The following is a 59,238-nucleotide window of genomic DNA, read 5'->3' as shown; positions in this document are numbered from 1 at the left end:
GGGAAGTAATAGTGCCACTGTATTCTGCTCTGGTCAGACCTCACCTGGAGTACTGTGTCCAGTTCTGGGCACCACAGCTCAAGAAGGACACTGACAAACTGGAACGTGTCCAGAGGAGGGCAACCAAAATGGTCAAAGGCCTGGAAATGATGCCTTATGAGGAACGGCTAAGGGAGCTGGGCATGTTTAGCCTGGAGAAGAGGAGGCTAAGGGGTGATATGATAGCCATGTTCAAATATATAAAAGGATGTCACATAGAGGAGGGAGAAAGGTTGTTTTCTGCTGCTCCAGAGAAGCGGACACGGAGCAATGGACCCAAACTACAAGAAAGAAGATTCCACCTAAACATTAGGAAGAACTTCCTGACAGTAAGAGCTGTCCGACAGTGGAATTTGCTGCCAAGGAGTGTGGTGGAGTCTCCTTCTTTGGAGGTCTTTAAGCAGAGGCTTGACAACCATATGTCAGGAGTGCTCTGATGGTGTTTCCTGCTTGGCAGGGGGTTGGACTCCATGGCCCTTGTGGTCTCTTCCAACTCTATGATTCTTTGATTCTTTGACTCTTTGATTCTATGATTCATCTGGTAAAATTAGGTGAAGATAGATCTCCCATGCCAACACTCAGGGCTGCCCACGTGTGTTGTGTGTGTGTTGTCACCATTAAGCATTTTTCGCAACCCATGCAGGGACAGACTTGGATCTTTCAGACTTCAGAGGCGTCCTGTTCTTCTCAATTCACTACCTTGTAGCTGCAGTCCCCTATGGCACCCTCTAGGCTTGGCTAGAGGGTCACAGATGACTCTGGGGTTCTGGCGCTCATCTCGCTTTATTGGCCGAGGGAGCTGGCGTACAGCTTCCGGGTCATGTGGCCAGCATGACTAAGCCGCTTCTGGCGAACCAGAGCAGCGCACGGAAACGTCGTTTACCTTCCCACCGGAGCGCTACCTATTTATCTACTTGCACTTTGACGTGCTTTCGAACTGCTAGGTTGGCAGGAGCAGGGACCGAGCAACGGGAGCTCACCCTGTCGCGGGGATTCGAACCGCCAACCTTCTGATCAGCAAGTCTTGGCTCTGTGGTTTACCCACAGCACCACCCGCGTCCCCTAAACCCACCTCTAACCTGTGCCTGGCAATGGTATCTGCAACTGGCAGCCCTGCTGCTTCCCTCCCAGGTGGCAAGCGAGGGGGAAGAGGGTGGAGGCAGCAGAGAGATGAAGGTGAAAGGGTCCCCAAAGACTGCAATTTGCCCTAGCACGCCCTCCCCCCTTGGGATAGCCCTGCTGACACGGATCCAATGTTTTAAGAATGGGGAGGCAGAGATCTTCTGAAGCACGGTGTGGCACAGTTATGTAAGAACTGCAGTGTGCTCCATGTGGGCTTGCTCAGAAGCATCAGTGGGTGTGGAATGCAGCTGCACATTTCCTGTCATGATACTGGGAGGTGTGCACATCTTTGCTTGTTCTGCACCAATTCCCATCCTGCTTCTTGACCCAATCTGAGGTTCATCGTTAAAGCTTTTCACAGTCCAGATCCCGGTTTCCCCAGACCCTCAACCCAATCTCAACAGCGAGGCACTTTCCTTTTGCTGTAGCTAAGTGTGGATGTTCCACTCAACTCAGAACCAATTCTCCCTCAGTGAAATCCTACCCTAATCCCTACCTTCCATCTCAGATCAAGCCCTATCTCTGTCCCTGTCTCTCTTCCCCTCGGAAATGGCTCCTTTTATACTCCCTCCCAAAGTGCTGGCTCCACCCCCCTCTGGCTAGCTGTTTTGGAGAGAGGCTCCAGCATTCAGGTGGAATTCTGGGGCATTGCATCACCAGACTGTGGTCTGGCTCTGCTGTCCGTCACGGACACCCAGGTAAGTTTTCTTTCCAGTAAGACCCACCGGGCACCGACTTTTCAATAGGTTAAGGCCTTCCTCTTTTCCCAGGCATTCGGTGAATTGATGGGTTATCCTGGCTCCTATACAGTAATGCTTTTTTACTGATTTTGTTGATGTGATTTGAGGTTGTTTCAGTTACATATTGGTGACTGCTGTTTTTAACTCCATCTTCTTCATTCTGCTTGTAAGTCTTCTGCGGACTACATTTTGTATTGGGCAATCAAAAAGAGTATGAAGAATAATTAATGTTCATTTAAAAGGCCCCAAGTATTCCTACGTCTTTTCTAGCTTCTGTAAGGCTCACTTTTGTGATAACCTTCTACTCATTTTGGTTTTTAAAAAACCCTAAAGCATGGGTAAGGCAACCTAAGGCCCGGGAGCCAGAGCCGGCCCTGTCGCCTTCTAAATCCGGCCCGCAAATCAGTGTGTTTTTACATGAGTAGAATGTGTCCTTTTATTTAAAATGCATCTCTGGGTTATTTGTGGGGCATAGGAATTCGTTCATATTTCCCCCCAAAAAAACATAGTCCGGCCCCCCACAAAGTCTGAGGGACAGTGGACCGGCCCCCTGCTGAAAAAGTCTGCTGACCCCTGCCCTCAGGTATATTCACATTTTTCAACGTATTTGCTGTTAGTTTCCTTGAAAGCCACTTCTAGGGTGTCACTTTCAGAAGGACTGTGAAAACAAGAGTCAGATATAAGCCCCTGTCCCAAAGGATGTAGTCAGGTAGCAAGTTTAGAAATCTTTTAAAATTTGTAAGTAAACACCAGCCAAGTGGTAATGAGAGCCTAGAACATGAAGTAGACAAAGGTTTAACCTCCTCCAGTCTAATGTAATTTTTAAATGCTGTTTATCCCAATTAACAATAGCACGTAAAGGAAAAAATAATCAGGTTCAATGTAACATTCAGATGCATAAGAGCACAGCAGCTAAGATGCCGTGAAGCTGTCTGCCAGAGCTGCTTTTTCCATTTGTTCCTCCAGGCTGCAGGAGATGAAACTCACTCCTTTTCCTACATTGTAATACGTTACTCTACCAGGGAAAGATGCTACTGGCACTTTTCCTGAATTACAGATCCGTTTGGAGAGATTCCACTAAAGCACAGTTGCTTCTAGTAGTAGATTAACAGTCTGAATTTTCCCTTTACAATGCATATCATTTGAAGGTATCATTCCCATATATGCAAAGTGTCCCTATTCACCTATAATCTTCCTAACACTGCTGATACTGATACTCTGAAATTTAATTAAGGCTTGTCATTTCTTCTTAGCCAGGTGCAGGCAGAGAGGCATGTTCTGTGCATATTTATATTTGTGTGGTTTTAGTTGTATCTGTTTTGGTTTATGCTGTGAGCTGCACTGGATCCTACACGGGGAAAAGTAGGGTATCATAAAAGAAATAAATAGATGGAGAAATTTAACCATATGAACCTTTTAGATGAGGCATGGCCAAACTTGGCCCTCCAGCTGTTTTGGGACTACAATTCCCATCATCCCTGACCACTGGTCCTGTTAGCTAGGGATGATGGGAGTTGTAGTCCCAAAACAGCTGGAGGGCCAAGTTTGGCCATGCCTGTATTAGATCCAGCGGGTGCAGAATGTCGCGGCAAGGCTCCTTATGGGGTCCTTGCCACGGGATCACATTCATCCAGTGCTTTACCAGCTGCACTGGCTCCCGGTGGAGTACAGGGTCAGGTTCAAGGTGCTGGGTTTAACCTTTAAAGCCCTATGTGGCCTAGGGCCACCGTACCTATGAGACCGCCTCTCTTGGTATGCCCCACGGAGGACCTTAAGGTCCACAAATGACAACATTTTGGAGGTCACAGGTCCCAAGGCGGTTAGATTGGTCTCAACTAGGGCCAGGGCCATTTCAGTACTGGCCCCAACTTGGTGGAACGCTCTGTCACAAGAGACTAGGGCCCTGCAGGACTTGACATCTTTCCGCAGGGCCTGCAAGACAGAGCTGTTCCGCCTGGCCTTTGGTTTGGACTCAGTCTGACCCTTATGTTTCCCTCCCCTTATAGTTTTGATCTATGGGCTACTTTTAAAATGAGGCTGCATTTTAAATTGCATTTTAACCTGTATTTTAAATTGTTCCCCCCCCTATTATGTTTTTACTGTAATTTTACTGGTGTTAGCCACCCTGAGCCCGGCTCTGGGCGGGGTATAAATAAGATGATATTATTATTATTATTATTATTATTATTATTATTATTATTATTATTATCATCATCATCATCAAAGTGCATGAGGCAACGTAGAGGCTGTGTTTGGACACAATGTTAAACTATAGTTTAGTGCTATGTGGTGAGCCATAAGGTCATATGCTTCCTGATCCTCCGCCAATAAAATGGGAGTGGAAGCTTTTAACTAACTGTGGCTTGTTGAAGAACATTTTAGCGAAACAAGAGGATTGTTAACCACGGCTTGATGTTCACTATGGTTTAGAGAAGCAAGCAACTACTAAGCAGAGTTTGTAGTTTTAAGATGTACTTGCAGTTACTTGAAAAGGGATTGAGTGGAAGGAGAAAGCACACAACAGAAGACGCTTGTCAATGTGCTTTTAAGCTATAGTTTAGTGTTATGTGTGAATCAGGTTACAGGATCAGGTCTGTTCCCGTTCAGAGGTTTTTTGTAAGCATACTCGTGTGCAATAAAACAAGACATGGGAATGAAATGAAATAGCCATTTCGTCCTTCCCACCTTTAGTAGTGCTGCTATATGCAGTATCAGCCTCACTGACTGATAAGTGTCCTGGTGCTTAAGAAATCATTAAGTAGAAAGCTTAATTAAGCTGCAGTGATGCCTCCCCTGCTGATCGTAAGGCCCAGTATATTGAGCAAGGATGGGAAACCCCAGACCCTTAGGGTTTTATATGCTTTTTTGTACAACAGCCACCTGATGGCTCTGGAAGCTCCCCAACAACACATGAAGGCAAATGTATGTTTGCTTCCCTCAAGCAGCTGATCTGAATGTTGGCATACCTTACACATTTTCAGAACGAAACAGAAGCAGTACTAAGTATGCTATTCAAAATGGAGTACCTAATTTCTACATTTCCTAGAAGAAATCATGCATTTCCATTTTGAACTAAAATTTAAGCTTTTGTGGACAGGAAATGCTAAAACGTCCAGGTATCTTATAGTTTGCATCCCTTATGTTTTTTGTACACATAATGAGTAATAGCTTCAAATATCATCTCTTGATTAGTTTATGCAATGTTCATTACTTGATTTAATTTTTTTCTCCAGCTCTCTTTATAGTTTTCCAGGCTCTAGAGCTTTTAATTCACTGCTACATAAATTTGCCTTATTCTACATGCAAGGATTCTGATTTCCCTCAGTCTCTAGAGTCAGAAGTAATTTCTTCCATCTCTACTGCAATAGATTTTTCACCCTCATGCTACAGAAATAGATGAATCAACTGAAATCAGCCAAGCTTCTTGAGGTTATTTGGTGTCATAAATCAAGACAATTTGGTCTGTCATTTTAAGCTCTCTCTTATCTTGGCAAGACTGCAAATGACTAGCTAAACTCCTTAGTCTGGAGCTTGCTAGGAGTCCACAGAAAAAGAACTTCCATGCAAGTAGCGTTACTCACATTTTACAGATCCTGTAAAAAAATTAAGAGTTTGAATTATCATCTTGACGGGACGCGGGTGGCGCTGTGGGTAAAAGCCTCAGCGCCTAGGGCTTGCCGATCGAAAGGTCGCGGTTCGAATCCCCGCGGCGGGGTGCGCTCCTGTTGCTCGATCCCAGCGCCTGCCAACCTAGCAGTTTGAAAGCACCCCCGGGTGCAAGTAGATAAATAGGGACCGCTTACTAGCGGGAAGGTAAACGGCGTTTCCGTGTGCGGCTCTGGCTCGCCAGAGCAGCGATGTCACGCTGGCCACGTGACCCAGAAGTGTCTCCGGACAGCGCTGGCCCCCGGCCTCTTGAGTGAGATGGGCGCACAACCCTAGAGTCTGTCAAGACTGGCCCATACGGGCAGGGGTACCTTTACCTTTTATTATCATCTTGCAAACTGCTTGCACTTTGAATTCTTGTATGGCCACAATCCAGCACAGAGGTAATTAATTTAAGTAAGAGGCATCCAACTCTATTTTTTAATACATAGCCTTTGGTTCAGCTGAATAACTGACAGTGAGTTTTTTCATGTAAAGCAGTTTTGTTATATAAAACATTTGAATTTATTTACTTCCTTTCTCATAAGTGTAGAACTATTTCTTTTCCATTTTAATTGTTTAAAGCATTTAAACAATTTAGGGAAGTTTTTAATGTTTTGATGTTTTCCCGTGTTTTTAATGCTCAGCTGGAAGCAGCCAGAATGGCTGGGGCAACCCAGTCAGATGGGCAGAATACAAATATCATCATCATCAGGAAAAGGTTTGGGGTTTTTTAAAAAAATCTGAATGTGATGCCTTCGAACTGTTTATATAACTTTATGGTTGGAGAAATATGCCTCATTCTCTGTGATAGCATCAGTAACCAAAAAATAGCTGGTGCTCTTGAGATTGAGTTTTAGTCTCTTAACTCCCTAAACATTTAAGATGGGTACTGCTCAACATCTTAGCAACTACTCTGTGAAACTGTTGTACTTTTTCATTGTTTTATATATATTCATGCCTTTTAACTTCTTTCTCTCTCTCTTCTGAATTTTTTTTTTGGGGGGGCTGCTATGTTGGAATGATCTTACCCTCAAACTCTAAAAATTATGCTGAGGTTCGATAGCACACATTTTTGTAAGAACACCCAGACCATATTCTCCCACACAGTAAAAGGCTGACAATTCTGAGTCAGTGTTTGTTGCCAGCCACTTGTCAAAGTTGGCATTTGTAGATCTTATGTACTTAGATACAGGTTATCTAGTTTATTTTACCATATTTCAGTGCTTCTCATAGTAGAAAACAAGGGTTAACCCTGTACAGCGGTGCCTCGCAAGACGAAAAGAATCCGTTCCGCGATTCTCTTCGTCTAGCAGTTTTTTCGTCTTGCGAAGCAACCCTATTAGCGGCTTAGCGGCTATTAAAGGCTTAGCGGCTTAGCTGCTAAAAGGCTATTAGCGGCTTAGAAAAAGGGGGAGGAGCGGGGGGGGGAAATCGCAAGACTAGCAAGACGTTTCGTCTTGCGAAGCAAGCCCATAGGGAAAATCGTCTTGCGAAGCAGCTCAAAAACGGAAAACCCTTTCGTCTAGCGGGTTTTCCATCTTGCGAGGCATTCGTCTTGCGGGGCACCACTGTAGTTTGTGTTCCTGTTTGGGATTTTCACCTAGGGGGAAAAGGTAGAGTAAAAGCTCACAAACCCAAGGAGGAATGAAAAGCAGAAAGAGTTGGGACCAGCAGAAGGCACTCACAATGTACACGCTACTACTAGCTGAAGCTGAACCCATCTTGTGTGAGGCACTGCACACATTAGCACTTGCTTTCAACAGGTATGCTTAAGGCACACACAAAAAGAGAAAATATTAACAGAAATTAGAGGGCACCCTTATCACATGGAACAGTTGCCCTGTGTGTTGTACATCTTTCTGTCTGAAGCTGTTTCGCCCATCTTTTTGACAGGCTTTCCTTTTTATACACATGTATGGAACACCACAAATTACCAAGAATGCTCTGGTGAAAAAGCAGGTTTCGTCTTCTGGCATTCCTGGTGGATGTCACTTCGAAGGGCGTCAAGAATCGCTATACCTTTCCTCAGTGGTACGTTTGACTTTAATGAAACAGTATTTCAAATACTTATTTTATTTCCTTTTATCCCAGAGTCAAGATTAGACAGGTAAATTTTGAGTATTTAACCAGTTTACTACAATGCCAATATTCCAATGTGGGGTTTTTTAACCGCTACAAATATAGGTCATTCCTTACAACCTACCTCACAGTTCCATATATAAATATCTGGGTGATTTTAAATAACATTTAACAATTATAATTTTTTTATTTAAAAAAAAGCAATAATTACTTGGCACTGTGTTACTGTGTGTTCAAATTTAATACAATTCTGTTTTTCTCTAATTTTGTACCAGTAAATAAAGTTCAGGTTTTTTTAAACATACTACTTTCAATAGATTATATCCAGGAATCCAGTCCCAGATGACATTCTAATGTTACCCATTAAAAAAAAAATGTCTTTAAGCCCCAATGGTAATGAAAGATGGTATCACAGTACCCAAAAAAACAGAAAAAAGGGGAAAAAATTGCAAGAAGCTCTGTATGCATTCCATTGGAGAAAACAACTACCTAGTGCCAAATCATTAAGCTAGAAATATACATTTGAGAGAGAGAAGTGCAGGCAGTTAAGATAATTAATTTGCAACAACAGACAGGCAAATTTCTATTTTAGTTTCCTCATAACTCTGCCATCTGATTAAGGATACATAATCAATTTTCACGTGAAACAATTTCAGACCCCAAAATATTCCAGGGGAAGGTTTTAAAAAAAGTTTGCCATTCGATCCAATTTAAGAGATCATAAGCAAGATATAAAGACACTGATTTCAGAGTTCTTACAATATAAAGACACTGAACAGCATGGGATAAAGGCAAAAGGATGCAAAGATAAATCACTACAACCACATGATAGTAAAGAGCTGTTTGTCCAAAGGTTCTCTCGTGCTAAAAAAAGTTTCCATCCATTATGAGCTACAGACAAATGCCAACAGCATTATAGCAATAACCCAAGAAAAAGCTACTGGAATTACCCAACTGCCTACTGGGAAGGAGCGATGCGACAGACAGGCTATTCGTGACCTTGTTTTGTTTGCTGAGAAGTGGTCCAATTAAGTAGTCAAATATAGCCACATTTAAAATATCTAACAAAAGGAACCAGAACAAAACCTAGCCCTTGGGTCAAAGGGCAGAGACAGGCCTTTCCGTGTCACATAGCTGAGTGAGTTCAAAGATTGGCAATAAAGGAATGCGAGCATTGGAGCTGCGATGGGAGCAAGCTCCAGAGTTTATCTAACCGTCACACCAAGTTTCTCAAGCACACGTACTCCCTTCTCCTGGTATTCTTGTCTGGTCATCCAGAAGTTATCTTTGTCTTTCATGATGTCTGCTAGAACTGCACCACCAAGGAATACCATGTGCTTTCGACGAGGTGGATCTTCAATACGAATCTTAAATTTCTTAACGGGAAAAGATGATAAAGCAACATTACTAGAGGTTATGGAGCAAAGCTGTAAAACCTGTTAACAATGGCAGAATTGGCATTCAAACAGCTCTTTCTCTCTGGATGGTCAATGACTACAGTACTGAAATATTAGTAGACACCATGTATAAAAGAGGTATAGCTTGGGAGGTTATGGGAAACATTGCAACTTAGAAACTGAACTGTAGTTCCAATTTTGTCTTTTTCTAATGGATTTATCTGAACTTGTAGCCTATTACATTAAAAAAAACACACCCTGATATATACATATATTACAAAAAAGCAGGTTTAGGAGAATCTGTAAACTATATTTATGTGGATGCATTTGGCAACAGAGGGGAGCATTCTACATTTTCCCTTAATTCCCTGAAGTGTTATAGCACAGATTAGACCTCCAATCTATTCCCCCAACTTTGGGTTTGGCTCCCTGTAGAACTGGACTCAAGAGCACCAACAAAACACAGCATGCCTTGTATTCTCTGCTCAGAAAGTTTTCCTTATGTTCTGACCCAGAACAATCACAAAAGTAGTTGTGGACTGAGATATTAAGAGACTAGTTTATAATCAATAACCTTATCCAATATGCAAGCGGAGTATAATGCAGATGTCTAATTATATACATATTAAGCCACACAATGAACTGAAGTATTATGTAAGTATTAGAATATTAAAAATGTTTCTATATAGGCTTTTTAAAGTTCTGTAATTGGTAAGCCACTGTATTTTGGAAGATCTATATATGACATACTGTAGAGTTGCAACCCAGTTTGCACAATTTTAAACCAGTTAATCAGTTTTAGTCAATTAACCTGCATATACACAATGTCTGTGAAGCAAGAATATTTTTGATACATTTAGATGAACACAATTTAGGCGGCATTCCTCCTATGTCACCTACATTTTGTATAAACACTTGTATTAAAAATTGTGCTGTAAAAATATGCCCAACCAATGTCGGTACTCTTAGGTGATTAATCCATTAACATTTAAATCTAATCTGTTACAAAGTTATCCCATAAAGCAGGTACCTTTATAATATAGAAAATTAACTGATGCTAGTAAGAAAGAAATCAAGGTTGATCCCACAAACATGAGGTCAGCTCACATGTAATTTTGAGAACACAATGGTGTTTGGTATTTCTGGAAACCTGTACAAAAGCCCAGCAATTTCCAGAGGGTCAAAGATTTCACGTTAGAGAGTGATCTAATTTAGCAGGTTTATTTTACTTATTTTCAGCAAACCAAGCTAAAAACTTTGAAACTGCCAAAATTGCAAAATAAATTGGACAATCAGTAGCCATTCATTGGTACTAACAAACTCATGAAACGGATGTTTTCCTGCAGAAAGATTAAGCACTGGAATATTTTCTAATCTATGCCACTGATGTGGATAGGTCAAAGCAGGGGTGGCTAATCTTTTTCTGCTCAAGGGCCACATTAAAGGTATGCCACCCTCCAAGGGCCACATTCCAGTATGTGTGCACACTCATATAAACACATACATATACATGCTCTCAGCTGGTGCCATTGTCAGATGTTCTTAAAGAGGAACAAGGAAGCAGTGCTTCTTCCCATTTGCTAAGCCTCTCTGAGAACTTCTAACAAGGACACTGCACCCAAGGGAGAAGGTGCCCCTCTGCAATGGTAAAAAGAGGCACCTTAGGGGACCAGTGGAGAGGCTGAAACCTGTCCAGTATGACCAGCACAATACTGGGTCCATGCTGCCTGCTGGGGGATTTTTAAATTTTCTCTTGTCTGTTGGGAGGCTTCAGGAGCTGCCAGAAATTCCTTCAGGGGACTGTATACAACAAGCACCCTGGCCATCCTGGGTTAAATAATTGTTTTATGAAGGATGAAGACCACCTAAGAGCTTCAGGAAACTAAACTTCTACTGTATGTAATGAAATGCACAACAACACAAAGCAAAACCAGTTTCTCCTCATTGTTCCAACTTAGCAGTTCCTCTACTGCAGGCATGGCCAAAATCCGTTTCAGGGGCCTAATCCGGCCCGCTGGTCAGTTTAATCCGGCCCCTGTGGCAGTTTATTTCCTGGGGTAAAATCCTTAAAAAACCCTCAACAACTTCAAACCTAAAAAAGGTTAACAACTTGGGTTGGCCTTTTGGTCGGCCCTCACGGCCCTTCACTTCATCAAATCTGGCCCTCTTTGAAAAAAGTTTGGATACCACTTCTCTACTGAGATGCCATTCTAGAGAGAACTCTAGAAAGTTCTTCACAGTGTACTTAAGTACAATCCAAGACGCTGACCAGCTTAAATCAATTTCACAAACAACTGTGATCTCAACGTGAAGTTGTTTATTCAAAGTTTACAAACTCAATCGAGGGTCCCACAATATTTTTGACCACCTTGCTCCCTCTAGTGACGGTCCTGTATATAACTTAGGATTTATTTGAAGGCTACTTACTGAAAGTTTCTCCACATCACCTTTCAGGACCCGTTCCAGGTAAAGCTGTTTAAGTTCACGTTCCAGTCGTGAAGGCAGCCCTGGGTACATCGTGGAACCTCCAGATAACACAATGTGTTTATAGAACTCAGACCTAAAGATGAAACACACTTCTGTAAACAATGAGCGTGACTGCAGCAACACCAGTGTGAAAGACATGTTTTCACTTCCAAAAAGGGGAACAGAAACCAACATTAAAGATGCAGTAATAGCCCCTTAAACATTCCCATTCAGGATTGTCTTTCTGCAGCAAGACAGTAGTAGTAAATGCTGTACAGATGATTGGTAGCCATTTCTGCCTAGTCTTTGAATCTTAATTATATTTTCATATACTCATCTCTTTAGCGGCAGCTAAAAAAGCCAATGCAATTCTGGGCTGCATCAATAGGAGTATAGCCTCTAGATCAAGGGAAGTAATAGTGCCACTGTATTCTGCTCTGGTCAGACCTCACCTGGAGTACTGTGTCCAGTTCTGGGCACCACAGTTCAAGAAGGACACTGACAAACTGGAACGTGTCCAGAGGAGGGCAACCAAAACGGTCAAAGGCCTGGAAACGATGCCTTATGAGGAACGGCTAAGGGAGCTGGGCATGTTTAGCCTGGAGAAGAGGAGGTTAAGGGGTGATATGATAGCCATGTTCAAACATATAAAAGGATGTCACATAGAGGAGGGAGAAAGGTTGTTTTCTGCTGCTCCAGAGAAGCGGACACAGAGCAATGGATCCAAACTACAAGAAAGAAGATTCCACCTAAACATTAGGAAGAACTTCCTGACAGTAAGAGCTGTTCGACAGTGGAATTTGCTGCCAAGGAGTGTGGTGGAGTCTCCTTCTTTGGAGGTCTTTAAGCAGAGGCTTGACAACCATATGTCAGGAGTGCTCTGATGGTGTTTCCTGCTTGGCAGGGGGTTGGACTCGATGGCCCTTGTGGTCTATTCCAACTCTATGATTCTATGATTCTTTAAACACAACATCCATGCAACATCGGGAAATTGCCCATCCCATCTTCTACCTTCACAAAGATTTGAGTGTGCTAGTTTTTCCTGGTCCTACCTGGTGTCAATATCAGCAGCTTGGATGGTATTGAACAGCAGTTCAGCGACACCAACGCCCTCCACATTGATCAAGTGAGGCTGGAACAGAGCTTCTGGCGCCTCAAACCGTTCGCCACCAACCTTAATAATTCTGCCGTCTGGAAGCTATGGAACAGAACGTCTGATGTTACTGATAAAATTACTGTTAAATTACAACTAATACAAGTTTTCTTTAAAAAAAAAATACTGACAGTGTTCAGATAAATCACTGGAATCCCCTCTAGTGTGATGGGAGGAAAGTTACCAAATCTCATTTTGATGCACTTGTAGTTTGGGCTCTCTCTCCACTTGAATTCTAATTCTAATTCTTATTATTAAATGTATACACCACCCTTCTCTGAAGCTCTCAGGCAGGTTTACAAGAGAAAAAGACAATATAAAAGCACAATATGAAAGCACTAATAAATAGGGACACGGGTGGCGCTGTGGGTAAAACCTCAGCACCTAGGGCTTGCCGATCGTATGGTCGGCGGTTCGAATCCCCGCGGCGGGGTGAGCTCCCGTCTTTCGGTCCCAGCTCCTGCCCACCTAGCAGTTCGAAAGCACCCCTAAGTGCAAGTAGATAAATAGGTACCGCTTTATAGCGGGAAGGTAAACGGTGTTTCCGTGTGCTGCGCTGGTGCTGGCTCGCCAGAGCAGCTTCGTCACGCTGGCCATGTGACCCGGAAGTGTCTCCGGACAGTGCTGGCCCCCGGCCTCTTAAGTGAGATGGGCGCACAACCCTAGAGTCGGACACGACTGGCCCGTATGGGTAGGGGTACCTTTACCTTTTAATAAATAGTTAGAACAAAAACAAAACAATTAGTCCCCCTCCCACAAACACATGTAAAAGGTGGTTTTATTCCAGGAGTCTGACTGCTCTTTAAAGCCTCGCTTACAGCCACCATAGTGGTTGTTGTGTGGCTTTTTCTCTGACTTCTGACCAGAAAGCACAGCTGATGCAAAACAGGCTGTTATCATGACCCAATATTGCGTCTCCTGGCAAAATAACACTCCAATCTTCTCTTTCTTCCAGCTCTTAATTTTAAATGATATCATTTTAAAATTACATCATGCCTGTCGACAAAGCCTCCAAGGTGTCTGACAACAGTTTAAAAAACAACAAAATACAACCCCAATAAGGTAGCTGCGACAAACCGAGGAAAAAGCAGAGGCAGATGACCATTAACTGGAAGCATTTGCTTCCTGCTCTTTCCAAGAAAGTGGTTAAATTGTAAGTCTAAGGTAGTTAGGAGCATAAAAGACATGAGTTAGACAGTGATAGGCAAATGACACACCAAGTGGTAATGTCTTCAGATGACTCATCAGCTTTTATTAAGCCTTAAGGAACATGTTTTCAATAGAATTTGGAACAAGGCAGCCCATTTGAACAATGAACACTTTAGAACAGGGATGTCCAACAGGTCAATCGTGATCTACTGGAAGATCCCCAGGAGGTTTTGGTAGATCACGGTTGATCTCTGGCTTCCTTTCCTTAGAGTCACTAAAACTGACTCCTGCCCTGCCCCCTTGCCCCACCCTCCATCGTTGTACGATCTCTGGAAGGGAAGACGGAGCTTTCTCTGTGCTGCTGTTTTCATCCATAGAGATCTTTTTGTGAGTGACTTCACCCCTTTGTCCCTTGCCTTTAACCCCCCCCCCAAACAGAAGTTCCCCCTCAAAAAGCCTTTTTTTAAAACTCCTATAAAAACAGGGCGTTTCTATTCCCCCAAAAAGCTCAACAACTTTGCGCTGAACCCCTCAAAAACGGGGATAGATCACTGCCAGTTTTTAATTCTGAAAGCATATCACAGTCACTTGAGAGTTGGCTACCCCGGCTTTAGAAGAAGAGGCTTCACTCAAATCAGCAATTGAAGTAGTGCCCAAGTGTGGTAGCTTAAGTCTGTGACATACCGTGTAGGACTCAACTAGCACAGTAGTTTCCAAGGCCAGTTTCTGCTCCTGTTCAATGTTGTAGCCCACATAGCACAGCTTTTCTTTAATCATACGAACAGTCTCAAAATCAGCGGAATGGTTGAAGGCATATCCTCGTAGTAAAAGCAGCTGGCATGAAAGTAAGTTAATTAGTGGCAAATCTGAAAACTGCTCTCCCTTCTACATAGTGTAAGCCCACAACTTGCATGGGGGTTATGTTCCAAGAATTGTGCCTAAAGCCAAAATTGCATCTAATCAAAACCCATTGGGTTCAATGATGGTTGGGACTGCCAAAGTCATTTTCCCTGGAACCCCGCCCCATCCCTAAAAAAAAAAGCCACACATGTAAAGCTGAATGCACACAAGTTAAATGCGTGTAAGTTGCAGGCTTACTGTATAGCTTTTTAAAATAAGCAGGCTTCTGAAAGACAAGCTGATAAAAGCATGACTTTTAAGAAAATAATCAAATTACATAGGTTAAGGGAACTGAGTTTTCAAGTCCAGCAATTTAGCCTGCTATGGAAATGTAAAAAGGTAAAAGGGTACTGGGAAATGATTTATAATGAATTGAAAAACATGTTTAAGTATAACTTTCCCAAAAACAACAGTCCTTTTTGTTGGGGAAAACCCAGACTAAAATTTCCGGGTGTCAAAAATGTATGATCTATTATTGAAATGGGAGATGAAGAATGAAATAGTTAAATCAGTAATGTTCCAAGGATCTAGGACGTAATATAGAAATAAATGTATGGGGAAAGTTATGGAAAACAAATTTGAAATTTACTGCTTGTTATAAAAGAAAATGATATGAAAATGATGTGTAGATGGTATAGAACACCTAGTAAATTGGCTAAAATGTATAAGAGGGTTCCTAAGAACTGTTGGAAATGTAAACAGGCAAGAGGATCCTTTTTCCCATATGGTGGAATTGTAGGAAAATAAGGACGTTTGAGCGCCGCAACCCCAGAGTCGGCCACGACTGGACCTAATGGTCAGGGGTCCCTTTACCTTTAAGGACTTTTTAGTGGATGATATATGATGAGATAAAAAATATGTTTAAAGTGATTATACAATAAAAAACACCCTAAAGCTTTCCTTTTAGGGATTATAGGGACAGAAGTTCCAAAAAAATATGATTAAAATGTACGTTATAACAGAAGCAGGGATTTTATATGCTCAAAAATGGAAGGAAGAATAAATTCCCACAAAAGAAATATGGGTGGGTAAGGTGATGGACTATGCAGCAGAAATGGCAAAATTAACAGCTAAAAATAATTGATAACCGTTTTGTGGAATAATGGAAGCCTTTTTGGGACTATTTAAATAAATATTATAGTTTAATGAATTCACAAGTAGGATTTTAAGTACAGTGGTGCCTCGCAAGACGAAAATAATCCGTTCCGCGAGTCTCTTCGTCTAGCGGTTTTTTCATCTAGCGAAGCAACCCTATTAGCGGATTAGCGCTATTAACGGTTTAGCGGCTTAGCGGCTATTAAAGGCTTAGCGGCTTAGCAGCTAAAAGGCTATTAGCGGCTTAGAAAAAGGGGGGGGGAGCGAAAAAAATCGAAAGACTCGCAAGACGTTTTCGTCTTGCGAAGCAAGCCCATAGGGAAATTCGTCTTGCGAAGCGCATCGAAAAACGGAAAACCCTTTCGTCTAGCGGGTTTTTCGTCTTGTGGGGCACCACTGTATGAGCAACAAAGAATTAGGACTTACGGTAATACATAAGAGATAGACAGGGTGCAACAAAGGGCAGAAAACAAAATCACCATGGAAAATGGGATGGGAAGTTGACAAACGAAAAAGAAAATTGTGTATTGGAGTGTATATGTGGAAAGTTTTCTTTTTTCTTGAAAATAATAATAATAATAATAATAATAATAATAGCAGCATGCATTCTGCTCAGATTCAACACCGCTAGCTTACCTTGATGAGGTATCTGGTAATATCTCTACCAGCAATATCTAGTCTTCTGGTGAGATGAGGAAGAGAGAAACCTTCATAGACTGGACAAATATGAGTAACACCATCTCCAGAATCCACAACAACACCAGTCAGTAAACCTGAACAAGAATAATGGCAAAAGCACATGAGAACATGTCAATATGGATCCTGGTTTTAAGTCTAGGAAACAAAACTAGCCTTGGTCTGTATGCTGGGAGAAGGTCAGAAGAAAACATGAGCCTACAGATTCTCCTAAATCTCTCTGTGGCGTGTGACACAGACAATGAAAGTATAATCCTGGAAGAGTTATCTAGATTGGGGACTGGGACTGCCACTTCTTGAATGGCTTATTCCAGAAGCCTGTGAAACTGACATCATGGTACAGTGTCCACATTGAGCAAAAAAGTAAGCTAAATTCACCATATGAAGATATCAAGAATGGCTAGTGTCATTCTGCCTCAAGATGGAAAGCATGCTACTATAACATCTTAGGGCTTTCACACTACAGCGTAGAAATAATTATTATTCAAACTATTAATGAAGACATTTGGGCACATTCCTAGTGTCGTTTTTTACACAGTCTTCCTTTCTTTTATAGGCCTGATGCAGATTGCTTTTGCTTATTTCCTTCAAGGAAACAAAGGCATCATAGTGGAAAATACCAGCCAGCATTTCAAATGTGTAACCTAACATACTGAGCCACGAAAAATATATACTGCCATTCTCCATGTATGAAGGATGGTCCTGCATACGTGGAGAATGGCAATATATATTTTAGTAGCTGAGCATGTTGCTGATAATAGTCATTTTTTCATATTCTTTACAATGCAAGCTCATTATAATAATAATCTGGTTTGAACAACTTTCATCAAGCATGCATCATGGTTCCATTTGTATTTGGATACAAGTTTTATTCTCTTCAGGCTCCAAAAGTCAAGCTGTCTTCCTCTAATCTCAGTAAATGAAGCGGCCAGTTGAATAGGCTTTCGAGCCTTTTCAATCAATACATGAAGTAGCTTGCTTCCATAAAAAAATATTAGTTTGACCCAAGAGTAAAGCAACATGCAGTTCAGACTAATACATGTCATAGTGTTCTCTCTGCCCTAATTATGAGCTAGCAGTAGTCTCTCAATTAGCAATAGAAAAGAGTGCACTTTAGAGAACAGAAGTACTACTAGCTATGCTTTTTAGCTACTCATTAAAGTAGGGGTGGGTGGCCCAAGCCACAGTGGGCAGAGCTGCCTCATAGTCACTCGTCAACAAACAATACAGTGGTACCTCGGGTTAAGTACTTAATTCGTCCCGGAGGGCCGTACTTAGCCTGAAACTGTTCTTAACCTGAGGCACCACTTTAGCTAATGGGGCCTCCTGCTGCCGCCGCGTCACCGCCAAGCGATTTCTGTTCTCATCCTGAAGCAAAGTTCTTAACCTGAAGCACTATTTCTGGGTTAGCGGAGTCTGTAACCTGAAGCGTATGTAACCTGAAGCATATGTAACCCGAGGTACCACTGTACAAGCAAGACGAAGACCAGTATATTAGATAGCACTGCAATTCCTATTCCAAGATATACAGTGGTGCCCCGCAGGACGAATGCCTCGCAAGACGGAAAACCCGCTAGACGAAAGGGTTTTCCGTTTTTGAGTTGCTTCACAAGACGATTTTCCCTATGGGCTTGCTTCGCAAGACGAAAACGTCTTGCAAGTCTTGCGTTTTTTTTCCGCTCCCCCCCCTTTTTCTAAGCCGCTAAGCCGCTAATAGCCTTTTAGCAGCTAAGCCGCTAAGCCTTTAATAGCCGCTAAGCCGCTAATAGCGCTAATCCGCTTAGCCGCTAATAGGGTTGCTTCGCAAGACGAAAAAACCGCTAGACGAAGAGAATCGCGGAACGGATTCTTTTCGTCTTGCGAGGCACCACTGTACATGATTTAGTACAACAAAAACAAAATGTGTACACTTGTAAATTCTCTAATATGTTTGAAATCAAATGAACACACGCCTGTCAATCTTTGAAAGTCCTTGGAAGTATAAGAAGTCTATAGTTGAAACAAAGTAATAGATGCTATCCTGTGAGCTGTGCCGAAGTAGTAAGTGAATAACAACGTAGGACAGTGATCCCAGTTAATCTGACTGTTTCGTTGGAATCTTCTTCAGCACAACCCATAGATTAGAAAAATGCACATGGAGCAGTGGTCATGAGGATATGTAACATAGTCACTCGTGGCACACCATGAAGATCTCCTTGCACAGCAATGAAGCTTGAACAAGGCCTCCAAACAACATTGTTTGAGAAAGATACCATTAGCTAGGGCTGGGATGGCTAATTTTGCTAACACATAAATAAATCTTAAGTACAAAGTAGCATTTACAGTAGCAGTCGGCCAAGGTGGGGGGGGCAGTTCTCACCCAACCTGTCACCTGTATCTTTGTTGCTTTCTAGTAGGTAGAGAGAGGGGGGAGAAGCAGCAGTTAGGTTCAAATGCACCAGAGGAGACAATCCAGTACTCCCAATTATGCATTTGTACCAATGTCTTGCCCCTCCTTCCAGTAAACACCAAAAAGAAAATGACTGGAGTTTGAGTGGTGCAGCCTCACCCAACTGACTGCTATTGAGTATTTACACTTACCTTGTGCATACAGAGTGAGAACAGCTTGAATGGCTACGTAGACACCAGAAAATTGGTAGGTTTCAAACATTACCTGAAAAATGAAAGTTATCTCTTATTTGAAGAAAGTACAGTAAATGTCATAGGTTAAGTCAGTGTTTGACAAAGCACTATTTGGCAACTTCATTATCTGTATTTGCAAAAAAAGTGTGGTTTACAGGTCATAAAAAGATCACTGCAAGTCTCTCCACCCCTCAAACATAGAAGCAGTCCATACTTTTAAAAATTCAACGTAGAAAAAAATTGATTTTATCTTCTGAACATTTAGAGCAGGGGTCAGCAACCCTTTTCAGCCGTGGGCCAGTCCACCGTCCCTCAGACCATGTGGTGGGCTAGACTGTATTTGGGGGGGAGGGGGGAAAGAACGAATTCCCATGCCCCACAAAATAACCCAGAGATGCATTTTAAATAAAAGCACACATTCTACTCATGTAAAAACACCAGGCAGGCCTCACAAATAACCCAGAAATGCATTTGAAATAAAAGGACACATTCTACTCATGTAAAAACACGCTGATTCCTGGACCATCATAGCTCATAGTTTGGAAGTTCAAAAAGAAGTTGTCATAAACTTAACATATCTCAATTCAGTTAATATGCAGCACAGAACAAATGAATTGCTTTTTGATGTTGAAAAATTGTCAATATTTAACAGACGGCTAAAACTATTTTTACAGACTACTAAATTTCTAATAGTTAAATTAGAAGTGTTTTCAGAACACAAGAAATGAAAGGCCTTCCATCTAACACTATTAAACACTTTATATCTATGCCTACTGGTGCATTATATGCTGTTCCTATCTTTAATTTTTTTAGTTTTTTAAAGTGCATTTCCTTCCTGTTTTCTCATGGTTACTGAATTAGCTTGAAATGCAAACTTTATTGATATTCCAAGCCAGGATTTGCTCTAGGAAAGTGGCATACAAATAAACTGATGTTCAAGAATCTCCTTCTAGGGCATGGGTAGGCAAACTAAGGCCCGGGGCTCAATCGCCTACTAAATCCAGCCCGCGGACGGTCCGGGAATCAGCATGTTTTTACATGAGTAGAATGTGTCCCTTTATTTAAAATGCATTTCTGGGTGATTTGTGGGGCCTGCCTGGTGTTTTTACATGAATAGAAGGTGGGCTTTTATTTGAAATGCATCTCCGCTTGTTTTAACAAGGCCTAAAATGCTCTTTAGGATGTGAGTGGTGCTGTGGGTTAAACCAGAGCCTAGGACTTGCCGATCAGAAGGTCGGCGGTTCGAATCCCAGCAACGGGGTGAGCTCCCGTTGCTCGGTCCCTGCTTCTGCCAACCTAGGCTTGATTTATTGAAACGTCTGGGGAAACTTAGTTTACGAAGGGAACAATAATTCAGGTCATACAACTACTACTAAACAGCCCTAGTTTAAGAAAACCCCAACAAACAAAGCACAACTAGGAAAAGCACCACTAGTGTTTCTGAGTCGACGGGGGTGGGGTGGGGGGCTCTCTGGTAAAATATGATGTGGTCCTGTGTAATTTAAACTGGCTACATGGCTTCTGAGATTTAGCTGGCTATGAATGGCCTTGTCCTGATTTGATTTGAGTTTCCTATTCTCACGGCTGGTTTTATGGGGTGACATCCAACAGTGGCTGCTCTTCAGAAGAACAGATCTGCTAGGGCAACAGCATGTCTTCTGCAGCTCCCCACGTATCCTCCAGATCAACTGTAGACAATCAAGGGATCCTGCCCCAAGCAGATTTGGAGTGGGTGTCCCTTGCAAGATGTTGGATGTCGACAGTGCATTTCTCATGTTTGCTGTTTCTTTTGGGGAGGGGTTGCATTACTGTATGGGAGTTGTGTTAATGAATCTTTTACTGACTACTAGACGCGGGTGGCGCTGTGGGTTAAACCACAGAGCCTAGGACTTGCTGATCAGAAGGTCAGCAGTTCGAATCCCCGCAACGGAGTGAGCTCCCGTTGCTCGGTCCCTGCTCCTGCCAACCTAGCAGTTCGAAAGCACATCAAAGTGCAAGTAGATAAATAGGTACTGCTCCGGTGGGAAGGTAAACGGCGTTTCTGTGCGCTGCTCTGGTTTGCCAGAAGTGGCTTAGTCATGCCGGCCACATGACCCGGAAGCTGTACCCCGGGCTCCCTCGGCCAATAAAGCGAGATGAGTGCCACAACCCCAGAATCGGTCACGACTGGACCTAATGGTCAGGGGTCCCTTTACCTAAAATGCTCTTTAGCATGCAAGAAATGAAGGACATATTACTTCACTGAAAAACATCCTAAGCATCGAAGGATATCTAACTGCCATTTCAGAAGGTTCTGAACACAGGTAACTGCATGCTCCTGGATAAAATCTGTTTTCCCTGCCCCCAGACAGAATAGAACTCCTCCTGAAGAATACTGCCACCTGGGCTTTCTCAGACAGAAAGTAGGGTTTGCTTCAAGGTACCCACCTCCACAATCTTCTCCCTGTTCTTTGTTGGATTCATAGGAGGCTCTGTTAGAAGTATTTTACAGTTCTTTGTGTCAATGTTAAGTTTTTCTGGTCCAAAGGTGTAGTCCCAAAGGTGTTTCATATCATCCCAGTTCCGGACAATGCCATTCTCCATGGGGTAGTTAACTTCTAACATGGACCTCAGCTCACTTGCCTCATCACCAACCATAAGATCCTACAAGTTACAAATGAAAACTGGAAAATTAACATTTTCCAAAACCATTTTTTGAATTCAACTCTTCAAAAAAACTATAAAAAGAAGCTGCTTTTATTATTCAGTCTTACAATGCAATGGAGAGGGATAATACTTACATGTTCAAATGAAAAATATAGCAAGGTATTTAAAATGAAAGAAAGACAGAAGGCACAATTCTACAAACAGCTATGTATATAAAAATCAAATGGAATTTGGGACAAAGGGCCTAGTTTACATGTAGATTTCTAGACCAATACATTCAACTTTTTATTACACATTTATATATGAACAAGTCACGTGATGTGGAATTGCACATAATAATAGGTGGGCTTAGCAGAATAAAATTTCCATGCATGTTTCATGTTTTTGTGCACATTACTAAATGGGAATAACGAGTGCTGCACAAGCATAGAGAACAAGTAGCAAAAGCAAATAAGGGACTGCAAATTCCACACTGATTGAGGAGAAAAAAATAGAAGTTTTATATTAGTCAGAAGATTTCTGCAATGTGCACCACTTATTCAAAGTCTGTAAACTATCCTCCACAAACATATGAACTTCATTCCTAACTTAATTTTGATTTATAAAGAAAATTTTTGAAAAGATTAAGCAACTCTGATCTATTTTGAAGTTACCAAAAATATTTTGCACTGTAAGCCAGTGATGACAAGTCAGTGATATGGCATCATTCTTGCAATGAACACAGGCATAGAAAAAGTTTAATCTAGTTTGTGTCCTATCCCATCAATATCCTAACTAACACGATATTAAAAAGGAACAAAATTAAATTTGTTCTCATGCTTCAAAACAGGGGGAAATTTAAACAGTAAAGTCCCTTATTTTTCAAATAAAGTAACAGATCACCAGCAACTATGGAATATTTGAGCCTAAATATATCTGTCATATGGGGAACTTACATGCAAGTCGAAGAAGCATCTTTAAAGCCAAACTGAAATCCTCCTCTAGCCAGGATTTTAATATTGTGCTTTTTAGGATTTTTTTTTATTGTAATTCTGCAGCTCTACTATAGCTCTTAACTTCATACTAGTTGTGATTAAAATAGTCTGCTGAAGATAATTCATTTAACAAATTTAGAAGCAAAACTGCCTGATAGGTAAAGAGAGTATATTCAATGTATCATTTTACCCCACTTCTGCCTTGGTCCTATTAACGTTACTTTTAAAATACTATTTTTTCAATCTACATCAGGGGTAGTCAACCATTTTATACCTACCACCCACTAATGCATCTTTCTTGATGGTAATTTCCTTACCGCCCCCCAGTGCTCAATGGAAGGAGGATTCAGCTTGTGCCGTAGAACTCCCTACCGCCCACCTAGAATCCTGAAGCGCCCACTAGTGGGCGGTAGGGACCAGGTTGACAACCCTTGATCTACATCAAACAAGAGGAGCAACTAATCACACAGCTTTTAGCACATGCTTCAGACATGATCTTGAAGAATCATGTTGAGAATCCTGTATTCAATTTAGAAGAACAAATATTAAATATATGGCAACACGATGACACAGAACATATTAAGGGTAGATTCACACATACAAGCCAGTTAATTTTTCCCTCAAGTATCCCTAGAATGCAGGACTGCATGGGGAATCGCAGGAAGGTTCGCTTCATAGACATGATTTCTGCATCTGCACTTTTGGGAACCGCTGTATTAATGAGATTGTAGAAATAGCTCTATGTGCGAACAGTTCACCACCATTTCACACACTGCATTTCCCCTTGGGGATTGCAAGAGGAATCATCAGGAAAAAAGAAATGGCAAGTTTGCATGTGTGAACGGACATTATTGGTTTTAATACTCTCCATATAATGTGTCTTGCCTACATAGCAGACAAGATGCAAGTAGTTTTCGATGACTCATTTTTGTTATGTCTCAGCAAGTGGTTTCTAGCACTGATACTGACCTTCAGATTCCTTGCCTCTACAGGCAGCTGCAATTATTGGGGCATGTCACATCTGCAAGATGTGTACAATAGCTTTAAGGAAGTACTAGCTACTGAATGAAAGCAATGAAGAAAGATTAAAATGGTTATGTATTCAGAACATAAGTGGACAGGACATGAAAATTATAAAGCACCCCCAAAAAAGAGGCTACAAGGTCCCACCAAGCAAAAGAGTGGATGATAGCACAGGGACGCCTCACTTACCATCTTTTTGTTATTCTACTTCAACAGGTCAAGAAAGATGAAGAAAAGGCAGAAGCAAAAGAATCAGAAGAGGCCTAAGTGAAATCTTTTTTTTTTCAAATTATTTCAAGTATAAACAACAGAACTAAAGCAGAAAAAACAGATGCACGGACAGGTGGAAATGCTCCAAATTCTGCATACCTCAGGGCAAGTGAGAATAAGTCTACTAAGTTTAAAAAACAGAACAAAAAACCCAAGAACCGAAACAGAAATAGAAACAAGAAGAGCTTATTTCCATGCATGCAATGCCTGATGTTCTGATTTTCATCATTGATGCACTACAGGTATCCTGGTGTGCCTGCAATTTTGCTACGCAGGACGGCATTTGTCATCCCCCAAGAAATGACTATTATCCTTTCACCACTAAAAATATATTGAATAATTAAGGTGTTATTCATTTTGACTCAAAATGTGAAGAAATAGGATGAAATATATACATACAACCAGATAAATGTTAAACACTGCATGCTTTAATTCTCTAAGCACATTGCTAATTTGAAAGCAAAGAATAGAACTTTTCACTGTTCTATAGTGCAGTAATCTGCATTTCTGTAGACAAGCAAAATTTAAGTACTAGTATAATATCTATGCAATGGCTATTTGTCACTAATCTAAGACAAGGAGCCCACAATATCTCATGTCACTAAGGAAAGCCATTAGCTTCAAGTATACTAGATTACTTACTATATTTCAATGTAGAGCCAAGGAGAGCAGATACACCTCAATCTCTGCCAGAAAAAAATCCAGACTGTACCATGCAGCCTACTTTCACCCCCTTAGAGCCAATGTCCTGCTGTCAGTGTTTCAGAAGCTTGTTTCTTGGTTGGGAGTTTGGGTTAGGGAAGAAAAGGAGGAACTGCAACTATAGTTTATTACAGTGCAGTTACACAAATCTTTAAACCAGTAGGATTCAAAGAGACTTTCAAAGGTGTTTGAAACGTAAGAACACTAAGCATTGTGAGAATTTCATCAATAATAGCGGGGGTCAAATTTGGGGTGTTTTTTAAAGTGTTTTATCATGTTTTGGAAAATCAAATCTTTGGCAAAGTTAAGTCCACTAAGCTGCCCAAAACACTACAATTATTCATAGTTTTTTATTTTTTTTAAGGGCTACCCCAATGTGCACATATAGTCCAGGCAGCCCTCAGTATGCTCTAAAGAGGCTAATAGTTTAGTTGATGGTTTTGCATGCATTAATGCTGCTTCTGCAAAATTTTGGCTTTTGTAGCCACTTCACAATAACCCCTCTTTCAGTGCCCTACTTTGCCCATAAAGGTAACTCCAGGTCAGAAATAAAACCATAGCTTAGCATGAATGGGCAGTGTGCTGGTATGCACTGTTCAACTGTGCCTTGCGTGCCTGTGGCAAAAACAAACTATGAAGTTTGGCTAAACCAAGAACAAACCTTGGCTTCAATTCATGGTTTTTCTGGAAAAAAACAACCACAAGTGCTGGTTTCCCTTTAATACTGAGCCCAAAACTCATGGCTTGTTTCTCTCTGAGGTACACAAGCTGAAACAGGTATGATTGATTGTTCATGACAAGCCATAGTTCATTTCTGATTGTGGATTACCATTATGTGTGAAGTGGGCCATTTTCTGAATATCACTTAAATGAAAATTATGTATTTTGCATATAAAACAGATATCAAATTATGCAGCCCCCAATTTCTTCTTTGCTATGTTGTTGCAATTAGCATCTAGGTTCCAATAAGTATATTCTGGAAACGTCTGTACCATTTTGTATGTTGAAAAGACAGTTTAGAAATCTGATCATGCTCCTTACTGTTTTGCCTATTTACATGCCAGGAAAAACTGAAACGGTGTGGAATGTTTCTATGTGACACCCCACTTTTGCTTTTAAATGAAGAAAATGAGTGCTGCATGACTCAGGAGCCCTCATTCTTAGAACCTGCTTAAGCACAATTTGCTAAGGATGAAGATCTCACAAGGATCCAAATAACCAAAGCTTCCTTTAGATGGGGAAAGTTTCAGCCCCAAGCCCACATTCTGTTCAGGTCAATCTTTCAGGGGCAACATGCCACAGGTGGGCAGGGGCCAGAGCAGAGCAATGAATATAAATGTTGCCTTCATACAGAACTCTAGTTTCTACACACTCGCACACATCTGTATTCTCCATCCAAACAAGCAAGAACCATTATTAGAGTTCACAGACTCATTCCCATCAGGCAAAATACACCTGAGGAGGATGCAAAGTACGGCTAGGAAGGGGTATTGCCAAGGGAGATGGGATGTAGGTGGAGAAGAGTAGGATCTTGGGAGAATCCCAAGGATCAGATTGAGAGGTCTGGAGGGGCCCTTTTGGCCCCTGAGCCCAAGGCTCTCCACCTCAGCTTTGAAGTTTCAGCTGGTGCCCAATATGTAATGCCAGTGCATTTCATATTTGTGTAGGGCAGCTAAAAATGTGGGCTTGGGCCCAGCGTGCCTAGAGCAATCCTCTTCCAAAGCACACTTTCTTTGTAATACCACTCATTAACCAAGTGAAAATCACACAGATGTGGAGGCTGCTCCCATTAACATGCAAGCCTGGGTATCTATGAGCACTGCGAAACTTATTAAAGATGGATTTTGGTGGCCAGAGCTGGGTTACACCAGGTGAGAAGAGCTATCTCATCCTTTGAGTTTTCTTCAGCCTTGCACGGATGTATTTTTCAGATTACAGGAACACATGAATTTGCCTTATAGATGGAACGTTGGCCCACCTAGCTCTGCATTGTCTAGACTGACTGGCAGCAACCTTTCATGGTTTTAGGCAGGGGACAGTCATAGCTCTACCTGGGGATACTGGGGACTGAACCTGGGTCCTCCTGCAGGCAAACCAGACAATCTACCACTCAACTACCATCCTTTCCCAAAGGTGAATCATCTTCCCCTTGCCTTCAAGACTGGACATGAATAACTGAATTGCCTATTGAGTAGAATGAGGTCTTAATCCAAAGCAGTTAACAAAGCAGAATCTAGTCAAGTAGGATGGCTATCGTTCTTCTCTTCCTAATGCCTGCTAAGTATTTGTGCTATTTGGCTACAGAAAATTCTTGTGGGACATCTAAAGTTGGCAGTGCTAATATAATGTTTAACTCTTGATAGTATTAATACTCATAGTAAAAGCCAAGGTTTTTCTAAAGTTGTGCTAGCCAATCACACTTATAGTTTGAAAGCAGGTGCAGACTTTGAACATCCTTGCCCCCCTCTGCCCAAGCTTAGTGCGTTCTCTTCTTCTAAGCTGTTTATCTGTTTGGGCATTGTGAGGAGGAGAAAACAGAACTGTTTGTTACACTACCTGAGATGTTGTAAGTTGGCCAGAAAAGAAGAATGAACATGAGCCTAGACACAGAATGGAGTAGCAGACGGGAAAACTACACATGATCCTAGACAGTGAAAGGCAAGGAAATGGAACTGCTGTCATATAACGCAAGTTATAACTACTCCACTAAAATGCAGGTGACTGACAGTGCTCCAGTTACATTGCATGAACAAGATTGGACAGAAATCTGTGTGAATTACATGGATACAAGGTGTTACTGCCTGTTTGTAATCACCCCCTTTGCTTTTAGAAAGCTCTGCCCCGCCCTCATGATTTGGTTTTACTAAAACATTCTGAGGCCTGCTTGTCTGATCTCTCCAATTCCAGCATGCTTCCTTGTGGTTATGTAGTTGGTTGAGGAGGGCAATTTGGACCATAACCTAAGTGAACAAAGCAATACACAACTATCTACTGATATCAACCCATGTTATATCTTAAGCAAATCTCACTTTAGCAGGCTCTCTGCCTGCTACCCTCCACATACTTGATTTAGTCCGATTCCCCTGCTATACCTCAACATAATAAATGGGGCAACGCCAGGGTCCCCAAACAATCATGACTCAAAGGAAAGGATATTCTTAAACTCCAACAGAATGAGTTAATGGGAATAAAGGTCTTCTGGAATGTCACAGAATAAATATTATACCCAGATTATCTGTTGCGCTGTAAGGGTCGAGAAGGGGAAGCAAGAATGTCCTGAAAATTCCCTTCCTGTGAGCAGATTAGGCTGAAGGAAAAGGACTGGTCCAAGGTGATCTTTCATGGCTGAATGGGTTTCAGCATGGATTCCCCAATCTTAGTCTGACACAATAACCACTACCGTACAAAATATTGCTATCAGCTCGCTCACTTACTCACAATAGTTTAAAAATCTACAGTGGACACTCGGGTTGCGAACGTGATCCGTGCGGGATGCACATTTGCAACCCACAGCATTTACAACCCACAGCGGCACGTCTGCGCACGCGTGGGTTGCGATTCAGCGCTTCTGTGCATGTGCGACCGCCGAAACCCGGAAGTAACCCAGTTACTTCCGGGTTTCGGCGGGTCCGTAACCCGAAAAAACGCAACCTGAAGCGCCTGTAACCCGAGGTATGACTGTACTTAAATAGCGCCATCAGTATTTTTGTCCATAAAGAAGCCACACCTCAATTTCCATTTGCACTGATTTAACAACTAGATTATCACATAATACATTAGAAGACATTATCCAGAAGAGAGAGGTAGCACCCCAAAGTACCATGCAGAAGACTTAAGTTCTTTAATAGTACCTTGATTTCAATGTTTCCCACTTTGGTAGTTGAACGAATAATTGGTCTTCCAACCAAAGCTGGGAAGATGTGTTCTGGAAAATTGGATCCTGCATATCCGCATTTCACAAACTAAAAGATAAAATAAAAATCCTTCAGGTTAATTTGTTGGCGCCCACATACATTATAATAGCTTGTTGATGCTGTTCTGTTACTTTAACATAAAACTACAAGAAGTTAAAGATAGCTGGACAAATTCCCAAATAAGCACTTATCATTTTAAGTTAAAAATGTTCTCATGAAGGAAATGCTGGATATCGTGAAAAGACAATTACTGTATTGGCCCGAATATAAGCCACACCTTTAAAATTGGAGGGGGGAAAAGAATATATATATATATATATATGCCACTCCATTCCTCGCTGCATACTGGGGGGGGGGCGCTGTGTTGCCGGTGGCCTTTCCTCTTCCTCGCTCTCTCCCTTCCTGACCTTGGGGGGGAGGACAGGGGACTACGTGCGGGGCGGACACCATTTTGCTGCACTCCTGGTGCTGTTTGCATACCGTAAGGTCGTGAATATAAGCCACACTTTAACTCTTCATGGTTGGAATTTGGGGGGAAAGTGAGGCTTATATTCAGGCCAATACGGTAAAGGAAACATACACATAGTCCAGTTTCATCTGGTTATGTATATTAAAGTCTGTTTAGAGATATAGATTTATCCATGGATTCTGCATTTATGCTGATAGAAAACCTCTGAATGCATGAAATGTCAATTATAAAAAGGGCAATAAATTCTTGCTTTGCTGATGGCTTGATACCTTCTCGGTGGTGGCGCCCTCCCTGTGGAACTCCCTCCCACCAGATGTCAAAGAGAACAACATCTACCAGACTTTTAGAAGACATCTGAAAGCAGCCCTGTTTAGGGAAGCTTTTAATGTTTGATGTAGTACAGTATTTTATTTTATTTTTTTTGGAAGCCGCCCAGAGTGGCTGGGGAAGCCCAGCCAGATGGGCGGGGTATAAATAATAAATTATGATGATGATGATGATGATGATACACTTCAAAAAACCCAATCTAAGCAGTAGGGGTTTCCTTAGGTTTGCCAGTATCTATGAGACATAGAGCTGCTGGAATTCTGTTACTTGATATGAAGTACATAAGCACAGTGCACTAAACTCAGCTTCCTGAAAATCCCAGCCATCATTTTTTTAAAAAAGGTTCCAAATAATTTATATGTAAAAAGATGCTTGAAAGTTGTGTAGGCAATGCTTGATGAAATCTTTGAAACTGTTTAATAAGTCCAGTGGTCTGGGTGGCCAAACATAAACCCCCTAATTATTAGCATAATCAGAATGCATGTCCTTGATTTATATAATTTATGCATTTTTTATTTCAATTATTTACACCCGCCTTTCAGAATATAAATTCTTCAAAGGTGGCTTACAGGAAACATTAAACTACATTTTAAAAATTAAGAATGTTAACAGTAATTTTCTTTTTTTAAAAAAAAAAAGCAACTAGGATCCTTCCCACAGTTGGTGGTAAAATAGCACTGTGATAGTGAGGGGATAGTCCCACTGGAGCAGACTTTGTGGAGACTTTGCCCATCTCTTGGAATTCTTCTCCCAGGACAGATAATGGTGGCTCATCCTGGTTTAGGCTGGCATACTTGGAAATGCTTAACCATCTTTTCCAGTTTGCACTTAACAGGAAGCTATGGTCAGCTATGGGCTTACTGGTTTGTTTCCCTGCTCATGTGAAGTGAAAGCAATGGGGGCTGCATACTGGTGCACAGAGCTTCCCATTCAGTGGGAAATTGATTTTTATTTTATTTTACCAGATTTATATGCTGCTTAGTCAAAGCCATTAAGCAGGTTACATAAAATATCCAGATACAATCAAACAGAATTTGTTCTTTAAAAAATCAAAATATTTAAAAGTAGTTTTTTTAAAAACACATAATAAAATACAATTACATATTAAAATACTTGTCAAGTTTGCGTATTTAGGGAGACTTCCCTAAACAAGAATGTTTTTAGCAGGTGTTGAAAGCAGTTCAGCAAAGTTGCCTGCCTAATTAATATCAATGGGCAAGAAGTTCATGTGGTGCTGAAGGCAACTTGACTTGACTTTCTCTCAATGCATGTTGAACGAATCTTGTGAATTATGTTTTCCAGCCATGGCTTATTATATCCTGCACAACCCTGCAGGGTGTGTTGAGTCATGATCTCAACACAAGAGTGTCAAAGGATATTTTCAAAAATGCATCGACACACCAAAGCCGTCTATTTATGATTATTTCAAAATGGTTATGAAAATCTATAGACATTAGAAAAACCACAAAGATTGCTCTTCGATTGATTGTGAAAGATCTTTTCAGTGTAGGAGATCATTTGGGAACCTGTTTCTCTCCATTGTGCTGCAAAGTGTTTATTTTGCACCATAAATAGCTTTGGATTTGTGTAAAAGCAGCCTATAAGTGTTTTAAATGCATACACCTCATTTGTCCTTGCTCTTCCTCCCCCTCTCTCTAGCTACATAAGCCAATCTTCAGTAGAAGCATTTTAGATACTAGCTTTTATACATGTGTATGCTGTGAAAAAGCATTTAAGCGATATGCTGTTTTGGTATGTGGCATAAGGTGCTCTGATGTCTATAGGAAACCAGGGTAAAATTAAATATAACAAAATAAAGTAACCAGGGAAAGCTTTTAACCTATTATTTAGGTCTCTCTAATATTAAGTTGCCTTGATTTTTTAGTTTAAAGTCTAAGTATAAATAATTTAAATTTTAATTAAGTAAACGAATAAAACTGGCTATTTCAGCTTACCGCAGTGCTGAGCACATTTGCTAACTATTTGCCTCTTCAAAAAGAAATACAGCACTAAACCAGCTAACTTCACAATTGTTAATATAGACATTAACATAACCTTTTTTTAAAAAAAAAAAAACTCTTTTAGGAAAATCTGCTGGGTTTATCTAGTGTATGCTTTACCATATATAGTTTCTTCTACACGCTATGTGGTTACGACTGGCTCTCTCACTTCCTGTTAAGTCATCAAGTAGTAATAAATTGCTGTCTATAAATATTGCTTCAAATGGAAAGCACAAATGTTTGAAAAATAGGTCTTCTCGTTAATATTAAATGGCATTATTCCCATCATAATTTCCAGATAAGTTAGACTTCATTCATTTTCATTCTCCTGATGGCAGAATAAGGTTTTAATGAGAATACCCAAACCTGAAGCATTCTGCCATTAACCCAGACACTAAACTGAACACTCAGTTTTGAAGTATCCCTGCTGATGTTGCTAACACTGCACATACTGGAAATATAAACATGTTCCAATTGTTGGTGAATGACTACTTTAGAAGAAAATTCATCTTCTGAAGCTGGCATTTTAGTTAGGTTGAAATCCCTAGCAGGGTGTTTCCTCTAAATGCAAACAGCAGCTTCAGAGAAGGGATTTCAGCAGGACTTAACTTCCTTCTCCATGCCTGCTGAGATCCTGACAATTATCAGCTCCCCCCGCCACTTGCTATGTGACTTTTTTAAAACATACATGTTAAAATTTAAACATGCATTTAATGTCACATCTAACTTCACCCTAAGGAAAGCTTGAGCTTTTTGAAAAGGTTTATTTGAAAAAATAAATTGTGAATGTGTCAAAAGTTAAAAATGCTCTGCCTCCGCAGTCGAAGGCTGTATCCTTCTGAACTCCAGCTGCTAGAAACCATAGAAGGAGAGTGCTCTTGCACTCAAATCCTGCTAGTGGATTTCCCACAAGCATCTGGGTGGCCACTATGAGAACACAATGTTGGACTAGAAGGGTCACTGGCCTGATCCAGAGGCCTCTTCTTATGTTCTTAATGAGGATTTACATAGCAATCATATGTGTTCAATGAGACTTACTGCCAATAAATGTGCATAGGACTTACAGGCTCAGGCTGCAGATAGAAAGCATACAATTTTACATCAACAAAAAGCAGAAGCAATAACCAAAGTGAAGCTTTGCCTTACATTCCAAAAAATGAATGAGCCCTCTGTGATACAGAGAAGCCAGATAATCTGTTTCAAACACACACATAAAGAATAGTCACAGTAAGCATCAATTTTATAAGGGGTCATTACTCACTTACACTTCAGCGTATCTTTAAAGTTGTATTTTAAACTCTTGTAACCCTCCGTGGGAGCTTAGGGTGAACGATAGGCTAATAATAATTCCACGCCAAAGCTCAGGCCACTCATCGCTCTGCAGTGAGAAATGCTGTAACAGTGGTACCTTCAGTGGTACCTTGGTTTACGAACTTAATCCGTTCCAGAAGTCCGTTCTTAAACCAAAGCGTTCTTAAACCAAGGCGTGCTTTCCCATAGCAGCGGGGGACTCAATTTACAAATGGAACACAGTCAACAGGAAGCAAAACATGTTCTTATTCCAAGGCAAAGTTCACAAACCAAAACACCTACTTCCGGGTTTGCAGCATTCTTAATCCAAGTTGTTCATAAACTAAGCTGTTCTTAAACCAAGGTACCACTGTATTCCCTGCCACAGTACTATCAGCAATAAATCTACACAGGGAGGGAAATGTTTTAATGGCTTGTTAGAGAAGAGTACAAAAAATGATTCTAGCCTCAGGCTGAAAAAAAGGCGGTTAAGTCTTCTGACTTCAATATTCTACTTTTGGTATTCTCAAACTGAAAGACCTTTTGTTAGAGAACATATTTTTAGAGGAGGGAGGAGTCTAGGTACTATTATTAGTACTGCTGATTCTAGGCCCTTCAAGGGGGGAAAAACTGAAACCAACACTCTGGTGTCTTGTTTGAATAACTGTGAAACATGAGGGCTGAGACACTGAAGCAAGCAATACAGTATTTCTATTTACAGAGAGGTAGCCGTGTTGGTCTGCCATAGTCAAAACAAAAAAATTTAAACTAACTTAGTTGGTCTTTAAGGTGCTACTGGAAGGAAAATTTTTTTTTGTTTTGAGTATTTTTATTGTTTTACTTGATCTAGGGGGCCACCTGACCCCCCCCCGGCTATGCCCATGTGAGCACATACTCACCTAAATATAATAAAAAAAATTATTCTGTATACCCCACCCATGTGGCTAGGTTTTCCCAGCCACTCTGGGCGACTTACAGCATATGTAAAAGCATAGTAAAATATCAAACATTAAAAAATGGGGAAAGAGTCACAACAGTGACACACCTAGAGAACAGATATGGGGTGGACAGCCAGGGAGGGGAGAAGTGGCATGCAGCTGTGACAAACTGCTTGAGGGGACAGCCAAATTCAAAGAAAGTAACTCAGGTGCCAGTAGGTGGCAAAATGTTAGGAAAGTGGTAGGAGTGTGTGTCCGATTGTAATCCAACAGAACTGGAATAAAAGTGACCATGGGACTGATTCTGTGCCAGCGCAGCACAGCATAGTTCTTAGAGTACTGGACTAGGACTTGGGTGATGCAGGATGAAATCCCTACCTTGCCAAGAAACCCACCTTGGGCCAATCACTCACACACCCGCAGCCTAACCCACCTCACAGGGTTGTTGATGGGAGAATGTGACAACGCCACCTTTAGCTCCTTGGATAAAAGTGTGGGAAAGGGATGCAACAATTCAGAGAAAAAGCGAAAGAATTTGTTTAAAGAAAGCATGGCAGTATGAGAGGAAATGCTTAACTTAGGCACGCACACACCTTCGGCAAGTTAAAAGCTACTTATGCCGGGGAGGAGAAAGAGGAAGGATCATTCTAGCTTCTTCTACCAGCACCTCAACAGGACTCAAAGGCTTGCAGCTCATTAATGTTTAACACAGTGGTACCTCGCAAGACGAATGCCTCGCAAGACGGAAAACTCGCAAGACGAAAGGGTTTTTGGTTTTTTGAGTTGCTTCGCAAGACGAATTTCCCTATGGGCTTGCTTCGCAAGACGGAAACGTCTTGCAAGTTTGTTTCCTTTTTCTTAAAACCGTTAATACAGTTGCGACTTGACTTTGAGGAGCAACTCATAGCATGCGGTGTGGTAGCCTTTTTTGAGGTTTTTGAAGACTTTGGTGATTTTTGAAGCTTTTCCAAAACTTTTACGAAACCGTGCTTCGCAAGACGAAAAAATCGCAAGACGAAAAAACTCGCGGAATGAATTAATTTCGTCTTGCGAGGCACCACTGTAGTTTCTCAATGGTCGGTGTTTCTCTCCCCACCACCACCATATGCTTTAGAGGTGTTCTTTTTTTTTTTTTAATCTGTAAGCCGCCTTGAGTCCTTGTCAGGGGAAAACCGCAGAGTATATAACTACAGTGGTACCTTGGGTTAAGTACTTAATTCGTTCCGGAGGTCCGTACTTAACCTGAAACTGTTCTTAACCTGAAGCACCACTTTAGCTAATGGGGCCTCCTGCTGCTGGCTCGTCTCTGGAGCACGATTTCTGTTCTCATCCTGAAGCAAAGTTCTTAACCTGAAGCACTATTTCTGGGTTAGCGGAGTCTGTAACCTGAAGCGAATGTAACCTGAAGCGTATGTAACCCGTGGTACCACTGTATATAATTATTTGAAACGAAACAAAATAAAATCCTTCCAGTAGCACCTTAGAGACCAGCTAAGATATTTATTGGTGTGAGCTTTCGTGTGCATGCAAAGCTCATACCAGTAACACCAGGAAAGCTCATAATATTACTAGGCATATTAGGTAATGATGTTGAAAAGAAAGATGTGAAGTTATTTAGATATGCAGTTACAGCAGCCAGAATCTTGTTGGCCCAAAAATGGAAACAGGAAGAAATGCCAACGAGGGAAGAATGGAGAATGAAATTGATGGAATATGCAGAAATGGACAAATTAACGGGAAAAATTCGAAACCAACGCGATCAGAGATTCACCGAGGACTGGAACAAATTTACAGAGTATATCAAAACTGTGTGTGATCAGGAAATAACGCTTGTTGGATTTCAGGAAGCTCTGTGAAAAGAATAGATAGGAATGTCGCTTAAAGGAGAAGATAAAATAAGGATTGTTAAAGTGCAACATAAATTTAAGGAATGTGAGAAGTTGTGATAAATATGAAAATCGTCAGATAGGCTGATGGAAGTCTAAAAGATGTATAAGTTAAATTGGATGTTAAATTATAATTGGAATGGTTATTGGAAATTTGAATAAAAATTAATTTAAAAAAAAAAGGAAAGCTCACACCAATAACTTAGTTGGTCTCTAAGGTGCTACTGGAAGGAATTTTTAAATTTTATTTTATTTTATTTTGTTTGGACTACGGCAGACCAACACGACTACCTACCTGTGTATACTTATTTGGCAGGGTCGGCTAACGCCTTACCTCCCAGACCCCGCCCCCCCCGCCTCAGGCCCCGCTCCCCCCGTGGCGGGCCAAACACCCACTAGGGTTTCCCCTGAGGTGGGGAAAGGCGGTTGACGCTAGAGCCGCCAGCCCTTCCCGCCCTCGTATGGGGGGGGGGGACGGAGCTCAGTCGCGGCCGCCGCTCCAGGGAGCGAGGCGGCTCCTCCTCACCCCGGTGCCGTTGTCGCAGACGACCACTTTCCTGCCCAGCGTGTCCATGGCTCCTTCTTCCGTGAGAGCGAGCGGCTGAAGTGAAGGGTAGCTTCGCCTCCTCCCCGCGACTCCAACCAGGCCTCTCTCTCTCTCTTCCCTCACAGGCAGCCCCGGAAGGGAAGGCGGGAAGGCGGAAGACGACGGCCGTGACCCCGCCGTGACTGACAGGCCGCCGGCCGCCCAATCAGAGCCTCCCGAAGACCTCGAAGCTCCCGCCCCGCGTTCGGGCGTCGCCATGGCAGCCGCTGCGGGAACCTGGGCCTTTTCGCGCCCGGCCGTGGAGCGGATGAGGCAGCTGCTGCTGGAGGGGGGCTTAGCGACCGACTGCCTCCAGGAGGCCATGGCAGGTAGAGACGGGTCATAAATGTGAAGGAGTAAAAAAACCAACGACAAAAAAACCCCTTCTTCCGCTGCCTAGCAACGGGCGACGTTCCGGGCCAGCAATGTTTTGGACTACAATTCCCAGCATCCTTTGCCACTGGTCCTGCTAGCTGGGGATCATGGGAGTTGTAGGCCAGAACATCTGAAGGGCCGCAGGTTGGGGATGCCTGCACCGGGTCCTGGGTGCTGCCAGTCCAGGGTCACCCGGGTTGGGCTCCCTCACCAGCTGTTCTAGCGCACAGTTGTTTGGGGCATCAATAGTTTTTTTTACTTATTGTGACATCTTTTGGATGCTTCCCCGATCCCATTCTCCACCACAAGATCTCCCTGAGAGTTTTCTCCAGGAAGTCAATAGTGTGCCCCCAGTAGTAGATGACTTCTGGAGTCAGGTATCAGCACCCACAATAATTCTTTGAAGGAGTCTCCCTTATCTGGGATTTCTAGCTTGCTTGAATCAGCGCCTTCTTTCACATACAAAGCAACAGTATGTCCTTCTGTGCCCTTCCTATTGGGTTCATATCCAGAGATAACAGTGTCACACTGGTTCTCTCCAGAGACATTTTTCTAGAAAAAGAGTTGCCAGAACTCACCGTGAACACCTCCCTCGTTCTCTTTGAATGGCAATGGTGCCCACAGGAGAGGTGCTGAATTCTGGTGAGTTTTGGCTGGGGAAAAGCCCTGGTTCTCTCAGTTCCACCAAGTTTCCCTTACGTCCACTATATATCAGTGCTGTCCTCTAAGACCTTAGGCTGTAGATGCTGGGGTTCAAGGAATGTCCGGAGCTGGGAGCGCTGCAGGACCTGGGCCTGCACACCTTGCACACCAGCCTGCTGCCCTCAGGTCCAGTGGAAGGTGCTGTCCTTTGCAGTACAGTCATAACACATGTTACGTCTGCTTCATGTTACTTCCGGGTTTCGCAGCTCTCGCATGCGCAGAAGCACAAAAATGATGTCATGCGCAGAAGCGGGGAATCGCGACCCGCGTGTGCGCAGACAAGCCACCATGGGTTGCGCTCTTTTCACGGGCCTCCAGAACGGATCCCGTTTGCAACCAGAGGTACCACTGTATTGGAGCAAGGTTCAAAGGCGGGTGGGCTGACCTCGTGTGTGTGCACCTTGAGGGAGGGTGTCATCTTGCCCTTTGCCTCAGGCAGCAAGATTGCTTGCACCGGCCCTAGTTGGGTACCCAGGGGGTTGGGCTTAGATGGCCCTTGTGGTCCCTTCCCACACTATACTTTTTTGGATTTCTTAACCATCCTTCAACGCGCTCCAGGTTACAACAATATCAAAACCAGCTTTTAAAAATTTACTATCGGAATAGCAGGGTGAGCCCAAATAGCGATATATAGATATACAGATATCTCACTTGTCAAAGACCTGAGTGTAAAGCGTGGGCGGAGAAAAATTTGGATATGTACAGCAAAATATTAAGGGTCCAATTCTTTCGTTTGAGACTCGAGGCTTGGGACTCAAGGCTTCAATCTGAAAGGGTTTAAGACTCCCCCCCCCCATGATTTAAAAAACAATGTGATAGGAGAGGTGCCTACCCCAGTGGTGCGCTATGGGCAGTGCTTTCTTTCAAGGATACGTAGTACCGGCAGCACTTTTGTTGTTGTTAAAAAGTGTGGCACTTACTGCAACAATTTCATGGTACCAGCACCTATTTTTCTAGGAAAAAAAACACCGGCTATGGTCCCTCTCCCCCTCAGTTTCTGCAACAAAAAATCAGCCAAATGTATATGCCAGCATACCAACAGTGAAAGTACTGTGGCTGTAGCTAACATATAACGTAGGTAAAGGTAAACAGCATTTCCATGTGCTCTGGCTTTCGTCATGATATTCCGTTGCACCAGAAGTGGTTTAGTCCTGCTTGCCACATGACCCAGAAAGCTGTCTGCGGACAAACACCTGCTCCCTCGACCTGAAAGTCGAGATGAGCGCCACACCCCATAGTAGAATTCAACAGGACTTAACCATCCAGGGGTCCTTTACCTTACTTATAAAGGTTACTATTTCATTCTATATCTTATGAATGACATAAGATGTCAATATTGTCCACCTAGCTGATCAAAATAAAGATGGCAGATATGTAAAGGTGATGCACCACAAATATGACTGCCACATAGAAAGGATGCAGTACTAATTAATGAATGTTAGAATGATGTTGGATTGAAATTAAGTGGTTTCTAGCTGTAATGGTATAAAAGAACATGAAAAAACGTTTTTTTATAAGTTAAAATCTTATGTTATAATAACTTAAGATTAAAGATCTGGGTAGAATAAAGAGGGAAAGAAACTGCTAAGTTAATAAATTGAACTGGAATACAAAAAAGGGAGGTAAGAGGAGGTCCAGGAAATAAGTTAATGAAAAATAATGTGATGAAAAGATTGATTGTTTTTAATTATTTTAATTTTGTATTTTGTATTTTTTCTTTTTCTATTTTGTAGTGTAAAAACCCTAATAAAAATTTTATATAAAAAAAGAAAGGATGCAGTACTTGTGACAATTGCTTCCTTTCGTATGAATGGTACAGACCCAGAAAAAAACACTGTATGTAACTGAGATGAATTCAGGACTAATTGCCCTTTAACCAATAGTTATGTATTATCATTAATATCAGTCCATCATGGAAAATACTGTTTTCCAACCAGGTCAAAAATAAGAATACAAACACCTAGCTTATTAAAGCACATGCTGTTAATCATACATTAATGGTTAACTGTCGCACACTGGATGCCTTTGTATGCTAATTTTCAAATGCTAATATGAAATCTTAGGCACATTTTCCTGTTAAAGAATTCTGGATGCTGTAGTTTTCCACTCACAAAGTTACAATTCCTAGCAACCCTTAACAACAGTACTGTACCCAGAATTCTTTGAGGGAGAAAATGTGCTTTGAATGTGCTCAAGGATATAGCTATAGAAATAAAAGGTTTTAAAACACATTTTTTCTTAAAAAATGTTTTCAGATATTGAGAACGATGAGAAAACAGGACGTTTTGTAGTAGGACGGGGAGGCTACCCAAATAAACAGGGCATAATCCAATGTGATGCAGCAATAATGGAAGGACAACCTGGGTGTTTTGGAGCTGTGGCAGCCTTGCATGGGTATGTATTATACCTTGCTATGCGTCAGAGGTCACCAGCCCGGCACCAAAAACTCTGAGATTATTATTTTTAAATTATGCTTTTTCACAGAAATTTGTTACCGTGTTTTTCGCTCTGTTACACGCACCAGACGATTGGACGCACTTAGCTTTTAGGGGAGGAAAACAAGAAATAAGAAAGGAACGCAAAGCCTCCTGAGCTAAGAGGGAGATCTCCTCCTTCTTCACTCAGGAGGCTTTGCGGGGCTACCCCTGAAGCCAGGAGAGCAAGCGGGATCGGTGCGCACCGATCCCTCTTGCCCTCCTGGCTTCAGCGAAAGCAAGCGTATTGGCTTTCCTCCCACAAGAGCCGTGCACTCTTTAAAGGGAGTGCGGCTCTTGGGGGCTTTTCTGGGAGGTGGGGGAAGGGACAGAGCCGCACGTTCTGTCCCTTCCTCCACCTCCCGCAAAAGCCAGGGATAGCCGCACGAAGCCTTCGCAGGGGAGCGGGATGAAGGCTCCCCTGCGGAGACTTCATCCTGTGGCTATGCCAGAAGCTAGAACAGCCAGCGGGATCACGCTCGTTGTCCTGGCTTCTTCTTTAGCCACGAGCAGCCTGTCCCGGGCAAGGGGAGCCTTCATCCCCTGCCCGGGAGAGGCTGCGCGCGGCTAAGGCTCCCCCAAGAGCCGCACTCCCTTTAAAGAGCGCACGGAGCGTACGTGCGGCTCTTTAAAGGGAGCGCTGACAGAGCCTCCCGCCTGCATTCGCTGCATAAGACGCACACACATTTCCTCTTACTTTTTAGGAGGGGAAGAATGCGTCTTATAGAGCGAAAAATACAGTATTCCTTAGAGCCTAATGGTTTAGCTCTTCATATTTTTATCATTGCATTTAACCATAGAACTCAGTTCTTTAAAAGTATATACGGAACAAACCCCTTCTCAAATTATATTCTTTCTGTTGATAAAGAATTGGAACTCCTCTCGCTGTAGCACGTAAGGTCATGGAAGAAACTCCACACAGTTTTCTGGTTGGGGATGGTGCTGTGGCTTTTGCAAAAGACCAAGGCTTCACTGTGGAAGATAACCGAAGTATGATGAGTGAGCAGAGTAGAGAAGCTTATCAGGTAACACTCTACTTTGGAGCAATAGCGATGTGAGTTTATTTATGCAGTGGTAGAATAATTCACTTTAGGAATAAATATCCTTGCAAATGTTCTGAGCACCCCTGACTCTCCTGAATCATCAAGAAGTCTCTTTGAAGTCATTTCAAACAACAAAGGGGGCACCCGATGTGACATTTTCAAAATGTCATGCGTCAGATAGTCAGAAATAGAATTCAAATTAACTGACTACTAATATTCTGTTGGCCAAAGTGCTTCCCAACTGCATGGACAATGGCATATGTTCACGCTGACTGCTGAGGAAGGATCAGCTATGGGTGGCTTGGAAAGGAGAGAAAAATAGATTGAAATTCTGCTTATTTCTCCTTTCTAAAGTCAATGTTTCCTCATCTCACCTGGCATGAAACTAGCTGGGAAGTTATGCTGCTTCTTAATGCATTGGAAAACCCCAGCCAGTGGCCATGGGCTGTGAGTTGCCAGCCCGTAGAATAGTCCCAAGATTGTGGGTTGAATTCAACTAATGAATCCCATCAGTGTTTCCCCCCTGTGTGCCCCCACCCCCAAAATTGGCTCTGGGGTGTTTGGAGAACCTGTGGAACAGCACATGGGAGGAGGAGAGTGGAGATTGTTCTGTCTAGCAAGCCGACAATGCTTGCGCTGACAGAATGATCAGAAGAGCCCAACAATTTCTCCCTCTGAACCCACATACAATTTAGGATTAATCCTTTGAAAGAAACTATGTTTCTTTATTTAATTTATACGCAGAATACATCATGCGAAAGGCTGGGCTGGATGAATCCCAAACTGGAATTAAGATTGCCGGAAGAAATATCAACAACCTCAGATATGCAGATGACACAACCTTGATGGCAGAAAGTGAGAAGGAATTAAAGAACCTTTTAATGAGGGTGAAAGAGGAGAGCGCAAAATATGGTCTGAGGCTCAACATCAAAAAAACGAAGATCATGGCCACTGGTCCCATCACCTCCTGGCAAATAGAAGGGGAAGAAATGGAGGCAGTGAGAGATTTTACTTTCTTGGGCTCCATGATCACTGCAGATGGTGACAGCAGCCACGAAATTAAAAGACGCCTGCTTCTTGGGAGAAGGGCAATGACAGGCCTAGACAGCATCTTGAGAAGTAGAGACGTCACCTTGCCAACAAAGGTCCGTATAGTTAAAGCCATGGTTTTCCCAGTAGTGATGTATGGAAGTGAGAGCTGGACCATAAAGAAGGCTGATCGCCGAAAAATTGATGCTTTTGAATTATGGTGCTGGAGAAGACTCTTGAGAGTCCCATGGACTGCAAGAAGATCAAACGCATCCATTCTTAATGAAATCAGCCCTGAGTGCTCACTGGAAGGACAGATCGTGAAGCTGAGGCTCCAGTACTTTGGCCACCTCATGAGAAGAGAAGACTCCCTGGAGAAGACACTGATGCTGGGAAAGATGGAGGGCACAAGGAGAAGGGGGCGACAGAGGATGAGATGGTTGGATAGTGTTCTCGAAGCCACAAACATGAGTCTGACCAAACTGCGGGAGGTAGTGGAGGACAGAGGTGCCTGGCGTGCTCTGGTCCATGGGGTCACGAAGAGTCGGACACGACTAAACGACTAAACAACAACAACATGTTTCAGATACAACTTCTGGATGCTACTTATACATAAGAAGATACATTCTGCTTACTTAACAAATTTCTGCTTTGGGGAAAAATTATCATTACAAATGGGTGGCATTTGATAGCACAATTCATTCTAGTCTTATCTTTTCTGTAGGAATATTTAGAAAAGGGAAAGAGCTTGAAGAAACATGATACATTGGGTAAGTAATATTTTTATTAAAATAACACTTTTATGGGATGTGCTGGGTCTTCTTTTTGTAATTGTGGAGGCATTAACTTGCCATTTTCTAGTTGTATGTTTATGCTACCAAGAATTTACAGGTACATAAGATGCTGTGGTTAATTAATTCTTATGTATTAACTGGCAACTTTTACAGACTTGCTGAAATAATACAGGAATTAATCGATAAGTTTTGGAAACAATCTGGGCTGATTCCAGCATGGTAATTTCCTACATATTCCATTTCCTTATAGCCAAGCATGCGGGTCTTCATGTAGTGTGTCATGCATGACAGCAGCATCTACATCTATCTCAATGAACACGTGAACATGTGCAGAAGGCTGCAGCAAATAGATGTTGTCTTTCTCAGATGACAGTGTGTATGGGCATGGTTTCTTTTCCGCCTGACATACATCTCTAGTTTAAATGTAGCCCCTTTTTAAGTACGCATAGAATATCAAGAAAGCTTCAATATAAGTGACATCGTGCCTGGAAAATTCAGGGAGCTGCTGTGAGATCATGGAGTACAGCGTGCTCTCTAATTCATCCTAATCACTTTCAGTGGCCAGGGGACCAGTAGTAAGTAAATAGAACTTATTGCTAGATCTTTTTACTTGAGGACCTACAGAAATCTAGGTTAGGCATTCTTCTGCCTGCTACAGTACTGGGCATTCCATTCCAGAAAATGTTGCCCTATTCAGTATCCTGCAAAAGTTTGTACATCCTGTTCTTTGTTCAGCCTCAAGAGGGTGCTATGGCTTAATAAAAGCTATAAGAAAACTGTTAAGGTTGGATTTAAAGGAAATGGTGACCAGGAAAAGGTATTTAATTTCTGCCTTGAAATAATTGAAAATCACCTGGCAATTATTCCAGCTCTAGCAATTGTGCCTATCATCTCCATTACAAGAGACAACATAAATACATGGGCTCTAAGGGTGCTTAGGATAGGATCTAAGCCTTTTGGTGCAATCCTATACATGTCTACTCAGAATAAGCCACATAAAAAAGGGGGGGGAATAAGCCACATTGATTTCAGTGAGTCTTACTCCTAGGTAAGTGAGCAAATGATTTCAGCCTCAAAGTGACTTTGTAAATATCCAGTTGACAGAACAACTGTAAGCAGTTGCCTTCCAATCCTATGCAAGTTTGTTTGAAAATGAGTCCAGTGTCGCTCCCAAGTACAGTAGGTAGAATCACAGGGTTTTAAAAATTATTTTAAGGGTAAATCTTCCACCTTTCTTTAAAAAATTCACTGTTTACATACATATTCCCATGTTAGATACACACAACAGAAGTGGTGAAACTAGCAGCGCACAAACATTTCTATGGAACAGCTACCATTTCCCCTTTATTGTTAAGATGTGGCACAAGTCCTGATCTAGGATTGAAAGAGTAATACTATTAATGTAATGAATGGGAGGGGTGGGAGAAGAGAAGTATCTTGGGCTGTGTTTTCCTATTGTAGCCACTTTGAACTTTCAGTGAACCCTTTCTTAATTCATTTGTCGCTGCTGTCTTCCATTGAAACAGAAGATTCTATTAAATTTCTCTCAGGGAGACGTTGAACTTTTCTTTTTAAAGACCTCAAGAACTGTATATTGATAAATACTTTAGATTTAAAAGCAATAACTTTGTTCCAAAAGTGTTCTGCATATTTAGGATGGAAGAAATGCAGCATTTTTCTTGGGATGAAGACAGTCCAATAGGCATCTGTGAAAGTCAGGTCAAAACTACCGCACTCTCTTTTTCAGCAGTGCCACATTTCTTGAGACTTGTTTTGGCTGTTTCCAGAGTGCAACTTAAAGCCTTATTAACACTTGCAAGGCCAGTTTGGCCAGAGGCAGTAGTGCACAATAAAGAGCAGGTATACTGCAGATAATGATGGCTCTATGACACAAAGTATTGTTATGTTCCCAAAATCATCAAGGACTCATGGAAATTTGGTGTTGGGTTTGATATTTCTGCTGGTTCTAAAACAGCACCAAGTTTAGCCTCTCAAACAGTTATTGTGTGCTAGGCAGCATATAAAAAATGAAAGATAATCTAAATGCAGTTGCTTGACATCTAGGTGTAAAGTGATGTCTGAAAAGATGTTTCAGTAGAAATTATGACAATTAATTGATTGCACTGGCAGATACTCAGTACCTGTACAATATGCCTGAATGTACGTATATAAACAATCTCAAAATAATCCAAAATATTCAGATAATTCTAAGATCACATATCACAGTGATACTAGTTAAACATGATTCTGGGTCAATGCATGTAACAGGGGCATCAAAAGCAGACTTCTCTGCCCCCACTTTCCCCATGGCTACCCTCTCCAAGTGGAAGGGTTGGTTAACAAGTGTACTAGTACAGAATTTATGCAATATATACTTCTTTTACCTGTATCTCTCTTTATTCCAGATATCATAACCACATGCTTGGTTTTTTTAACAATACAGTGGTACCTCGGGTTACAGACGCTTTGGGTTACAAACTCCGCTAACCAGGAAGTGGTTGCTCCAGGTTAAGAACTTTGCTCCAGGATAAGAACAGAAATTGTGGCGCAGCGGCAGCAGAGGCCCCATTAGCGAAAGCGTGCCTCAGGTTAAGAACTGTTTAAGGTTAAGAACCTTTGGAACGAATTAAGTTCTTAACCCGAGGTACCACTGTATTGAATTCTACAGTGCACTCACCCATATTATTAGAGTCCTTTCTAAGTTGCAAGGTGACAGTATAGCAGACTTGGGATGAAATGAGGATGTCATCTAGGTTTCACTCTGTTGTCTAGGAAATTTCACATAAATATTCCTGTATTTTTTAAAATGGGGAAATTATAAAATTTCAATAGCTAACAGAGACTGTTATTTGAAGCAATATTCCTAGTGCTGCTTGGTAAGTTAATTCTATTATTCTATTTTTGCCTTTTCATTAGGTTTGATTGCCTTGGATACCTTTGGAAATATAACAGTTGGTAAGAGGGAGCAGCATAAACAAAATAAATAATGAGTTTCATCCCTGCCTTATGTTATACAACTGCTGCTAATTAGCTGTGTGGGTCTTCTCATCATTTACAGGAAGGGAAATAATACACTTGCTTTATTGGAGGGGAGAAGGAAGCAGAATCTGTCATGAGAAACATCCATCTGCGTTAGTATTTACAGGGGACTTACGAACCCTTAAAAAAATAGAGCTTGATTACAATTGTTAGCACTGTGTAACATTCACAGTCAGTGACTACAGCAGAATTTGTTAGTGGAGAAGCTGTGTCATTTGACAGTTTTTCACCGAGGATATAAACCAAACGCATGAAAGATGGTGAGGTGTGTGTTTGTGGTGAATAAATGATAATGATTCAGTTAGCTCCATCATTTCCGCTATCTCATGTAACCATTCTTCTATTGCTATCGGAATAACTACCAATATTTTACTAATTTGAAAAAAAATGTTTAGGGGTTTCTACTTCTGGAGCACCTTTTAAATACCCAGGAAGAGTGGGAGATTCTCCGATGCCGGGATGTGGGCTGTATGCTGATAAAGAGGTATGCCAAGATAAATTGTATGGAGCATAGGAATGGCCGTAGGATACAGCATTTAGAAACAAGTATTCAACCACAAAGCTCCTAAAAAGTAACTTGAGAATAACAGTATTTCCCACTCCACTGTCAGCAATAGTTATGTGATCACACAGGTATCTCTGGAACAGTTAGTAATATTGATTTTGTTATATTTAAGAAGTGTATAGAAACACAAATATTCAGAAGTTTCTCTTCAACCAGGCATTTGTCTGATTAATATTACTATTCATTTTAATGTTTCTGTGGAAGAAAGGGTTATTGGCTTTTTTTGCTTTTATTTTATTATGTGTTTCATATTTTTATGTTGTGAACTGCCCTGTGATCTTCGGATGACGGGCGGTATACATATTTCATTAAATAAATATAGCTACTAAAAACACACAAGTATAGAAAACAGTTCAAGGTAGGAAAGAGCCTTGCCACACAATCCTTTACATCTTTACTGAGACGTAAGTCTTACTGTGGTCCCTGGGGCTTACTTTCTGGTCAGGTGTGCAAAGGATTGCAGCCTTAACAACCAAAATTGTTTCCAACCATTGCCATCTTTTAGGATGACCTTGTAGAAGTGGAAGCCAGTTGCATTTACTTGACAACAAAACAAATATGTGACACCTGGTTAGTTTCAAAACCACTCTGAACATTTTGCATGTTGTCTTTTGCTCAGTTTCATTAGACCATGGACACAATTTGCATAAATGCGAATAATGTGAACAAACAAAAAAGGATGAAAGAATTTTCCCTGTGAGCGAAGTGATAATTCCTTTTTTCCCCGATCACACACCTGGTCTCTCTCTAGAGGTTGTGGAATCTCCTTCCTTGGAGGTTTTTAAGCAGAGGTTGAATGACCACCTGGCATGGATGCTTTAGTTAGGATTCCTGTATTTCAGGGATTGGACTAGATGACCCAACTCTACAATGTTGTCAATCAACATTTGATGATCTCCTTCTACCGGTCCACAATAGAAAGTGTCCTTTCATACTGCGTCACGGTGTGGTACACTGGTTTGACATCAACTGATAGGAAGTGCGTACAGAGAGTGGTGAATACAGTACCAGATATTATGGGTTGTCCCGTGAATCCGCTGGATGAAATAGCGGAAGAACGTCGCCTCAGGAGAGTGAGGAAAATTCTCAGGAATGATTCACACCCTGGCCGGCACTTTCTTGATCTCCTGCCCTCGGGCAGAAGATAAAGAAGCATGATTAATTGCACCAACAGGGTAAAGAACAGCTTCTATCCGTGGGCTGTTAGGCTGCTGAATGGAAAGATAACAACAGGGCAACTGACTTTCTGGTTTAGTGGGTGTGCGTCAGTAAACGAGGGGAATTAAGACTAAGAGAGCTGAGTTGGGGGGGGTGCTTGTGTAATCTCACTGTATACAAGTTGTGCAAGTGACAATAAAGTATTTCAAATTCTGTGATTCTCTGATTGTGCTCAGAAGGAATATGCTGGTTAATTGCAACCTATTATGCATTCCCCCCCATCTTATTTATATAAAGTCCCTTCTCTTTAAGATGGCGGAAAAGGCAACATTTTGCAACAGGGAAACCTCTTGTTCTTTTTGAAATGTTGAGGTCTGTCTGCAAGCTGAGTGATTAGTAGTAGTATTAGTAATAATAATAATAATAATAATAATAATAATAATAATAATAGCAACCCTAAATGTGGTTGGGAAGCAATGGAGCCACCATTGCATCCAAAGCCCTGCTACTCACAGCAACCAGGGTGGAAGAGGGACATTTTTTTGTTCTTATTATTTTGCTATACCAGCTCCGCTAACCCGGAAGTCCTGTGCTGTCAATTTCTTTATGGCTCTGAGAATAATTAATCCAGATCATGTTACTTCCAAAGTAATATCTTTCTTTCTTTCTAGGTAGGAGCTGCAGTAGGTATGTATTAGTAGTAATAATTAAAAGATTTGCATACCTGTATATGTTTAAATACATTCATGCATATCTAGAGCAGAAATCTCCCATGAACCAGTTAACGTCCTTGATGTTCATTTTTACTCCAGGTTCTTTTAGAGTTTATCCTGTCGGTAGTTTAATTGGCCTTCGAAGAATCCACACATTATGGAAACATTTACCTCTTGTACTCATGCCAGAAAAGAAATTGTTTGGGGCATCAGTCCCTTTTTATTTTAAAGGGTTCTAAACACTTCAGGCCATCTTCCTGCTTCCCAGATCAAGATTCTGTTTTGCTGAGCTCATGTTGGTGCAGTTGTTGAAAGGAGCACACTAGCCAGAAATAACAAAGCAATGCTAGGGTATGAGATCAGGAAGAGTGAGTATGTGATGTTACTTAACAGGACTATTCAGAGACTAGTTGGGCCATGAACACAGTTTTAAAAGGAAGAATATATCTGTGGTGAGGATGGGAGAGAAAGTAAATTTTCTTTGCATTTGAAGGCAAGCCTATCTAATCCACACTTTCCAAAACAATACATGACCACAACCATCCTCCGAAACTTTCACTTTCTGAAGGATGATTGGGGTGGCTATGAAAGGAGGGGATGGTCACACAACCTTTTACCTAGCATGTAGGGTGTGTGTGTAGCTTTATTGTACTAGCCAAAGGCCATGACAAAACCATACAGACTACCAGAGAATTAAGTCTTTATAAATCTATGTATAAAAGCACAACCTCTGCCTAAACCATCAGAATCATAGAACGCAGGTGCATGCATGACTTAAGGGTCTCCATATAGCTTACAGTATTTCCCCATTTAGACCTTTGAATCTCACCTACAGTTTACTGCAATTTTATCCTGATCTTCTTCCTAATCTTTCTTTCCACCACATTATGGGTTGCTGGGGCATTAACGTCATTATTCTATGTAATTTGCACTTTAGGAAACAATATGTGAATTGAAACTCAGCAATCATTCAAAATTTGTACTTCTCTGAATTTTGTGGTGCAGATCTCTACCCAAGTAATGTTTACAAAAATGCATATAGTAGGGTAAAGGGTGTGTAAAATGCATATAATATATTATAAAATAGGGGATATGGGTGGCGCTGTGGTCTAAACCACAGAGCCTAGGGCTTGTCGATCAGGAGGTTGGTGGTTCGAATCCCCGCGACGGGGTGAGCTCCCGTTGTTCGGTCCCTGCTCCTGCCAACCTAGCAGTTTGAAAGCACGTCAAAGTGCAAGTAGATAAATAGGTACCGCTCTGGCGGGGAGGTAAACAGCGTTTCTATGCACTGCTCTGGTTCATCAGAAGCGCCTTAGTCATGCTGGCCACATGACCCAGAAGCTGTCTGTGGAAAACGCTGTCTCCCTCGGCCTATAGAGTGAGATGAGTGCCTCAACCCTAGAGTCCGTGACTAGACCTAATGGTCAGGGGTACTTTTACCTTTACCTATATTATAAAATACATCTAAAGTGTGCATATAATGTGTGTGTGTGTGTGTGTGTGTGTATTGCATTATATTAGGGAAAACTAGTTTGCAAATATGCATGTATGAGGACTTTTTTAAAGAAAAAAAACTCCATTGCAAACTGATTTGGAAATGCTGAGAACTGAATTTCAGATTAGAAAAATAAGAAACGGAGAAACCAAAATGGACAGATTTGCCCGTTCATAGTCTGTGCATGGCAGTTTCCTATAGCTTTGCCGGGCCCTTGAAGTCAGGCAAAGGGAAACTGGAATGTTGAAGAAATCATTATTGCAGCAATATCTGCCGATGAAATATGTAGGTTTATTGGTTCCCCTGCACATAGCCTGTTGTTACAATTTCATACCTTGGCTAATTAAAATAGGAAAACCCTGTAGCCTCTTTCCTTTTAATTTTTTTTTAACACCTGTCCTAATCTCTTGCACTAACCTTGTTATGCTAATGCTAGTATTTTCTGTTGCTCTAGCAAGGGCTTAGCAAAACTGCCACACCTGTTTCCAAGCTGCTTGGATAACTGCTAAGAACTGTTTGGCTTTTTAGTCCTTAGAAATAAACATTCATGTAAAGCGTTTTGAAGGATGAATAAGGATCATGTACAAACATTTATTGCAAAAAAAGTATCCCAGCCATAATTGCAAATGTTATCTGTTTGTTATTTATTACATTTATATCTCACTTTTCCTCAAGGACTTCAAGGTGGTTTACATAGGAGTCCTCCTCCCCATTTTATCCTCACAATAAGGCTGTGAGGTCAGTTAGGCTGAGAGTGAGTGATTGGCCTGTGAGTTTCATGGCTGAGTGTTGCTAGCCCGCCAAAATTACTCATCAACCACACAGTCACATAAATCTTTTACATTGCAATCCTGTATGTCTCTGCTACGGTATAAGCACCATTGCGTTCAGCAGGATTTACCATAGTGTGTGTAGGTTGCAGCCTTACAGTGCAATCCTATTCTTGTTTACTCAGAAGTAAGTTACTGTTGCTTCTACCTGTTTGCCTTGGATTGCAGCCTTAGTCTCTATTTCCTAAAAGCATGGTGTGGAAAACAACACAGGTTTTGTAAAGTTTCTCTGACTGGAGGCGATTTTTGCCATTGTGATGCAGTGGTACCTCAGGTTAAGTACTTAATTCGTTCCGGAGGTCCGTACTTAACCTGAAACTGTTCTTAACCTGAAGCACCACTTTAGCTAATGGGGCCTCCTGCTGCCGCTGCGCCGCCAGAGCACGATTTCTGTTCTCATCCTGAAGCAAAGTTCTTAACCTGAAGCATTATTTCTGGGTTAGCAGAGTCTGTAACCTGAAGTGTATGTAACCTGAAGTGTATGTAACCTGAGGTACCACTGTACAAGCTACTAAATCCAAGACAATACAGAGAGTACAAGAAAATATACTTTGGGAACAGTCTAGTCGAAGTGTTTCTCTGTTGGTATTATCCACTGAAACCAGACAACATTGTCCTACTCCAACAATGTATGATAGAAGAGGAGTGATTTGTATATAGATGCATTGCAATTCTGTTTTCTTATTTCCAGAAGTTAACACAGAACACTTATTCACAAGTAAATCTTTTTTTAACCCATCAGCTACTGGTGATGGAGACAAGATTATGTGTTTCTGCCCTTGTTTTCATGCAGCCCTGTTAATGAAACAGGTATGTCATCAGTGGGTTTCAAGCATGCCTACTTTGAAGCACTATCATTAAGAGCATCAGTGGGAGAGAGGAGAGGAAGAGAGACTAGCTCAGGGGTCAGCAAACCTTTTCAGCCGTGGACCATGTGGTGGGCTGGACTATGGGGGGGGGGGATATGAACGAATTCCTATGCCCCACAAATAACCCAGAGATGCATTTTAAATAAAAGGACACATTCTACTCATGTAAAAACACGCTGATTCCCAGACTGTCCGCGGGCCGGATTTAGAAGCCAATTGGGCCTGATCCGGCCCCCGAGCCTTAGTTTGCCTACCCCTGGACTAGCTAGTAAGGCCAAGGGAAGTGGTTTTCAACCGTAATGTGTTGACTAGAAATGATTGAAGCCTCCTGCTAGAGAAGAGGGTGGTGTAGACTCTCTAAAGAAATTGTTTGGGGCATCAGTCCCTTTCAAGGAACATACCTCTGACATAGGTGATTGAAAAGAGCAGAAAGATAGGCCAAATGGTAGGCAGAAGCTGAAAACATCAGTAGTCAAAGTTAGCCAGTTAAAGTTGAGGACAGAGTGCTGAAGAGGAGGGTGCAGTCTAGACTCTAGCACTTTATATGTAAAACATTCTGTCCCTTGTCTGTTCATGGAAGCTTGCCAGCCCTGTTAAAACTTTTACCCAGCCCTCTTTATACAAGAAAGCGAGGCTCTGTTAGGAAGTTCGGTTCACTAGACCACTTTCTTACAGACCCTTGTGAGACCATTCCTGCAAACCAATCACAGAGGGACTAGACATGTTTCACCAATTTGTTAGAGGTGGTGGCAATCCATTGATCGGCACTACAATTCTGAGATAAGGATTTGAGTTCCAATATAAGAATTCTTCTTGCACAAATAAATCCTGGCACATGCTCCTGATCACTGAAATAGCCACAGAATGTCCTTGTGGCATTTTCTGCAGAGTTGTAATCCTTGCGTTGCCCTCTGTTGAACAGTCCAAATTATGCCTTGCAGTGTACTGTGTGATTTAATGTATAAACAGATAAAATGAAGAGCAATGTGCATCTGCTTTTACATCTCGGTCTGTTGGTCAATGTAAGCAGCATTGAGAGGGCAGGAATTAAAACTTCCTTAGATACACAGAACAGAAATGAGTGGCAAAAGAAACTTGTTTTAGGTTTTGTTTACCTTTCAGGGCTTGTCTCCCATGGATGCATGCCAGACTGTTGTCCAGGATATCCTCCAGCGAACAGGAAAGGAAAATATGTTTGAACTTGGAATAATTGCAATGAATATGAAGGTACGCAAAGACAAGTGTTTCCCCACACTTTCTTGGTTGATCTTGGCTATGATAGCTTATGTTCCTATTTACCTTTCATCGTATATCTTACATATGGGATAATGTAGCAAGCTAGCCTAGATTATGACTAAACAGGGACAAAATGGTAGGATGGGAGTTGCTGCAATAATAATTGAGGCAAATCGAATAGGATATTAATGAATCCTAATTTATTCATCTTTTTTCCCCTTGTGGATTTCTAATGTTTAGGGTGAAGTTGGAGCTGCTTCGTCAATGCCATTCCCATACTGCATCTGGTCTCAGGGAAAGGACTCTGTAGAGCAATTGATGCAAAAATGCTAACAACTTTTAAAGGATCAAAGAAAAAATTATTCTGCACCTCTTGCGCCCAGGTTCAGAGTCACATCCACCTTTATCTTGTGATGTTTCCTTTTCTTGTGTAAAGTATTGGGGAGGGGAATCTAAATTGAGACTTTTCTTCAGAAGGTCTGAACTATGGGTATATGAGAGCTTCAGCCTATACCTAATCAAGAAACTGTGATTTGTTACGGCCAAGCTGGACAATACATTAAAATGTGCAGTTACTGTTCATCTTTATACCATGTACGCCAGGGAGCCAGCCAGCAATAACTCACACAAAGTTCATGAAGTTAACACTTTATTAGATAAAACAAGGCCTGCTCAGGGTGTTCTGGGAGACCAGGACAGAGGGGAGCTGGTCGCAGCCTCTCCTGCTTCTGGACTGCTCTCTGCCACAGCCTCTTCTTGCTCACTAAACCCTGTTACCTCCTCCCAGGTTTGCCCCTCTTTTCCCTCTGATCACTCATTGTTGTCCCACGACCAAACTCCAGGTTCTCAGCCATCTTCCCCAGGCCCTGAGCTGTGTTCCCCTGGCGATTCCCCAGCTGCTGCCTCCCACCATTGACACCGTGTGTGAGAGAGAATAAAGACCTTGAACTGAGAGGAGGATTTTAACTCTTTCTCCCCTCTGCTGTGATCATTACGAAATCACACCCACCCTCAGCTGCTGTTCATTCCAGGAAGAAAACTGCCATTAACACCAATGACAGCTTCTCTCCTAAGACAAATAGCAGCTTCAGTTATGAGGTTGCATTTGGAAACTAGCCACAATAGCTCCACTCATGGAAGAAGATGGTAAGACCATAGATATATTAAGGGGGGGGTGGAGTTCTGCTTTTTTTAAAAAAAGAAACCTTTCATAATATGCTTATACTGTGTTTCCCTGAGAGTATTTTTGCAAATGTATAATGCTCTCTTGTGTCTAATATTAATTAAAAATGCAAAAAAACTGCAAAAAATGCCGTATTTCCATATTACATACAGATATCACAGGTTCACTCTCGGGAGTAAATGAAAGCTAGCGCTGTATTTATTAAGAGAAAGCCTTTTCAATAAAACTATACATGCTTTAAGTTATACATGCTTTGTCCAGGCTTTTTTAAAAAATAAAAGTCGCTCTGGGATGCATAGAGCAGAAACAGCAATATTTTATTACTGATAACTGTTCCTTCTGTACATCACAGTGACAAAGTTCTGTGTGCTGCTGATTTCACAGAAGTTGCACAAATCAGTGCAGATTTTCGACCTTTGGTACTAGCACTGATAGTCCTGCCACATTGGAGGCAGTCAATTGCCGTGGTAGGCAAAACTTACAACATTCTGTAGCAAATCTGCAATAACCATGCCTTATTAAAGTAATAAGTAAAGTAATAGCTGTTGGAGCAGCATACATATTGTGACACCTCTTCGTAGACTCAAAGAATTGTAGAGTTGGATGGGACCCCAGGGGTCATTTTGTCATAATACGCAGCACTGGGGAAGAACGTGTTGGTGCCACACCTTGTTCTACTCTAGAGCATTGACATATCCTCAATGGCACAACTTTAAACGAGTTCTAGACCTAGTTCTGAAGTGAAATGGTAGAGTAATGTAATGGAACATGAACTGCAGTGAACAGGTTATCCCACCCCAGGCTGATAAAAGTTGCTAAATGTCCCCTCCCCTCTTATTTTGTTCCAGTAGGGGTTCCTGCCATGTTGGAAGGTAAAGGTGGCACTACTAAGTTAAAAAGCAGTATGTAAGGTTCTGAACGGCTTCTAATCTGGGAGGCACTTGTTCTAGCAGGAAATGAACTTTTGGCCCTGGGAAGGACACTTGGCAGGCCTAAAGCAATATTTGTGTTGCAGCTCCCAGCATAAAATGAGCGGACATCTTAGAAGCTTCTGCCATTACGCTAAAAATCCCCTTCTCACATGATGTAGAGAGTGATTGCATTTGGAAAAAAGTCCATGGAAACTGGATGCGACCCACGAGTTCGTTGAATCTCTTCCAGATTCTCTTCCTGATCTGTGACCAGGTGCCTGGAGAGACTATCTACAGAAAACAAAAACATTCTGCCTGCAAAAAAGGGTGAAGATAAGAATACACTGACATTTTAGGATATAATCACAGCTTGCCATCTCAGTGGAAATATGGGCTGCTGATAATTATGGGCTGCCTTTGTCATTTGGACACTGCTTTTGTTCTTTACAAGGAAACAGGATTGCTGTTACCTTTTGGTCCACAACCATTTCTTTAACCAGTTTTAAAACATCTTTGGAGACATAACATGAGAGCAGTAGTCTAATGTGAGATGTCTGAACGTTATAATTACATTCACAACCACCCAAATCCTTTTGCTGACTTATTTAAGGAGCAAGGAGTTATCTTCCAATTCAGATAACTGCTTTTTTAAGTTTAGCTTTTCATTGTACCCATATGCTGGCAATGAATAAAATGCAAAATTTAGAAATAAAATTGTGTAGGAAACATCTACACAATTGTTTTCTGATAGAGAGACTTGCTGGATCCACCCTCCCGCACACACAAGAGTTCCAGGTGTAAGAGGGTTCTTTTGCTCTGCGCATGCACGTGCATGATCAAAGTTGTATGTGTCCCTCAAAGGAGCATGAGAATATTATCCTTTACAGTGGTACCTCGCAAGACGAATGCCTCGCAAGACAAAAAACTCGCTAGACGAAAGGGTTTTTATTTTTTGAGCTGCTTCGCAAGACGATTTTCCCTATGCAAGTTTGTTTCCTTTTTCTTAACACCGTTAATACAGTTGCGACTTGACTTCGAGGAGCAACTCATAGAACGCGGTGTGGTAGCCTTTTTTGAGGTTTTTAAAGACTTTGGTGATTTTTGAAGCTTTTCCAAAACTTTCCCGACACCGTGCTTCGCAAGACAGAAAAAATCGCAAGACGACAAAACTCGCGGAACGAATTAATTTCGTCTTGCAAGACACTACTGTATTTTGCAACAGAAACTCAAGAGACAGAAAACAACTGTAAGCCAAATATTTATCATCTCCCTTCTTTGTTCCTCTTAATAGCTAATTCTGGCCCCTTGTTGTTTGGTGCTCTGATCACTTATCATTGTGTCAGTATGGACAGGGTTTGAAGTATTTGGTTGAGCTCTCCCAATATTAATGCCAGAATCTGCTAACTATTGTTATGCTCAGTTTAGAAAGGGAAATGCCTTCTCTTGATAGCTAACAGGTTGTATGTATACTCCTATCAATGTTAAATAACTGACATTTTTACTGCACTGGGGCCTCTGCAGACCAAACATATTGGTGTTAAACCAGGCAACTTCTCAGGGATGCTGGTTCTCTGAACAAGACCAAGCTCATGAATATGCTTTTGTGTTATTTACATTAATCTTTGCATATGGCCTATTTGTCTAGGTCAGGTCTAGCCAGTGTAGTGCCCTCGGTGTTGTGGCACTACAGCTCTCATTGTGCTACATCTACTGTATGGTACTTTTCAACTTGTTTTGCAGGTGCAAACAAATGTTCTGTAAAGCGAATTATGCAATACTCAAATTAGTAGTTAACTCATTTCAGTTGTCCATTTGCTTTTATCCCGTCCTATGAATGTGGGATCAGGCTGAGCACCTCCCATGGTTTTCCATATGACACACACTGCAAATATTGAGCAATATGCAGCATTCACTACAATTCTACACCAATGTTGTTGTATTTTGAACAGAAAAGCTTTACATTAAAAAATTTAAACACTACAGAGCATACAAAACAGTGACTCCCAACAACTCAAACTTTGGAACTCCCTCTCTAGAGAAGCTAGATTGGCTTCCACCGGCAGGTGAAGACTTTTTTATTCCAACAGTCTTCCAGGAACTAACTTCTTTAAATGAAAGAGCTGGGGCCATACAGTTTTTATTTTAATTCTTTGTATGGTTTTAATAGATTTTGTTCACATATATAGTTTTACTTCTACCAGTGTTTAATTGTTTTTAATGGTGGCTTTTTCTCTCTTTTTTAGTGGTTCTCATTTTTATACGTAAGCTGCCTTCAGTCCCATCAGTGGAAAATGTGGGTAGAAATGAATGTATGATAATAATAATAATAAACTCAAGAGATGCCCATGCCAAGAGTGCTTCTAGTTCTACTCGGGAGTTTGTGGTCTCCATGGGAACCTTGTTCTGAGCCCAACACATACAGTGGTACCTCAGTTTAAGAACAGTCCAGTTTAAGAACAATTTGGTTTACAAACTCCGCAAAACCAGAAATAGTGTCTTGGTTTGAGATCTTTACCTCAGTCTAAGAACGGAATCAGAACGGTGGAAGGGCACCGGCGGCGGGAGGCCTCATTAGAGAAAGTGCGCCTTGGTTTAAGAAGGGTTTTGGTTTAAGAACGGACTTCCGGAACGGATTAAGTTCGTAAACCGAGCTACCACTGTATTAACAAACACACACCAGAGTTATTTTTCTGCACAGAGCTTCTGGTGGCTGCTAGCAGGAATTGTGTCTAGTTGAGTTCTGCATGGTAGTGAAAAATTAGTAAATTTCGAAAGACAAGTAGCTCCTCAGAAAGTGAATGAACAGTTGCTCACTTTGTTGCCTTTGCTATATTAATTTGCTGATAAAAAGCTATTCATGTTTAGTTTGGCTTTGATGTGGCTTTGAGAGAGCAGTGTCTAAACTGGCAGTATCCAGATCAACCACTTGTTGCGAGTAACCAGATGGTGGTTTTATTCTGTACACTATCAAGGGCACTGACAAGAATCTTGGAACAGTGAAGGCAGTGATCTGTGCGTTGGATCCTTGTACATCCTTGGCTGCTTAAATTAAATTTAAAGCCTTAAATTAGTCTTGCTATTTCTCTTTCTCTTTATGCTCCAATGCAGGAGGAAGGGCCATTGGTAGAGCATCTGCTTTGCAAGCGGAAGATCCCAAGAACAAGCTCCAGAGAGGACTGGGAATGTTCCCCACCTAAAAAGCTGGAAAGCTGCTCTTATCATTGTAAACAGAACCTGATTCCTACAAGATGTCACCTCCATGTATAAAATTACCATGTTCTGACAGGATGACTGTTTTATAGCAGTGGGCCTCCCATCTCTCAATCAGACTTTTTTTCCAACTTTCTGTACTCAACAATATTTCACAGATGAGAAAAGGGACACTTGTGTATTTGTAACACCCCCATTCTCACGCCAAGGATCACGTGGCCCACCTCTGCTATTACGCAGGAAAAACAGGGAAAGTGTGATTTTGCTATTATTTGACATATTTCATTACACAGTCCAAGATGAACCTCGCCACCTACAGCTTCTGGAATCGCTGAGCATCACTTGATATCTTTGTAGCAATGTGCATGTTGTGCCCCCTTAAACCAATGGTTTAGTAGATAAATGAGGAGAGGGCCATAGCTCAGAAGGTCTTTGGTTCAATCCCCAGAGAGGCTCTCTGCCTGTAAGCTTGGAGAGCCATTGCTACCAGTCCGTGTAGACAATACTGAGCTACATGGAGCAATGGGCTTGACTCGGTAGATTAATAATAATAATAATAATAATAATAATTTATTATTATACCCCACCCATCTGGCTGGGTTTCCCCAGCCACTCTGGGTGGCTTCCAGCAAAATATTAAAATACAATAATTCATCTAATATTAAAAGCTTCCCTAAACAGGGCTGCCTTCAGATGTCTTCTAAAAGTCAGATAGTTGTTTATTTCTTTGACACCTGGTGGGAGGGCGTTCCACAGGGCGGGTGGTACAAGACAGCTCCCTGTCTATGTTCCAGCAGGGCCGGCCCTAGACATTTTGGTGCCCCAGACAAACCACAAAATTGCGACCATTCCCCCAGTCAGGGAAGAAGGGCTAGGGAAAGATCTACAGGGATTGGGGGGGGGGAGAGAATAAAGATCTACATCTGTGATGATAGATTGGGCAAGAGATGTAGGATATAATATAATGTTTGAGGATTGGGAAAGATTGTGGAAGGGGTCAAGTTCACCACATGTACTGCGTTAAAGGAAAATATAATGAAAATGATGTACAAATGGTATTTGACTCCTGTAAAATTAGCAAAGATATAACTGTGATAATCTATGTTGGAAATGTAAGGAAAAGGAAGGAACATTTTATCATATGTGGTGGACCTGCCCCAAGGTGAAAGACTTCTGGGAAAATATATATAATGGATTGAAAAAAATGTTGAAATATACATTTATAAAGAAACCAGAGGCCTTACTTCTTAGAATAACAGGTTTGGAATTGCCCAAGAGAGATGTTAAATTATTTTAGTATGCCACGACTGCTGCGCGTATTTTATTAGCTAAAAAGTGGAAAACCCAAGAATTACCAACGATAGAAGAATGGCAGATGAAGATGATGGATTTTTCGGAGCTAGCCGACCTAACCGGAAGAGTCCGCGACCAGAAGGAGGAGGAGTATCAGGAAGATTGGATCAAATTTAATGATTACTTAG

At 41.6% G+C, this 59,238-nt stretch overlaps 2 protein-coding genes across 4 annotated transcripts; one reads left to right on the top strand and one right to left on the bottom strand.

Annotated features, from left to right (window-relative positions):
* Nucleotides 1–7,606: 7,606 nt before the first annotated feature.
* On the bottom strand, nucleotides 7,607–36,235 carry ACTR2 (actin related protein 2). 3 transcript variants are annotated; one of them, XM_053380435.1, is made up of 10 exons: nucleotides 36,072–36,235; nucleotides 28,573–28,683; nucleotides 23,939–23,953; nucleotides 21,534–21,749; nucleotides 19,065–19,137; nucleotides 16,425–16,561; nucleotides 14,478–14,627; nucleotides 12,544–12,689; nucleotides 11,453–11,585; nucleotides 7,607–9,004 (listed from the first exon to the last, which is right to left on the bottom strand). In XM_053380435.1, the coding sequence occupies exons 1-10, from the start codon at nucleotides 36,117–36,119 to the stop codon at nucleotides 8,834–8,836; spliced, it is 1,200 nt and encodes a 399-aa protein (XP_053236410.1). In that variant the 5' UTR covers nucleotides 36,120–36,235; the 3' UTR covers nucleotides 7,607–8,833. The 3 variants fall into 3 exon arrangements, with proteins under 3 accessions (XP_053236410.1, XP_053236411.1, XP_053236412.1); XM_053380436.1 differs by lacking the exon at nucleotides 23,939–23,953 and having other exon boundaries at nucleotides 36,072–36,232; XM_053380437.1 differs by lacking the exon at nucleotides 36,072–36,235 and having other exon boundaries at nucleotides 23,939–23,956; nucleotides 28,573–28,682.
* A 60-nt stretch (nucleotides 36,236–36,295) lies between these two features.
* On the top strand, nucleotides 36,296–53,033 carry LOC128409915 (N(4)-(Beta-N-acetylglucosaminyl)-L-asparaginase-like). Its single transcript, XM_053380453.1, has 10 exons — nucleotides 36,296–36,460; nucleotides 39,464–39,602; nucleotides 40,551–40,707; nucleotides 42,479–42,524; nucleotides 45,465–45,503; nucleotides 45,983–46,071; nucleotides 47,982–47,997; nucleotides 51,091–51,158; nucleotides 52,340–52,444; nucleotides 52,694–53,033. Exons 1-10 carry the CDS (start codon nucleotides 36,349–36,351, stop codon nucleotides 52,784–52,786), a joined length of 864 nt encoding a protein of 287 aa, XP_053236428.1. The 5' UTR covers nucleotides 36,296–36,348; the 3' UTR covers nucleotides 52,787–53,033.
* Nucleotides 53,034–59,238: the final 6,205 nt, after the last annotated feature.

This window comes from Podarcis raffonei, chromosome 3 (genome assembly GCF_027172205.1).
Source record: "Podarcis raffonei isolate rPodRaf1 chromosome 3, rPodRaf1.pri, whole genome shotgun sequence".
Classification (NCBI taxonomy): domain Eukaryota; kingdom Metazoa; phylum Chordata; class Lepidosauria; order Squamata; family Lacertidae; genus Podarcis; species Podarcis raffonei.
This window is presented reverse-complemented; position numbering and strand designations above follow the sequence as displayed.

Coding starts and splice junctions, on each gene's coding strand:
- ACTR2 (XM_053380435.1), bottom strand. CDS start 36,119: ATGGACACGCTGGGCAGGAAAGTGGTCGTCTGCGACAACGGCACCGGG. Junction 19,138..21,533: donor ACAGGGAGAAGATTGTGGAG/GTGGGTACCTTG, acceptor TTCATTTTTCAG/GTAATGTTTGAAACCTACCA. Junction 11,586..12,543: donor GCTGCTGATATTGACACCAG/GTAGGACCAGGA, acceptor TTTCATCTTTAG/GTCTGAGTTCTATAAACACA.
- LOC128409915 (XM_053380453.1), top strand. CDS start 36,349: ATGGCAGCCGCTGCGGGAACCTGGGCCTTTTCGCGCCCGGCCGTGGAG. Junction 45,504..45,982: donor CTTTGGAAATATAACAGTTG/GTAAGAGGGAGC, acceptor AAAAATGTTTAG/GGGTTTCTACTTCTGGAGCA. Junction 52,445..52,693: donor TAATTGCAATGAATATGAAG/GTACGCAAAGAC, acceptor TCTAATGTTTAG/GGTGAAGTTGGAGCTGCTTC.